Source organism: Chenopodium quinoa, unplaced genomic scaffold (assembly GCF_001683475.1).
Source record: "Chenopodium quinoa cultivar QQ74 unplaced genomic scaffold, ASM168347v1, whole genome shotgun sequence".
Lineage (NCBI taxonomy): Eukaryota > Viridiplantae > Streptophyta > Magnoliopsida > Caryophyllales > Amaranthaceae > Chenopodium > Chenopodium quinoa.
In genome coordinates this window covers 8672548-8743579 of record NW_018745684.1, presented here as the reverse complement: position 1 = coordinate 8743579, position 71032 = coordinate 8672548, and the positions used below count along the sequence as shown (strand labels likewise).

Below are 71032 nucleotides of genomic sequence, written 5' to 3'. Positions count from 1 at the left end.
AAACAAAGCCTAGCATGCTACTACACACTTAAATAATTATCGAGTATGTGAACGTACCTCGAATATGATCTCAAAATCGTCACGACTACATAAAATCACTCACTTGGAAGTCCCCTACAACCCAAAATTACAAAGAGACATTAATACCTATTCATAATAAATTTCTAGCAATATATACACTCTTTAAAACACTTTTAAACCTTCTAAAATAAGCTGAAAATTAATTTAAACCACCTACTTTTATTTACAATTAATGGGTAATTATAAATCCTTTCATGAAACATAATTTTAGCCTTTATATAAAAATTCCAGCATTATAAAAACTTATAAACTTGCTGTAATTTTGTTTAAAAACATTAATTTCAATAGTTTTAATCAACTACAATCAAATTTCATCAATAAACATTAATTTAGAAACCTAGGGTTTTCAATTTGGGGCATTTAAATCAAAAACAAAATCTGAAAATTATATACATATTAATACATCATAAAATCATCACCCAAAATCAATAATTAATCAAGTTTGGATTAATTTAAAACAAAAGAGAGAGAGAGAAAGAGAGTTTTTTTTCTTTTTTTTTAACACAACCGCACGCAAGGGGAGGGGGCTGCTACCGCCCTCCACACCGGTGGCTGCTACTGTCGATTGCTGCTAGCGGCTGTGGCTCCGGTGAGAAGTGGTGGTGGCGGCGGCCGGCCACCTTGGTGTGAGTGTTTGTGAGGGAGAGGGAGAAAATTAAGGAGAGAGGGAAAATAAGATGAGAGAGAAAGAGAGTTTACCTTCAGGTATTCTCCACCTTAGGAAAAGTCTAATTTGCTCATAAGATGGATATTTACACCCTCTATCAAACCATCCTAACTTAAATTCCCTTTCTACCCTTAATGATTCATTATCCTATTCAAAATAGTCATTGACTTTCTTTTAAAATTCCATTGACCTTAAAACTTCCTTTTATAAAATAATTATGCCCCAAAGTTTACAAATAATAAAATTAAATATTTTCAAAACAATCAAATAAATAAAAATGGACTATTAATTAAAATAAACCTTTTTAAATTATTAAAATACCATAAATAATTTATTTCGAATTATTTAAATACTTCATAAATTAATGTTTTAAATTAATATACGTATATAAATACGGGGTATTATAGTAAGTAGGGTCAAATCCACAGAGAGATGGTTATTCAATCTAACTTCTAAGGAATAGGAGAAACTAAATTATGTCACAAAATTGGGATATAAATATAGTCTAATTGAAATAAGAAATAAAATAATTAATAAAAAGACCTAGGGTTTTGGTTCACCATGTTTATAGTTCTAAACCTATCAAATATCAATAACAATTCAATCAATTAATTGTCTAGAGAAATTGCTAAGCATATGGTCGGGTCTTAACGCTCTCAATTCAACATATGTAGTTAGGTCACTAACATAATTAGAATTGCTAATTGTAGGTAAGCCTTTAAAAGTAAGATCTTTCGATTCAAGCTCTTATTAACAATAATTAATCAAACAATTGATGAGGTTGCAAGATTAACAATAAAACACTATCAATTAGAGAAATCAATAATCAAAATATCAATAACATTAATCAAAATTCATCACATAAACATGGATTCCCAAACCCTAGAAATTAAACTACTCAAACATGAAATAAATATTAAAAATTAAATCTAATAAAGAAAGCATAATTAAAGCAAAGAAATAAAATTACCTCTATTAAATAAAGTAACAAACTCAGGAACAAAACCATGGAGGAATCTATGTAGTTGTCCATGAGAAACTAGGGTTAGAGAGAAAACTAAAAAGAACGTAAAAATAATAATAAGAATAAACGACCTCCCTGAGTATTTATATTATCCTAAAACTAATCTAAAGATAATAAAATAAAATAAAATCAAAAAAACAACAATTACATAAGTCATATAAAGATTGGTCGTCGATTAGAAGGAGTCTTAGCCGAAGAAGGTTATTACGACGACCAAAAGACAAGGCTCAAAGACAAGCCTGCTGCCGGACGCGGAAACCAGCGGCCGTTGGGTATCCATCGGGCCAAACAGAAGCTGCTCGTGGCCTGGGAGTGCTCAGCTGCGGGCGCTTGTCGTAACTAGGGCTAAGCAAAACTACCCGAAAAACTGAAAACCCAATTCGTAACCGTTCCGAAAATTAGGGTATTCGATCTGATAACCATAACGGTTCAGGTACCCGTTCCAATAGTTTGTTATCGGATATGGTTATTGGGTATCTGTAGACACCTGATTGTGTCTCCCCAAAAACCAAACCCAGTGATAAGTACTTTTCACGTCTTTGATTAACGAGTTCGGTAAAGAGTTGAAGAGTCTTATGAAGTTTCATTAAGCTTTGACCATATTTCTAACCTTACCTAAAATTTTTTAATCCAAAATCATTCATTTCGTGTCCTTAAACCCAAAATCATTCATTTCGTGTCCTCAAAATCATTCATTTCATGTCCAACTAATAAAAAACGTCCAAATCAAATTATTTTGGTCTATAATCCTAGTCTAATTATTGCTTAGTTGTATGGGGTTTGAAAATATCTTTTCAATGATATATTATAAGCCCAAATCCGAATTAAAACGAATAAGTTATGGCCAAAATACTAAACTGAACCCAAACCGAGCCTAGGTTCACCTTACCTACGACCCAATGATCATGTAAGGGTCCAAATATCTTATTTCCAATCCTAAAACAATTAGGATTCCTTAAGAGATTCTAGAATTCTCTAGAAGGTTCTAAATTATCCTATCCGAAAAGATAAAGATCAAAGAGTTTGAGATTGAATAAAACTTCTCTTTAATAATCCTAAACTGACACTGCTCCACTATTTTGATCATATCTTAAATTGTACAGAAGATATAAATTTGATTCTAATTGTATTGGAAGTAGACTTCCAGAGCTTTCCAACGATATATTATATATCTTATTCCGATTTCTGGATCAAAAGTTATGATAAAACCAAAAACCGCAAAACTGCAGGACCATCGCAACGCGACAGCAACATTGCGCCGCTATAGACCCTGGCGCGCCGTGATAGGTCTATCACCCCGCGATGAAACCTGTTTTATTCCGATTCAAATTCTGATCTTTTCTGATCGCTTTGACTCTCTTTTTTCCTTATAAATAGAGGTCGTTTCTCCCCGTTTCAGATCATGGACAACAACCACCAACAATCATCATCATCGCTCATAATATTCTTAATCATCTCTTCTTTCTCTTGATCCCATGTTCTTAGCCTTAGCCTAAGCACACCCTAAACATATCCTTGATACTCATCCAAATCAAACACCATACCTTCACGAGATTCAAATACTCCAAGCCATCCTCGACGTTGTCTTCGACCTCGACGTGAAAGGTTGATAGTTCTGAGGGTTTGGTCCTAAATCTATATTTCAATTCATACTTGATTTATTTACTTTATTGATTTAACTTTCTTGAAGTTTAATAACGTGTTTATTGTTTTAATAGCAAGAAGGTTGAAGCATCAAAGTGAGTAATTCAATTACCCTTATTATTATTCTTTGATTTTGGAGTAGAAATCATGTTTACAATATTATGTTAATTCCTAGTATCATGTTTAGGATAATGCTTTGATCTTGTTATTAGTGATATGCTATGATCCGTTATTAATCCGTTTAGTATCATGCCTAGAATCTTACTAACGATGTTTTGATGATACTATTATGATGATGATTGTTGTGTCAATTCTACGTTGCTTGATTATTCATGATTTATTGTTATTGTTTGATCAGACCCTTTTTTGCCGGTTTAAAGGGAATTTATACTTGAAAATCACACATAATAAGATAATTAATAATTTGATTTAGGCTAATATGACTTTAATTCAAGTGATCACCAATATTAGATTTGATTGTGCATTAATAATCAACCAACGTAGATTAAACAGGTTTAGGATTAATTTGATGTATGTATGTTGATAAAAAAGCGCACATGAATATCATAAGAATTAAGTAGAGGTCGATTTATGGCGGGTTCAATCTCTTTTAGGTTGGATTCGTACCATCATCCCCGAACATGCAATCATGGTTCTGAACCACTATGGAGTTAGCGATCTCCGTGATCGTGATGAATGGGGTGTAACCTTCACGCCCGTGAACGGTTTACAAGTTCCTAAAACTTGTTGGCGACTCTTTTACCTCTAAGTTCTTTCCTTTGGAGCTCTGTCATGCCTAAAAAGCATGAATCACAGTGCGGCTCAAATGATGAGTTTGAAAAATTCCCTACAGTATCATTTTAAAATTAACGGTTACCCGATCTGATCCAATAAGCAATTTTTTGTATTTTTTTCGTACTTAAATCTATTTTTCCAAAATCTAAACTCTTACTTTACTTCATAATCACTTTATAATATCAATGATTAGTAATTTTATTAATAATTTGGTCAAGATCATGTGGTATTATTGTTTCGGGGTTTTTTATGTGTCCTGCGGGAGAGTTACAATTCCGAGAATGGCTTGCTGACCGGCTGTGTACCTGCAAAACAACGAAACTCCGGTTGGGTGGAGTTCCGCCTCCGACGATCAAGTTAGGATTCGTACGAAGTGAATAGTGCGGAAATAAATGGTTTTCTCTCTAATTTAGAGAGAGTAAATGCTTGTTGGTATTTGTGTTTTGTGTTTGGGAATTTGTGAATACCCAATAAATGAGGTATTTTCCTCTATTTATAGGGTTGGGGAACTGTATTCCCACCAATTAGGATGTGCCACGTGTCAGTCTGGGATTGGCTCCCACTTGCCCTTTCTGGGACTGCACATGGCGCCCTCTGATTGGGCCACGTGGCTAGGGTGTTTTTTACCCTAATCATTTGCCCCTCACAGATGACACGTGGCGTGCCACGTGGCATCTGTGACATGGCCTGCCACGCAATATTGCTGTGACAGTTGTCACAATGAGGGAAGGGGACGACGGTTGGTCTCCTTCCCGCCAATATATGTTTTTTTTTTTTTTTTTTTTTTTTAAGGGGGCTGACGGTTCGTCATCCTCCCAATTTTTGAATTTTGAATCAGGGGGTTGGCGATTCGCCTTCCCTGACCCCTATATAAGGAGACCTTCCTCAATCATTTGCAACATTTGCAAACTTCCAAAAAATCAAGAGAGCTCTGATACCGGCTGAGAGTAAGCACCAATCGTTCCTTGCTTTTCACATCCGGCGCTGCATCACTTTCTGACTTAGGGCACCCGCAATCTTCCGGCTAAGGTAAATTTCAAACCCCTTTTGCATACTTAATCGGGGGGGGTAGCTTGCCATAGATTAGGATAGCAGCCGGATTTATTTATTTTTGCACAACCGGCAATCTTTGGAAAATTTGTCACATCTGCTCAACAGACCCCCATCCGGTATAAACCGCATGGGGTGCTGTGGAGAGATTTTTGGGTGGCTTCTCAAGCTCTCAAAGGGCCCCCATCCGGTTATGACCGGCTGAGGACATTTGGGTAGATAAAGGCCTTTCATGAGACCCCTGACAAGCCCTCATCCGGTTTTAACCGTCTGAGGAGCTTTTGGAGGAATCTTGAATTCTTCCAAAAGCTTTCAATAGACCCCCATCCGGTTTAAACCGTCTGGGGTGCTTTTGAGTCATTGTATTTTTTCTCAAAAGCTTTCAATACACCCTCAGACGGTTTTAGCCGTCTGGGGGGCTTTTGAGTCATTGTAATTTTCTCAAAAGCTTTCAATACACCCCCATCCGGTTTTAACCGTCTGGGGGGCTTTTGAGTAAGTTTGACCAAAACGTTGACCAAGACCGGATGGGGTGTTTTTGGGTAGGTTTGACCAAAAACGTTGACCAAGACCGGATGGGGTGTTTTTGGGTAGGTTTGACCAAAAACGTTGACCAAACCGGATGGGGTGTTTTTGGGTAGGTTTGACCAAAAACGTTAACCAAGACCGGATGGGGTGTTTTTGGGTGAGTTTGACCAAAAACGTTGACCAAGATCGGATGGGGTGTTTTTGGGTGAGTTTTTGAATTCTGATCACTTGGATCTTTTTTGCAGGTATTTGAGACCGTCTGCAGTGCTTCCAATCAGCCTTCAACTTTTCAACTACATCAGTACCAAGGTACCGCCTGTAATCCTTTCATTCTCTTGTCAATTTTCCGGCTGACTAGGTAGTTAAATGGACTCACCCAACACACACTTGGCCCAACCTAGAACTGATGTCAACCGGTCACCAAGTACGGCTGAGTCTAGGACTGGGGATGCCGCCTGGAGGTGTTTGGTCCATTCTTGTGATAAAAATCCGACCATCTCTGCTCATGTGCAGGACAGAATGGCCCGAACAAGATGGACGGCGGTAGATCCAGATTACCAGTCTGAAGGTTCAGCCGGACTGCCGGTTGAAGACATCCCCTATGACCAACCGGGTGTACCCAGTACACCAAGTGATAGAATATTGGAGGGGTCTGAATCGGGTGAGGAGGAGGCTGCTGGGAGATCCGCCTCTTCCTCTTTTGCCACAACATCCGGAGAGCCGGATGTTCAAGAGGTGGACAAAGAGGCCTTCAAATGGCCGTCTATGAATAATCCCACTGAAGCGTCAATGAGCGCCCGGGACATCGTCACCTTAAACGCCACTTTGCCGGCTTTCCTGGCAAAGAAACCAATAGGGCCCGGCTAGGATCTGGTTGTGCCGCCGGCTGAGGCAACAATTGTCTGGGATGACAACCGGGACCACGCAGACAACTATTTCGGCTGCTATGAGGCGGCCTTCAAAGCCGGTCTCCGGTTCCCCCTGCATCGAGCAATTAAAGCCATACTGAGGGGGTATGACTTAGGCGTTTGGCAACTCACACCCAACTCTTGGGTCAATATTTTGGGATATATTGCCGCCTGCGAGATGCAGGATGTGACGCCTAGCTGGGAGGCGTTTGCACATATGCACTACATGAGCCGTGCCCCAGGCGGCTGGAATGCGTGGTATACCCTGACCACGCATCCGGAATACATGATGACCCTGGACAAGCCGTCCAAGTGGTCAAGTTGGAAGAGTAAATTTTATTTGGTGTCATCACCGTCTCTCCAACAGAATCGGAGGCTACGCACATATAATAAGCAGCCGCCGCTTCTTGGAAGGAAGTGCGCCCTCCCAAAGATACCGGGAGAGGCCTGGGATCAAATCATGGAGCCGGGGCTCTTCAAGAAAACAACCATGCCCCTGGATGATGGGACACATATCATCGTGCCCAAATTTTGGGTCCCTCATCCGGACTGGTTTGGAGACGAGGCGTTTCTCTCCGCCTGCGGTCTGAGTACGATGTTTACCAAACATACGTCATAGACAACCGGCCTTTTCATCCGCCTGTATTATCCTTGCCTGTTCTAACTTTCTTTTTACGTTTTGCAGAACAAGGTAGAGAGATGGTTTCCCCGGATATGACACCGGCTAAATCAGCGGCTGAGCTCCGCAAGGAAAAGCTCGAAAAAAAGAGGGCTCAAGTTGCAGCCCGGAACGAAGGGGTAAGTACCGGATGCTTTCTTTTATTTTTACCGGATGCATGAGTTGTAGCTCATGCCCTTTACTCCGGATGCATATTAACTTGCTAATATTTGTAACTCTTTTCCTTTGCAGTCTGGGAGCAAGGGGGTTCCCAGGTCCCTCCGGCAGATGACCAAGAGGCCCGGCGAGGCTCTCACTCAGCCGGCCTCTTCCCGCCAGAGAACCAACCCCATTCCTCCTCCTGCCTCTGGGGCCAGACCGCCTGCTCAACAGCAGCGATCTACTTCTGGAGGGAAAAGCCTTCGGGGCTTCACTCCTGGCTCCCAGACGGGAGGCAATGAAACTGAGGAGCTGGAGGCTCTTTCTGGCCGGGTGCTTGCTGTAGCATCCGGCTCAAATGCGGCTGGGGGTGTTTCAACCCCTCAGCCCCAATCTCAAGGTATGGCCTCGCCCTTTGAACACCCCTGGCCGCTTGGACCTGTTAGAGTCAAGTCCCAGGCTTCTCAGTCGGGCGATTCTGCAGCCAACCGGCAAAATATAGGCGGTGCTTATGCCCGTTACTTAACCGGTCGATCTGTTGATGCAGAAACTTCTCGTTGGCCTGATTTGCAAGACTATGCCAAGAGAATGGTCCGGACCCTCACCCGGTCTGAAAGGGAGGCAGTCCCGGGTGTAGGGCAGGTCAACATTGACCAACTGCAATCTCTTGCGGCTGAGGTAAGTGCCGGCTGAGTTACTTTCAAGTAAGTTTTCATTTTACCGGATACTAACTCTATTTTTGCAGTCTGTATTGCAGTTGATGTTACGGATAGATGGGCTCTGGGGCCCTCTCCGCCGCAAGCAAGAGGAGGTAAGGGATGCCCAACGAAGGGCAGCCGACTTAATAGACGTCCATCAGTATAATTCTATTATGTATCAAGTTGAATCTAAAGCCCGGGAGATGAAACAGGAGGAACTTCTCAAAAATGCTACGGCTGCTGCTGAGGCTGCTAATAAGAAAGCAGCCGAGTTCGAGAAAAAGGCATCTGATGCCGAGCTGAAAATTAAGTCCCTTGAGGCAGACGTCCAAAAATTGACGGATGCTCAAAAGGGCTATGACGAGCTCAAGGAGGAGGCGGCCAAGGCCAAGAAAGAGCTTGCTGAAGCTCAAGAGGTCTTCAGGGGCAAGCTAGAGGCTGAGCAAACCCGCCTGATCGATGAGAATGAACGGGACTGCGAGGCTCGGATGAAGATGGCGTGGGAAATGCTCTACCCGGGTACGGAGTACGCGTGCTTCGACTTGCGTTACAGATACGCGAGTGAAGTATACGACGCTCAGGTACTCGGGTTGAACCAGCCGGCACCCTTCGACGAATGGGTGCAGGCCGAGCTGGAGGAAGAAGAAGAAGAAGAAGTGCTGGCTGAGGGTGCTGAAACCCAAGGCCAGGCCATTGAAGCTCCACCAGCCGGCGATAGCCAGCCGTCTGTTGATCAGCCTGAGCAACCTCAACCTTCGCAGCAGCAGCAGTAGTTTTTCTTTTTTGTTGTTTCATCCCCGGCTTGTATGCCATGTATTGATTCAACTCTGTTTTTGCCGGACCTTGACCCGGGTAACATTTATTGATATATATTAACCGGCACAACCGGTTTTCTCATGTTATTTGTGCTTTCAATTCTTTCAATTTTTTGCAAAAATTTTACAACTGTTGGGTACGTCTGCCCCTGGACGGGTGCATGCTTCAAGTCGTTCTAACTTGAAGGAGGCAGCCGTCCATATTGCTAACCGGCTGCATAAAAGCATCTGCCGGGTGCGAAGCCGTCTACATTGGTTATGTATAGATCCGCCTGTAGGGTCCTCAGATGAAGACCGGCTGCAGGGGCCTTTGGCTAGAACACCGCCTGTAGGGTCTTCAAATGAAGACCGGCTACAGGGGCCGTTTGTAAATTACCGCCTGTAGGGTCTTTAAGTAAAGACCGGCTACAGGGCCTTTGGTAAATTACCGCCTGTAGGGTCTTTAAGTAAAGACCGGCTACAGGGCCTTTGGTAAATTGCCGCCTGTAGGGTCTTTAAGTAAAGACCGGCTACAGGGCCTTTGGTAAATTACCGGATGTAGGGTCTTTAAGTAAAGACCGGCTACAGGGCCTTTCTTTAAAACACCGCCTGTAGGGTCTTTGAATAAAAACCGGCTACAGGGGCTTTCGGGCATTCATTGGTGCATAGAGTTATGGCTTCTTTGGAAGCCGGTTGTCTGCCTCTTTTGGACAGTTGGTTTGTAATTATTTCGTTTTGTTATTCGCGTGCCCCTGTAGAGCTTCAAGATTTTAGACGCCGCTTGTATCACCTTTGGGTAATAGGCGCCTGTATCTTGAATTCGAAGGATCATTTAACTGGCGTTGAGTTATAATCCTAGAACAATGTGCCACCCGGATGGGAGATGTTCTCTTCGACGATTGAAGCCAAATTCAGATTGTCGAATGCCTGCCTTTTTGGACAGACGGTTTAAAGTGTAGGCAATTTATGCGCATGCCCCTGTAGGGCTTCCTTTGAAAGCCGGCTACGTTGGGGGCTCCAAGATTTAAAGCGCCGTCTGTATTACCTTTGGGTAATAGACAGCTGTATCTTGAATTTGGGGAATCATTCAACTAGATGTTGAGTTATGATCCAAGTGATCAGAATTCAAAAACTCACCCAAAAACACCCCATCCGGCCTTGGTCAACGTTTTTGGTCAAACTCACCCAAAAACACCCCATCCGGTCTTGGTCAACGTTTTTGGTCAAACCTACCCAAAAACACCCCATCAGGTTTGGTCAACGTTTTTGGTCAAACCTACCCAAAAACACCCCATCCGGTCTTGGTCAACGTTTTTGGTCAAACCTACCCAAAAACACCCCATCCGGTCTTGGTCAACGTTTTGGTCAAACTTACTCAAAAGCCCCCCAGACGGTTAAAACCGGATGGGGGTGTATTGAAAGCTTTTGAGAAAATTACAATGACTCAAAAGTCCCCACAGACGGCGCCAAATGTTTCGGGGTTTTTTATGTGTCCTGCGGGAGAGTTACAATTCCGAGAATGGCTTGCTGACCGGCTGTGTACCTGCAAAACAACGAAACTCCGGTTGGGTGGAGTTCCGCCTCCGACGATCAAGTTAGGATTCGTACGAAGTGAATAGTGCGGAAATAAATGATTTTCTCTCTGATTTAGAGAGAGTAAATGCTTGTTGGTATTTGTGTTTTGTGTTTGGGAATTTGTGAATACCCAATAAATGAGGTATTTTCCTCTATTTATAGGGTTGGGGAACTGTATTCCCACCAATTAGGATGTGCCACGTGTCAGCCTGGGATTGGCTCCCACTTGCCCTTTCTGGGACTGACACGTGGCGCCCTCTGATTGGGCCACGTGGCTAGGGTGTTTTTTACCCTAATCAATTATTGTTAAATGATATCATAATAATTACATTATTAAGTTTAATTATCATTATTAGATATCTTATTGGGTACCCGATAACCGATCCGAAAATCCGGGTACCCCAAGTCCTGGTACCCGAAATTATCGGTTCAGTTTATGGATATCACTTTTAGTGATATTGGTTATCGGTTACCCGAACCATTAGTACTAACGGTATGGGTACCCATCCCATGCTCAATCCTAATCATAACTGGTTCGCATGGTCGTCTTTTAGGGGCTATTAATTGAGTTCTAGGAAGCGTATAGGGGCGTGTGACCTAATTCTGGAAAGCTCTTCAAGTCTAATTTCTAATGCAATTTGAATCGTTTCAATACAATATATAAAACTCAATTTATGATCAAATGAGTGAGCAAAAGTCATTTTTGACACTTTGCAAACCATCGTTTTCCTTTGTTTCTAACTCAAATTCATCTACGAATAGTGCATTGCGATTCTTGTGTTTTCATTCCTCACGCATATAAATCTCGACCTAAGCTTCCACAAACACATACCCTTCATTGAGCGACCTTGATTCATTGACTCTTCATCCTAATATAATCCGAATCAACTCTCTAAACACCTCGAAAGGATCCGAATGATCATGAAATCCCCTAAAACATTAAGAAAACACAAAAGAAGCGTAATAGAGCACACAATGAACCACTTATGCATTTACGACATAAATAGCGACTAAAAGACCTAAAAAGCAATAAAAACTAGCATAAACGTGTCTATAAATCCTATATAAATGTGATTCATCAAGTACTGGTTCCGATTTCGGAAACCCACTCATGTACATAATTGTTAAAATTTAATACAAATTATAATACTTATTTTGATCCATTTTCATTTTTAGCGTTTAATACTTATATTTATATCTATGCATGAAGCTATTTTTTTTTTGTTAGGAATTAATAATATTTTTTTTTTACTAACTAGATACATTCAACATATTTTTTAAAAAAATATATATATTTAGTTTAATATATATTGAGTAACTGCGTATCCAACCGGTTCCGGGTCCAAACAATTGAGAATTGGAATTGGAACCGGTCGCATCCGGTTCCTTAATTTATTACCCAAAATTGGAAACACCGGGTCCAATTTCATTTCCATACCCACCGATTCTGATTTCAATTCTGGGTTCCTGAAATTTTTGCTCACCCCTGCTCCGTATTATATACTGTGCATCAAGTACCATAATGTATAGATGTTTTTTTTATTCATAGCATGGGCATTCTATTAATATATCTAGAATTTTGTGCAAATAGTTTGAATGAATACCAAATTAATTAGATGGCCTAGTATAGACAAGAGAATATGTTGTATTTCGTATATAAACATCACAGTATAATTGGATGCTAAATGTTTAGTGTATTTTCATATAGGATTTTATGTTAAAATCGAAATTACATATTTTGGGATAGACATATTATTTCACGTGTTATAGATGTTTGGGTTTTCATAGATAGATAGCCACAACGAGAATTTTTTTATGGCTTATGTGGGCGTCACATCAAGTCATAGTGAAAGGAACTTTCGCGTTGTTTAAAGATGAAAAAGCTAGAAGTGGCATAAGTTGCATATCACATCATTTTGGGATCAACGATCAAGTATCAATATTGTAAATATTATAAGGCTACGTGTTTCACCAAAATTTTGCATTACTTTGTAGTTTTAGTATCATGGTTATTGTTTAGTGAGTACATGACCAACGTTGCATTTTCTCTTCTTCACTCTCCTTGTATTTTGATTTAGGTAGCAGACCTATGATAACTGTTTCAGATAATGACCCACAATTTAAATAGAATCAAGCCGAATACTTAGATTTAATTTGGGTTTAAACTACCATGAACATGCAGACTATTTCTTGTAATGTGATATAATAAATGTTGATTTATTATGCATGTTTAGTATCAGGATTAGCTAGATTTAATTGAGTGACTAATTTTACAATCTATATGTGATTGAGAATGGCTTGACCGTGCTCTATTGATTTAGGGATTTCATATTATTCGTTAGCTTTATAAAAAATAAAAAACCAAGGTCCAACACCTTTGGTAAGTAAGTATAGCCCACTACCAGGTATGGATTGTTGGAGTCCATACCACAATAAAAAAATTATATTTGTAAAATTTTAAAAGTTAAAACGGGAGAAGAAAAAAGGATTAACAGGGGATAAAAGAAACAGGAACAACGAACTAAAAACACTACCCACTCACGAAAAAAAAGCTTCGGTGGTTGGAGAATCAATCCCACAAAAACCCCATCAGAGTTGCAGTACTCTTCGTCCTCAAGGAACGGTGCTCGATCTATCGGAGGTGCGAATTTTGTGGCTGATTCAAATTAAAGAAGTTATTCGAAGTATGATTGATGAAAGATGGTAGTTGAAGGACAGTGAAGGATGTTCAAGGTCTTCCAACATAGACGAGTTCTCTGCCGGAGTCCAGACTTGCGACTTCAGCCATGAAAAACGGTGAGTTTTATGCTGAGAATTTTCAGAGTTCGAAAGATTTTGGATATGAGGGGGTTGAATTTGATGACGTTAATTATTTGTCGGTGCTCAGTTATTATTAACTTGTTATTCTTGATTTGTATACTGTTATTTTTTATTTGTATACTGTTATTAGTACATTGCATACTATTATCCAATAAATTATTTATGGTGACTTAAAGTCTTTGTCGGTGCTCAGCTATCATTGACTTTTATACTGTTATTATTGATTTGTGTACTGTTATACTTGATTTTTATACTGTTATCATAGAGTTGAATACTGTTATTGTGGAATTGTGAGAGGAGAGAGAATAATTTTTTTACAACATAGTAAAATTTGATGAGTTACCATGAAAATATTGCGCAAAATTATATATTTGCCCCTAATATGGACCCAATGAGTCCATATCTGGTAGTGGTCTATCACTACCCCACCTTTGGTGGCTTAAGTCCTTCTGATTACTCTAATCTAAGCTACCCTTGGCTCACTAGGTTAGTGTTGTTATGGTAACATCATTAGTCGTGTTTATCAATCATTTTGTACTAACAAAGTAATGCTCCAATGATTACCCAACTTTATAGTGTTACAAAGAGGGAGAACCCAACAAATTTTTTGATGCGCTACTATTCAGATTTTATTTAATTTGATTTAAAAAAAAGGTAGGTTCAATTTGACATGAAATTAGGTTGGAATTCTACTAAGGAAAATGCTAACGAACGTCGGGGGCGTTGAATAAGATAGCTAAAAGTAGAAAAATTAGATTAAAATGAACATTAATTACACCAATCGAAGCGTAATTTTGGTATGCATTCCAAATTAATACCACTTCAAAAAATATTTTCAATGCTTATCTAACGCCCCAAAAGCGTTCGTTAGCAAGATACTTCTATTAACCAACTTTTCATCCAATCCTCAATTATAATTTAATGTGTCATTGAATACATTTATTGTATTAATGTGTTGGAGAATGGAGACCCCATCTTATACTAATTGCCATGCATATATAGATTATCAGAAGCATAAATAATTGAACTCTTTTGCCATTAATGGCATTACAATTAATTTGCAAAAGTATAATGGTTGTTTGATTTATACGAATTTGACAATCTTTGTTATCAGTGGATTATATTTGGAGAGTTTCATGTTCAATACTCCCTCAGTCTTATTATAATTGATACGTTTAACTTTTTTTTTGTTTTTTTTCATTACTTATGTATTCACGTTGACTATATATTAGAGTATTATTTACTAATATAGTAAAAACAAATTTTGTCATGACAATACACGATCAAGAACATAATCCATATGCTTAAGTATTACAAATCTCTCCACTTGAACCTCACATATATTAAAGTTATTAAACCTAATCTTTGTTACATAAGTGATCAACTCTTAAAAAACACGATGTCTATCTAAAACACAGTTAATTTTTACATACTCCTTCGCACATCTTTCTTGAATTATAAAACACCCACACGTTCATATAGATCTATTATGAATTACAGGTTTAATACAAACATGAAAACCCCTTTTAACCATTAACTTGACAAATATTTTAGGGATTATAAAGTCTCATAAAACCCCATTTTATCGAATTTAATACTATATAATTTTACAACGATCAACAATTATAGCATGAAATAACCTACTTTGTAACAAACACCGTAAATTCATTTCAATTCATAACATTATTACCGTCTACCAAACAAACAACTAGACCGTAGTCTAGTTCATCTATTGTCATCGTATTGACATGTCTAAAAGAGGTAGACAAACACTTAAACAGAAGACAAATAACAAAACAAAAGGAAAAGAAAAGAAAAGAAAAAGAATAGAACTAGAAAGTTAAAACAAAGAAAACGCCAAAAAGGTAGAAGTGGAAATAGCACCAGTATTTGCTGGAATAGGAGAGAGAAAAACTCACCTCACCTCACCATTATGCTTGCAAATCCAAGTTTTTTGATACCATTGCATTGTCAATTCACTCAATTTCGTAAGTTTTTCTACTTTTCTCTTCATCAATTTTAATGTTTATTGTAATTATTTGTAATAATTGAGTTTTCAGGGTTTCAAATCTGTAATTTTGGGGTTCATTGATCTGATTTCGTTGATTAGGGTTTATATTAATTTGATTGCTAGTTTACGGAATTTATGCAAGTAGTTGAAGTAATTTATTGTTATATTTCAGTTAATTTTGTAATTGAGTGATTTTGTGATGTTAATTTGTATTGTGGTTTCGGGTCCCGAATTGAAAAAATTGTATAAAATTACTACTTTTTTTTTTAGTTCAACGATTGCGAGTATTTAATTCTGTGTTTTTTGGGTTTATGATTATCACGTTAGCTAGAAATTGAAATTTTGGTATTGCAGGTGAATATTTTGTTATGAATTGCCAGTTTCAAACTAGTTTGCTGGGTTTCTAGCATGATGTTGAAGATTTCTAAAGGCTGTGATGCAGCAGTGGAATCATTGTTGGTATGAAATAATTGATGCATATAAGAGGAGGGGCGGAATTCGACGATACTGTTCTGCAATAGTTAGTTTCAGGACTGTTGGGGAGTGCTAATTATACACAAACTTTAAAAGGGTCTTGTTGTTCTGCTTTCTGCAATGTCGAAGGACTCGTATGAACGGCAGACAAGGAGCTCATCTGGTTAGATATTTTTCATTTGTTTTTGCAATTTTATTTTTATTACATGGTTGGTTTCATGAATTATGAGCAATTTGATGTTTACCTTAGATATAAATGAGGAACAATAATGGGTGTCCTTACTGGCTTATGTTATTTTGCACTATGTACAAAGTATTGACATGGAAATTGAATCAGGAAATGTGCATCTTGATGACCAAACCTTGACAAGCGGAGGGTCTGTTGTAGAGTTGCTGTTATTGCCTAGGAACTGATTAGTGGATTGCACTCAGCAGGTGCATTCCATGAGTTACGTATCTATGTTGTCATGTCTACTAGAAATATTCTCTTAAGTTATTATGCCCGTAGACCTCTTGCTTGTAGCCATGTTAATGGAAGTGATGACGTGTTGAATTTTTCTGGAAACTGGCCCTTTGATGAGTCATTTGCAATGTGGTGGGGGTGGGGGGAACCCTGAACTTTGGGTACTAAATGCTTAAAATATGTTTTGTTTGCAGTTAGACTCCTCATGTGCATTAACTGTTTTTATTACCAACCTAGGTTCTATGGGTCACAGGAGGTCTTATTGATAAAAAGAAGTGGACAAACTGAGCATCTACATAACATTAGATTGCAGTTTTGTACTCATCTAGCGTTTTAATTAGTCCATTAGTAAGAGGGCCACAATTTTATAATCAAACTACTTGTAGATATCTATGGGATACACAGATTCAATATCAGTGAAAATTTCACTTTGAATATTGTGATTTATAAAACCAATTTTATTGTGAGAACTATGAGAGGGAAAAAACCTTAAGGCAAAGCTGGTATATAAAGCAGAAGCTTTCCTAACTTTCTTGAAATTCTAGAAATGATAGCAGCAATATGTTCTGTGCAACATTAGTTCGTAGTTTTGGTACAAGTGACATTGCTAGATACCATGCACAATGTCAGCCTCACTGTAAGATTATATTTTAGAGGTTAATGCGGCACATAACTAAACATAATCAAGCCTTCCCAATCCTTCAATTTGAGGTTTCATCTGTGAAGGGGAAGAGAGGTCATCCTCCGTATGTGTGTCCCCATTGGGATAAATTGGTTGCCTCTACGTATCTTGAATTGAAGCTTTGGGCTGTTCATTGAGAGATTTGTGTCACAAAAAGGTCAGAAACCACCTTTCTGGAGCTTCTTAATGCAAATGATTAGGAAGTAGGGAGAAGAATATATCTAGCATAAATTTTTATCAGGACAACTTGATGAGAAAAGTGATGGACCATCAGTTGTAGAAATGTCTAATACTAAAATGATCATTTGTCATTATTGAAATTAGGGGTACAGTAGTGAAACTATCTGGAAGCTTTTCAAATGAGAGGAAAGAAATGAGAAATTGAATGACATTAGTTTTAGAACAAAAATTAGGATGAATTTCCTGTGTGAAGATCAATGACTGGTTGAGGGGCATTAATTTTTATTTGTCGTGTTACCTAACGAAATGATATCTGAAACTATTACTGGATTAGTGTATTAGAATTTTCTACATTTTGTACTTTAGTTTAAGATGTACCAGTTTTCTTATTCTTCTTTTAGAATCAATTGAATCAATGGTAATGTATAGTCTTGCAACATTCTTATGAAGTCTAACCAGGTTATGGAGATCTCAATTCGACCCTGTTGATTAGGATTTCATTATAAAGGTACATGGCCTTGTTTTGTTGAATGGTGGATTATGAGATTCTGGTAATCAGGTAGGGATTTTGGCAATCACCTTGCTTCAGTTACTAATGACGCATCTTTAGTAAATCTTTAGGGATTTCTTGTCATTGTGCATCTGCCCGTCTTTAATCGTAGCGGCTTGTGTACTTGTGGTTTATCTTAATGTAATTTCCTTGCTGATTTTCAGATCGTTTGGTGATTTACTCCTTTAGTGTATTTTTTGGCAATATGAAACCACTCGTAAATGATTCCTGCACTTTCTTAATAAATATACGTGTCCTGTGGTTCAATATTTTGCTTTACTATGCTTGGTCCATTGGGTTTGTTTACTGATGTTAGGAACTGATTCGCAGTTTCTTCTTTCAACTAATTGATTTTTTTTAAACAAACCTTCAACACAGTACATTTGGAAGTCCTTTATCTGGTAAAAATGACTGAATATGAGGGAGCTGACTCAGCTGAGATTTAAAGAGCATTACATCAGCTCTCAATTCTGTGCACAGTGGTGTAAAACAATCTCAATAGAAGTATAGGTTGAGCAATAATCTTTTTGTTGCTGAGGCTTTCATGGAAATGTGATGATACCGGTGGAGAAAGCTCAATAATTCAAACCAGATCATTAAAGGCACAATAAAGCTTATAGTGTAGATCCTAAACATCAAGCTGAAATTATTGAGGCATTTGACTAGGAGGAGCAACAAATGATATATATTTTTTTAATAGAATTAAAACTATGGATTTTGTAATGAGAAATAACATGTCTCTTGTGTTTATTATTTTTAATACTAAACAAATGCCTCTTAAGACTGTTTAAGGTGCCTAAATTTTCCACTTCCTTAAGTTGTTTGGCTTTTCTTCCTGTTTGCATGATGGTTCTTGGTGAGCCTATATTAGTCGGATGTGTTAAACTTGATTGATGACTGAACTGCTAGATAATGTGCTGAGGTCCACTATTGTTGTGTTGTCTAGGAATTTTGGCTACTAACTTAGTATTGCTCCAAGGTGATACTTCAGAAGCAATGAATACTACTTATGGCTGCATTGTAAAATAGGGTTTATTTTATAAGGAAAATATATGCAGCAATGAGGTGCAAACTATGCATTTACCCTAATCTTTGCTATTCATCACATTGATTTATTTAACCGGGAGGGAAATTGAGATTCAATATTGTTAGGATATGCCTTGAAATAATTAGCCCCCTTCAAACGACCATCATGAGGGTCTTGCTTTTGGGCCTATTTTTTGAGCTATTATGTTTTCTGTTCTGGAGGCTACTATATAACCTATCTGGGTTTTAGGCTAAGCACTTCTCTTTAATCTTTACTACCCTCAAGATCGATAACTTTCCTCTCGCCAGTTCGTGGACCTAACTCATCGTTAGTGATGCAAGTAAAATCCGTGTTCATTTTTGTTGATTTCGTGAATCTTTCTTGCATTTGTTATAACAAGTACACAAAATGTTGTGAAGATTATTGTTTTTGGCTTGATTGTATTTGATTGATTAGTTTTGTTGTGGCTTTATTTTAAGGTGCGATAGAACAAGAGCACAAATGTCAAATGAAACTTCAAAGACATTGTCTTACTTCAAATTATGCTAGTTTTTATCATTGTTCCTTCCGCTATTCCTTTCTTTCTACGGTATTATTTGCTGTAAGTATATGAACTGGGCATTATAAGTCCCTCACATTTGGCTTCGAAGAAGGGGGCAAGTCCGGTGGGGGCTTCTAGAATACGACCCTATTACATATTCAGCTGTAAGGTCTATAGCCAGAAAATACCTACATTTTATGAGCACCAAGGTTTGTACAAATACTAAATCCAATCCCGGAGGCTTTGAAATCAGCAATCCTTTCTTCTAACACCCAAGATTTTGTTCTTTGTAGGCTTGTAGCCCATCTTTTCATGTGTATGTGGCTAAAATCCAATTCTGATGCTTATGTTTGGAGAAGAAAAACAAGCATTGTTGTTTCTTTGAATGAGGCTCTATTGAGTCATGTGCTCTCCTTTATTCTTATATATATCCCATGCTTCATTGTTTCTCTCTCTCTCTCTCTTTTTTTTTTTTTTTCTTCATGTATGATACTCAAATCATTTTTGTTTGCGGTAAAAATGGAAAGGATATTGTTATGTTGCTCCTACAAGGATACAAATGCCTGCATACTGAAGTTTTGTTAATGGTTTATGTTACCTTTTCTGTCTTTGAAGTAGGTCATTGTCTACTCTTGCTTCTTTTGTTGCTTCATTAGATTGCTCCTTTGTATTTTGAGTTTGTTATTTAGAAACTAATATCAAATGTATCTAATTGCCAACAGGCATATCCCCTGACCAAGCATCTATTGGCTCTGGGACAAAGAGGTCCAGCGTATCATCAGGCGGTAAGAATCGAGATAAAAAGGAATTTCTTCGGAGATTTGTAGACAGCAAAATGTTTACTTCTAATTTGGAGGAGTGGTTTGAGGCTATTTCAGATAGTTCAGGACAAGAGACATTTGATGTGCCTTTTGAGTTGGTAGAGCTTCAGAAATTTGATTATGCATTGGAAGGGGTTTCTTTCCAACAACTCATCCGTATGCCTAGTGCTGTCTATGCTTCTACATCTGACGGTGTTGAAACTACAGCATTTCTAGCAATTGAGGATTTCCTACATGCATGTGTAAAGGGGTTGTGGGAAGCATTTTGGAGTGATGGAGAACCTTTACCATTCTATGTTGCATGTCTTAATAATGAAAATATGAAATTCTATCAAGCTGAAAGGGCAATTGCAAATGGTAAAGTAGGAGGTCTCTGTGCAGCTTCTATTTTACTGAAGAATGCCAAACATCCACATGGTAAATGGGATGAAGTGCTCGAGCTGGCTCTGTTGACGCCTGATATTGGAACCCTTGCAGAAAAGGGTGTGCGTCTTCCTCCTCTGTCCATATTAGGTGAAGCTTTATATTTTGCTCTCCGGATGATGTTGTCTAGAAGCCTTAGCAAGAATAGTTTTCTTCAAAGTCCAAGCCCTGTTTTTGTGCTTCTTGTTGATTCTCAAGATGCTGGTGTGATAAAAGTTGAAGGAGATTTGAGCAAATTGAAGCTAAATGTAAATAATGTATATGAGTCTGCCACAGAATGGATAAAACATCATTCAAATATTTCGATGTCTCCTATTGATAGGATATGGAATAAGCTTGGAAATGCTAATTGGGGTGATATTGGTGCCCTTCAGGTGCTTTTTGCAACTTACCACTCCATTCTGCAGTTGGCTGGGATGCCCAAGCAGTCTATTGAAGATCTGGCTGCTGATCACAGTTCTCGTCTTCAAGCAAGAAGATTAGAGAGGCAACTTGCTGACACCACAGTGAATGGACATGGATTACACCAGTACCAGCAGCGCTATGGCTCCCCAGAAATTGTTGAGGTTCTAGATGAATCCAACAGAAGGGAGAATGCTGAGCCGATGAATCTAGAAATTGGGTCAGTTTTATGGTTGGAGGACTCAAACCATCAGAAAGGCTATCAGATTAGTGAAATTCGAAGTGATAGTGAACTTACTTATTACATAGCGTTTTCTATTGAGGACCCTGGAAGGTCTCTCTTCTTATACATTGGTTCGCATCCCTCTCAGGTGGAACCTGCTTGGGAAGATATGAATCTGTGGTACCAGGTTCAGAGGCAAACTAAGGTATTGACAGTGATGAAACAGAAAGGTCTATCCAGCAAGTACTTGCCTCTACTGGTTGCTTCTGGTAAAATAAGTCACTCTACTCGTTCTAGGAGGTCAAGCTCCAGTGATGATTCCAATCACCTTTGGTGGGGAACCCCTGTCCTTGTGACTAGCCCAGTTGGTGAAACAGTAACTGGTATGGTCAGAAGTAGCTGTTTTGGCTCAGATGAGGCTATCAAATGTTGCCATGACTGCTTGTCTGCACTTTCTACTGCCTCTTCTTCTGGCATTCGACATGGTGACATCCGACCAGAGAATGTGATATGCATTACTTCAGGTGTAAGAAATCCTTACTTTGTCTTGGTTGGGTGGGGTCATGCTGTGCTGGAGGAAAGGGATCGACCTGCATTGAATCTTCACTATTCATCTACGTATGCCCTTGAAGAGGGTAAGTTGTACTCAGCGTCTGATGCGGAGAGCTTAGTTTACATGCTCTATTCCTGTTCTGGTGGGGAGCTGCCTGAATTGGATTCAGTTGAAGGGGCATTGCAATGGAGGGAAAGGGCTTGGTCAAAAAGGTTGATACAGCAAAAGCTTGGGGATATTTCAGCTGTCCTTAAAGCTTTTGCTGATTATGTTGATAGTCTATGTGGGACTCCGTATCCTATTGACTATGATATTTGGTTAAGACGGTTGAAAAGACACATTCGTGAGGATGATCACGGCAAGGAAATTGACATGTCAGGTTGAACATACCTTTTGAGAACCCTTCTCAACAAACCAAAATTTTTGCTCTCCAACATTGTAGCAGGGAAATCTGGAACCTGAGGCGAGCTGTGTAAATAAATCAGTTTGATTGATGCCATGGTTGAAACTGGGTGCAATCCGATGAGAGGATGACATGAAAAATCAGGGCTTGTAAAGTGTCTGTGAAAGTTTGAGAGCACTGGTTTGAGGGGCAACTTTTGGGTACGTTGATGATCAGCTTTCACGTTTTGAGCTTATCAGAGGATCTGACTTTTGTAGCTTATAATGTGAGGCAATGGTTGTTCTCAGTTTCTTATCACAGTGGGGGTTTTATTTTAATATTTTTTGGTATCAAATTCAAATGATTTGTAATTCAATTGTAAAGAATAGGATGTCCTTTTTGGTTCGTTCAGAAATCTGGGTTTTGCTGCTTGTATTGAAGTCTGTTTATCGATTAAAAAAAAAAGCCCAATTAATGGTGTAAGTTTGTTACCATAATGTTTGGATGATGTCCAGACATCATTGTTTACCAAGATTTACTAACCTTGTTCAGCTACTCTCTTTGTAATAAGACACTTGCTCGCTCGACATTCAACGAAATAACTGCTTACACATTGGTATCAACTGCAGCAGCATCTTCAGCAGATTAACATTACAGTCTCTAAAAGCATGGTTTCTCATAGTGCGACACGCCAATGACTATTTCCCTTGAACTCACTAACTGGAAAGTGGAAACACCCATCAACCAAGTCAATTGCCCATCGACCTTTTTAAGAACCTTAATGAAAAGAGTAAATTACTAAATTCTTGAATTTCTTATATAGCTAATTGATTTATTTACTCAAATTTGGTATTTTGAGTTGTATTAATTGTATGAGTTATGTATTAATTCCCTTTTGGACATTGTCAACAAAAAAAAAATAAAAATGTATGAGTTAGAAAATTGGGAAATTTAATGATGTTTAAATCTAAGAAGTCAAGAAAATCAAGCTGAAGAGTTTTTTATTGCAGGTGCAAAGTTATTTTTGATATCTTTAGGCCATTTTTGGCAACGATAGGTTAACAATTAGATGTGTGCATGAGCTTATTTTTCAATCTGATTGTACGAGCTAGTTTAATTAGGTTCTTGTATTAGTTGCTAATGTAAAAATGTTTGATAAGTACCTGTTAGTTCATAACTACTTAATTTTTTTTTTTTACAAGGCAAGAAAAATAATAATTAGGAATCCTGTTCATGAGGTGAATTCTTAATGTAACTTATATTGTATAACCTGACCAATAAAGACATATGTATAACTTATTGCCTGTATTTGTTTGAGTAAACATGCTAATACTTTGTAAATTTGGATCAAGTGTAAGATAGAAGAGTCATTTTACCTTAACTACCACAAAACTCTCTTGTTAAAAAACTCATATTCTTAACATCTTTAAAAGTAGTTTATTAGACTCAAAACTCTCTTCAAACCATCTCTTAATCAAATACTCACATTAGAGGTTTGAGCTAGTCAAACCTCTTTCTTTAACCCCATACCTCTCCTAATTAGACACCTCTTTATCCACTTTATATTTGAAATTCTTCAAATTTGTTTAATAATTTTGATTAGTATCAGTTCAAACTATAAGTCCTAAACTCATCTTTTAATTAACCTAAAATTTTCTTTTTTAAACCTTAAACAAATACCTTAAAATACAATCTTAAACAAATAACCTTACAAATTGTTTTTTTTTTTTTTAACAAATTAACTTACAAAAAATAACCTTTAAAAATTCGTTAATTTTTTTTTTTTTACCTTATAAATAACCTTAATTATTTTCTTTTTTAAACCGATTAAAGCCTATTTTTAAGATCTAAAAAATCAATTACTCGTAACCTTCTTGTCTCTTCTCAAATCCTCAATTCTCAGTTCTTCGTTCTCCGTTTCCCGCTTTCTTCTCGTTTTCCCTCTTCTCTACTACTCTACTTGCTTTCCACTTTCAAACCACTCGATTTTCTGTTCATTCTCTTTCATCTTTGATTTGTAATTTCTCCACCTTTTAAGCTTTCTTTCCTCCATTCAAGCCAACTTCTGAGGTAACATTTTTTATTTTTTTTTTCTAATCACCGAATATCAATTTTGCATTCTAGGGTTTATTTCATGCAATTTACGTTGATAATTTTAATTGAGAAGATATTTATGTGATTTTATAATTTTTTCAATATTGGGTTTTATATGCAGCTTAAATCTGAAATGGGTAGCGACGCAAATTTAAAATCATGGGTTTCGGACAAATTAATGTCATTTCTGGGTTATTCTCAACCTACTGTTGTCCAATATATAATTGGTTTATGTAAGTATAAATTTTTTAGGTTCTATTTCTATTTTTACTGAAATCAAATCATAGGAATTGTTTGTTTTGTGAAAATTTGATTGATTTTGTTTGGGGTTTTTTGCAGCTAAGCAGGCTTCTTCCCCTGGAGATGTTGTTGGTAAGCTTGTGGAATTCGGGCTATCATCGTCGAGTGAAACCCGTGCTTTCGCTGAAGAGATATATGCTCGTGTTCCCCGTAAAACATCTGGTGTTAATGTGAGTTTGATGCTGAATTTGATGTATCAATTTTAGCTTAGTACTAGTCAGTGTAGCTTAACTTACTGTGTGGAACATCAATTACGAACCTAAACTTGTGAATTGGTACATTAGAACACTGTTCGGAGTAATTTTAACATAGCTAGTTAGCGAATTGTGTACTCGTACTTGTTCGGAAAGCAGGCCGTGAAAATATAATATTATCATCGAAAATATCTCCTGAAACTATGTGCCCCCCAAGTGATGCATTTACTTAGGGATGGTGGAAGGAATTTGAGACTTGAGGGATGTTCATGATGCCATTTATCAGGATATGTTAATAACATTTGAATGTTTTAGACTTTTAGTTGGTGGTGTTGAATTTGATGTGTAATCAATTATTGGAAAAAAAATGCAGAGATAGTTAGGTATATTGGAAAACTGAACAAGATTGTATTTTCTTTTATCAGCTTTATCAGAAGCAAGAGAGGGAGGCGGCAATGTTGATTAGGAAACAGAAGACTTATCAGCTTTTAGATGCAGATGATGATGATGATGATATGCCTGTTTCTGAGAACAAAGCGTCTGTTCCCATTGAGTCTGCGAAGAGGCAAGATTCACACAAGAAACGTTTTAGGAAGAAGAGTGACAATCCTGATGAGGATGAAGATGATGAGGCATAGTGTTAACTTTTTTTACTGATTGATCAGTTTTCTTTGTTATGGTAAGCTGCTAGATGATTAATTTATGTATTGACTTGTCATCTTTTTTGTTGACTTTGTGCCATACTGCAGGTGACGGTAAGTAGAGAACAAAAAAGACAGGTCAAGAGAAAATATTCCGATGATGATGATGATTCTGAGGTATGCAGATGCTGATTTGTCTCAATTCATCGGCCTTCCCATCTCCTAGTCTCATAATTCTGGAGTTGTTTTTGTATTAATTTGGGGAAAAATTTGGTTGGGGCATGGAATCTGAATTTGGGGGAGAAGTGGTTTATATATTCATCAATTCATGACATGGTGTACTTGATGCTCAAAGTATGTTTAATTTCTAAATGAGGTTGCTTTCTGTTGATATTTTGTTGATTTGTCTATTTCATAATACAGTCAGAGGAAGAAAGAATACGTGATCAAAAAGAGAAGGAAGAATTGGAAAGACATATGAAAGAGAAGGATGCTGCTCGGACTAGGAAGGTAACCTTTCTTTGTCAGGACTGCTCAAAGTGGACTAACGGAATCCGTTGCATTATTTTTGGTTTATTTTTAGTATAATGCTTTTTGATGTGTTTCTCTGTTCCATTCCTGTTCTTTCCATGCTTTGTGGTTTGGCAATGACACCGCTTTTATTTACAGCTAACAGAGACGAAGTTGACGAAGAAGGAGGAAGGTTAGTTTCAAAGAGTTACAATTTTGTCTTAAGGGGAATATTCTAAAGTTTGAACTTCAAAACCATTCTGTTGTTCTATTTACTTTAAAGAAAACTTCATTTTCTGTTTTGCAGAAGAGGCAATTCGGAGATCAAATGCTTTGGAGCAGGATGATATAGAAGCACTTAGGTTAGTTTCTTTGCATTTGGCATAATTGCATCTTACTTCAATTTTTGAACTTTTTCCAGAACATGCCATTGTTGATTCATTGCAGGAAAACCTTCCTTTTTAATGTTCTCTAAAATTGAAAGCCTGTTGTTCTGCACCTCATTATTTCTTAATGCCTTTTTGGTCTCAAATTGCCTCCTCCCTCTTTCTCTTGCTTGCTCTCTCTCAAATTTTACAAAGGATACCAAAAAAAAATCCTTATTTGAAAATAATAATTAGATGTATATTTGTACATAATTTCTTTGAAAGTTCTTGCTCGTATGAAATATTGGATTTCGTAGAATTCCACAGAAAGATCCTTTTATCTTATTTATAAAAGCTGTAGAGTGAAGGGCCATTATATTATCTGTGCTGAGAAATATTATCACAATATTAATAATGAATCTTAGAGTGGAACGCTAGTCATCTGAAATCCAGGTTTACCTTAGAGGCTTTGTCATCATTGTGATGTGAAGATGTTATTATGCATGATTTAGGTGGAAAGTATTATGCATTCAATTGGGTACAATTGCATCTCTCAATAATTTGTTTGTATTTATGTAATAGTAACAGCTTCGTCATTTGATGAATAGAAAGGTGATATGAATCGTTCCTTAAGGGTTATCTTTATGTCTTTGAATCCGACCTAGCTCTCTTTGTTAAATAGCATTATCAACTTTGGACTTTTGTTGATATTAATACATGTTTTCTACTAGGTTAATCTTTATCATGCAAAGTTGAGTTGAAGAAGTGCTCCCAGTCTCCCATCTTTGATTGTGTTTTGACCTTTGATGAAGCTGTAGATGATTTTTAACTCGATGTTGAATAGGACTAAAATGAGTTTACTCTGCCTGTCAGACACCCTCATTCTGGCTTAATTTGCTTTTGTTGCTGTTCTTATTATGATTACACTTGATTCTTTATGGTCCTACTTTGTCTACTTTGTCATTAGAAGGGTTATTAATTTCATCAATTGATTGCCCTGGCTCTTAGGGTGGCTCCTTTATGTGCTTTGTAAACCTTACATTGTTTTCGTTTGATGAATGCAAATTCAATTCTGGTCACCATGAGATTCCTTACTGATATAGTATTAGTAGATTTGCAGCTATTTCTGTTCCTTGTTTCCTGTGCTGATGTTGCTTCGTTTGTGTTTTGCTCATCTGCTGCAGAAAGGTTTCAAGACAAGAATACTTGAAGAAAAGGGAGGAAAAGAAATTAGAGGAGCTCAGGTATATCTGCAGTAGCACCTTAAGTTATTTATTTATTTTCTAAATTGTTAAATAGGATTGAGCTCGGGTAGTTTGCTAGTTCATGTATTTTTCGCCTTCTCTATCTGATCTTATGTTTAATATGATGCAGAGATGAGATAGAAGATGAACAGTATCTATTTGATGGTGTTAAGCTTACTGAAGCAGAGCAACGTGAATTAAGGTGATTCTTTGTCCATGTACTTAGTGATGCCTTATAAAGTGTCATCATCATCAATTTCATTTGCAAGAATTGTTTAACTTATTTCTTTTCCTCGTCTTTGTTTCATATTTCACAATCTGAACAGGACTGTCTTCTGGAGTCACTCCTATGTGTTTCTTTTTCCTGTAGTCTTAATATGCTTCTTGCTTTTCTGATTGCATTATTGAAATTGAGCTGTATACTGCAACGTTTGATGTAATTTAATCATGTTATTGGTGGTTTTCATGTGTCCTAGACTCCTAGTAGAGTAATAGGTGGTGTTCACTGTTCATCATATGTTTTTTCCCTTAAAATTTGTTTTATAATATTTTTATTTTCATGAAAATTCATGTGTTTTTATTAGGCTTCTCTTTAATTTTTTAAACATCCTGATGCTGCTGGCGATTTGAATCCTTCTCATGTGGCGGTTTTGTTTATGTCATGGATACCATTTATAGTTTTAGGATTTACTTGGAACATGCAACAGCTAACCTCTATAAGTTTCTGCATCTTCTTGGGCCTTTAAAGTTTCTTGAGTTGTAATCTGGTTACGTTTTGTTCAATTGTTTCAATGTGTTTCTTGATTAAATATTTTTGTTTGGTATTCTTTTAATTTATAGCTGTGAATGACATCCATATTATCACAGGTACAAAAAGGAAATATATGAGCTTGTCTCCAAAAGGAGAGGAGAAGATGCTAGTGAGATAAACGAGGTGATTTGTCTCTGTTGTTTTTTCTCTTGTGATTGCTGTTTTTGAAACCCCTCCTCCCTCTTTTCTTTTCTGCTTTTTTTTTTTTTTTAATTTTATTTATAATAATTATCATTTTGTCGTCCCCCCCCCCCAAATTTATTTGTTTATTTTAAAAATTTCAATACCTTTAGTAAGGTGTACTCATCCTTTCTGCTCCTGAATGCATCTTACTGTATCCGATCGCATTTCCTTGTTATATTGGGCAGTTTTATGGCCACTGCATGTTTTCCATCAAAAATATTTTGTTTGTTTGGATGTTTTTTTATTGATTATTTTGTTACAGGTCAGATTCATCATCACCTTCAACCATTTTTGCCACAAGCATGTTTATAAGTTTATAGTCCTAAGCTAGGTTTGAATTTACTTGTGTATAGCCAAATCCTAAGTAAAAGCTGTTATACAAGCTTCATGAATTTTTAAAGTCAGAAGACAAGTAATTTTAAACTCTGTTTATCAATTCTTTTGGACATAAAATATATCTACTAATGAAGTCAGTGGAAGCTCTAATTATTTTCCTTCCTAAAACATGGATTTCAAATTGTGTTAAGAGTACCCTTGGTTCTCATATAAATTGCTGTCTGTGGGCTTTCTGATAGTTTGGTGTACATGTATTTGCTTCTGAATTGCAGTATAGGATGCCAGATGCATATGATGATGTTGACGGTGGAGTAAACCAAGAGAAAAGATTTTCTGTAGCTTTAAATCGTTACAGGTATGCCAATTTTATCTGCATAGTTTATATCATTTCATATATATATATATATATATATATACACAGTCTAATTACGTTTTCTGCCTCTTTCTATTTGTTCATTAGGGATGGTGGTGAATCTGGGGGTAAGATGAACCCATTTGCTGAACAAGAAGCTTGGGAGGATCACCAGATTGGTATATTTATATAACAAGAAGATTTTGAAGCATATTTTCATATTCTTTATTTTAGATTTCTTTTCCTCTCTAAACTGAAGCCCTTTCTTTCAGGAAAAGCAACCCTCAAATTTGGTTCCAAAGATAAACGGCAGAATGCTGAAAGCTATGAGTGAGTCTTGTTTTCTCGTTGGTTACATCTGGCTTTATTGCTGATGTCTATGTTTAACTTACCACTTTTATCTGTTTACTTTTGATTCAGATATGTCTTTGAAGATCAAATCAACTTCATAAAGGCCTCTGTAATGGATGGGGACAAGGTAGAATAGATTATGTAATAATTAAGCTCTTATCTGCTTGTCACTTGTGCTCATATATGCTTATAATTGTTGTTCTTTTTTGCAGTTTGAAAATGAGATGCTTACTGAGTCAGAGGAAGAGTCCAAAGCAAAGACCGCTTTGGAGAAGCTTCAGGTTTGTAATCCGTACTGATATTTTGGCTGAGACTTGTAGTTCAACCTTCACTGTCAAACGGAAAAAAAATAAAAAAGAAAAAAAAAGTAGCTAACAAAAAAAAATTATTTATGCTGTATTTGAATGAGATGATTATAATTTAGTAATTGACTGGCGTCCTGAATTCTTGCTTATAAACAATGGAATCAGAGACTTATAAATAAATGAGTTTGAAGTAGGTAATCATGCTGACTTCTAACTTTGATATGTAATGGATGTGTGTATGCCTCTTTTACTATGATCAGTTGTGAAATTACCTTATTTAACTTGTATTAATTAGTTGTGCAATTAGACCCCACACTAATTGCCGTGCAAAATTCTCCATGAAAAAGAAAATATCCATTTATCCATGATCTCATGTATTTTATTTCTCTTTGTTAGTATTTGATGTCTACTTCCTGAGCTACGATATTTATGTTTGTGGTTTTGCATTATGCAATGCAATTCTATCTTCTTAAGTTTATTTTATTTGCTGAATCTGGATGTTTATGTCTACATTCCCTTTTAGTTGTGGGAGAAGTCACTGTTTTTGACATGATTTTGTTATTTAACAAATTTAGTATGTTTCCTTGTTTTCCTGAGTTTTTTTTTATAAGTGTAAGAACTTGTATTAATATAGTTCTATGACTATTCATTGTCCTCTGACTTGCCAATCTTGCTTTTGACGGTATTCAGCCTTTATGGAGTTGCTGGGTTTTTTTTTATTTTTTTTTTTTTAATTAGTGTTAATTTGTTCTTTGATCAATAATTTATTGTTTTTTTTCCTTTGGTGATTTCTATTTTGTCGGTGCTTAGGAGGACCGGAAAACCTTGCCAGTCTATCCATATCGTGAACAGTTACTTGATGCTGTCCGAGATCATCAGGTATTCAAACATCTAATTAAATGCTATGTACATCATACTTAATGCGCTGTCAGTCTGTCACTGCTATGTGATATTGTGGGTTATGACCTGTCCCCCTTGTTCGTTTTGTTAGGTCCTTATAATTGTTGGAGAGACTGGTTCTGGAAAGACTACTCAGATACCCCAGTACCTTCATGAAGGTGGATATACAAAAGTTGGAATGGTAGGTATTCTGTGCTTAGTATATGTAATATCAGAACAAATCTTTTGTCTACTGGTTTGTTTTGTAAGTATATGTTCTCATATGGTAGTTGTTCTTGTTCTGGATTCAATTGTTGTATTTAAATTTTCTATCTCATTCTTTCTTTCCCTGAAAAATTTAGATTTGTTTTTATGGACGTAAATTCTTTCTGTAAACTGTGACATTATATTTCTTGCGAAGATGTAATGTTTCTCTTTATTATTATTTTTTTTTTAATTTTTTTAATTTTTAATTTAATTTTATTATTATTTTTATTTTTTTTTTTAATTTTTTTTTTTGGTGGACTTTGCTTCCCACTGCATGTATCTTTAAGAACCTTGGTATTACAATAAGCTAATGTGAAGTGCTTATGAAGCTTTTCTTTGCTTAATCGCTCGTGTTGAATTAATTCTTAGCAATATGCTTATAGAAGCTGATATGCCTATGTGCATGATTTTGTGTTGTTGGGCGTATTCAAGAATGGTTAATCCTATTTCCCCATTTTGCCTTAATCATTTCACCCCAAACAAGAAACTGGTATTCTGTCCTTCACTCCCTCTTTCCTACCCTCACTGTTTTAGATTCCCCAAGTCCCGAACCCGTTACAGATCTTGAGAAGTCATTCACTACTAGTACTCACTTCAACACCAAATCCACGTCAACTTCTTATCCTCACAATTCCCGACCACTTGTCACCTGTAATGCTGTAACCCTGTCAGATCATCCCAACCAGCAATCGTCTACAATTACCACTCTTTCCTCAGTCTACCTCTTTTATCCTCAGAACCATCCATCTCTAAGACCTAGCTATCACCACTTTTACTGTCCATGGTCACTACTTTCTTCTAGAAAATATCTTCACTACCAACTTCTCCCAGCCCCACAACCAGAACCTTCCCTTCCTGACTATTGTGGTTCTGTCAATGGAGGTTGGGTCCAACTATTTCCTGGTCAAATTTGGCATCCAACTGTGGCTGTTGTAGGAAAGAGTCGAGGGGATGTTTGAAGTTTCTTTTACGTAAACCAAACAAATGAAAGGATTTGCTTGGTAAATAATTTGATTTACCTCCGCCCCCTCTTGAGCCAAACAAATATTCAAGTTCTTGGCTCAATTCTCTACCCTCTCTCTAGTGTGAACCAAATGGTCACTGAATGTTTTTTTTTTTTTTTTTTTTTTTTTTGAGGTGGACTAGACTCATAATTAATTTAAATGAAAAATAGTTGCTGTTTAGTACTTGACTACACAACTACAAGGAAAATGACTGCTATATGCACAGTTGTGTAGATGCCTGTAAGTTGACATGTGTCGGTTTATGAAAGTTCATGTGCACTCACTTTTCTGTCGAGATACTCTCTGTGGGTTATGTGGTTTGTGTAGTGAGAGTACCTAGTTATCAAGAATTCGATGTATCTTCTTTAGAAGCATACTGCATCAGAAAATTTCAATGAACTTGTTCATGTGTTTGTTCTGGATATGCCTCATAGTTGCTACTTCTATGAGTTATGATATTTGTCAAGCACTGGCTAGAGCTCTGACTTCTGACACTTGTAGGAGTCCAAAATAGATTCTTGAGTGCTATATTTAAAGGTACCTCCAAGCCAATTATTCCATCGTAATTCTAGATCAACCATGTTGGAGAAGACTACTACTGTAAACCTAAGGATGTGTTCTCCTCACCTTATTTTTAAATTTTAACTTTTGCCAGGAAAATACGTTTTTGGAAAAATATTTTCGGATAAGTTCATACAAGTTACGTTCAGGATAAAAGCTCACATGAGTGAATTATAGGTGAAGTTAACGCAAATGCACCCTAAATAGGTTCTGGTTTGGGGGAAATAACAAGAAGAAGCTTTTGTCTGTACATTATTTAAAATCCACCCTTTTGACAATGGTTTGAGTTTTTATAATACTATCATGAGTATAATTAGCTGGATGCATTTAGATATTGTCATAAATTCCTAAAAAATCAAAACTTTGCTTTTCCTGTGATGCAGATTGGATGTACTCAGCCAAGGAGAGTTGCTGCCATGAGTGTTGCTGCTCGTGTTTCCCAAGAAATGGGTGTGAAACTTGGGCATGAGGTAAGCTTTTTTCATTGGTTGCCGATTTATATTACTTGTTGATATTGTACCTTTAAGGTCTCTGATATTTTTAGAGGATGGAGGGAATATATTGCTTCATGTCTTACATGAATTTCTAAATACTGAAATAAGGGTGGTGAATTGTTAGACATTAGGGTTTTGGATTTTGCCTTGCTGTCTTTTACTTTCTTGTTTTTTTTGTCCAACTAATTTTTCACAAACAAATTGCCATCTTTGCAGAAAATTATTCTTGCAATTGTGGAATTTTGTAATTACTTGTGACTTTGTGATGTTAGATATATTATCTAAAAATGCAAAGTAATGGTGTATCATACATTCATACAGTAGTCATTACTTGTGTTCTCTTATGAAAAAATTCGTGACCATATTTGAATAGAATCACAGCACTGATCATACTTAAATAAATTCATCTTTGATACTACAGGGAATCTATGTTGTGTTATTATGTCTATGCTTTCATGGCAGTAATTCAGTTATTCAGTGCCTTAGCAGTTGTGGTCTCCATGATATAGCCATGTGACTATTAGCGAATGTAGTAGTTATCAGTATGATATGCTATTATGCTATGCCCTAAGATTAAACAACTTTGTTTTCACGTGCAGGTGGGTTATTCCATACGATTTGAAGATTGCACATCTGAGAAGACGATTCTTAAGTATATGACAGATGGTATGCTGCTTCGTGAATTTCTTGGTGAGCCTGACCTTGCTAGCTACAGGTGACTTGCTAGTTCCAGACTTGTTTAACTCTATACTTCTATTCAAATTATATGCCTAGACATTTTCTGATTTGTTATTTTCTCCAGTGTTATCATGGTGGATGAGGCACATGAGAGGACACTTTCTACGGACATATTATTTGGATTGGTCAAGGTAGGTGCAATCTCTCGTTAATCCAATCCCAGATGTTCCTCTTAAATTAAGTGACGATGACCTGCCTGGTAAATGATGGGGTTGTAGTGCTTTGTAAAGATTCCAAATGTCTTATCTTAGCTAGTCAAGAGGGAAATATTTGGATATTTAGCACTATGTGTTTTTCTGGCAGTGAATTTTGTTTGTTTTGTGATCATTCCCAATTTATCTTGCTATATACTCAGAAAAGTGCTCCCATGTAATAGGATGTTGCTCGCTTTCGGCCAGATTTGAAGTTACTCATCTCAAGTGCAACTCTTGATGCCGAGAAGTTTAGTGACTATTTTGATTCTGCTCCAATATTCAAAATTCCAGGGAGGCGTTACCCTGTCGAAATACACTATACAAAGGCACCCGAAGCTGATTATTTGGATGCAGCCATTGTTACTGCGTTGCAGATACATGTCACAGAATCACCTGGTGATATTCTTATATTTTTGACTGGACAAGAAGAAATTGAAGCAGCAGAGGAAATACTGAAGCATAGGACTAGGGGCCTTGGTACAAAGATTGCTGAACTTATTATATGCCCCATTTATGCCAACCTTCCAACAGATCTGCAGGCAAAGATATTTGAACCAACTCCTGAAGGGGCACGTAAGGTTGTGTTGGCCACAAATATAGCAGAGACTTCTCTGACAATTGATGGGATTAAATATGTTATAGATCCAGGATTCGTCAAGATGAAGTCGTATAATCCACGAACGGGGATGGAGTCATTGCTGGTGACACCCATCTCCAAGGCATCGGCAAATCAACGTGCAGGTCGATCTGGACGAACAGGGCCGGGAAAGTGCTATAGATTATACACTGCTTACAATTACTACCAAGATTTAGAGGATAATACTGTCCCTGAAGTTCAGCGAACAAATCTTGCAAATGTTGTGCTTTCCCTTAAAAGTCTTGGAATTCATGACTTGTTGAACTTTGATTTCATGGACCCACCACCGTCTGAAGCATTATTGAAAGCTCTTGAGTTGCTCTATGCACTTGGTGCCCTAAATAAGCTAGGTGAGCTGACTAAAGTTGGTAGAAGGATGGCGGAATTTCCCCTTGATCCCATGTTATCAAAGATGATTGTTGCTTCTGAGAAGCATAAATGTTCAGAGGAGATCATTACCATTGCAGCAATGCTTTCTATTGGGAACTCGATATTTTACCGCCCCAAGGACAAACAAGTCCATGCAGACACTGCAAGGATGAGATTCCATGAGGGGAATGTTGGAGACCATATTGCACTTCTCAAGGTATTAGAGCTACTCTATGTTTAGATTGTTTTTTCTAAAATTGCTAAAGGAAAGAGCACACTGGTGTGGTAAAAGGCATTCATATTATTCTTTGACACTTTTTTTCATCGAGAGCGTTATGTTTTCTCTAATGCTAGGACATTAGACACAGTAGTGTCTAAGAACTTCCTTCTCTTTCAATTATGATATGCTTGGATTTATGCCGAGCATGATTATTGTGGAGATCAATTTTTATTTCTGTGAATGTTTTGCTGAATTTTCTGCTATCTCTGTGTTATATTTGTTGATTTTTGTGCTAAATTTTTGTCCTCTTTCCCTAGATCTACAATGACTGGAAAGCATGCGATTATGGAAGCATGTGGTGCTTTGAGAATTATGTTCAGGTATAGTTACAACCTTTTATTTTCATTTTCATTTGATCTAGTAAGGAATAGTTCTAACTGCTCTAGTTAAAGATTTGTAGCATTTCTTTTTCTATAGTATGGTGCCTATGTTAGTGCTGTCTATTATAGTTATCTGATTCATGCTCTCCAGTAAATATTAAATTCTGGATCCTTTTGTTTAGGTCAGGAGTATGAAAAGAGCAAGGGATATTAGAGATCAACTTGAGGGACTCCTGGAAAGGGTCGAAATTGAAGCCACGACGAGTCTAAATGATTTGGAAGCTATAAAAAAGTCCATCACTGCAGGTTCTTATGCAAAGCCCTTTATTCAGATTTTTGATAACATATGCTATCTGTGAGACTGTAAGATAAAGTAGTAACTGCAACTTTACATTAACTGCTTCAGGATTCTTTCCTCATACGGGAAGGTTACAGAAAAATGGATCTTATAGGACAATCAAGCATCCTCAAACTGTGTACCTTCATCCCAGTTCAGGTTTAGCACAGGTAAGCTGTGTAAAGTTTTCAGTTGCTTGGATTCTGTTATTAACGTCAAAGCAAAATCTATCAGATGCATTTTCATTTAATATTCTGTATGTCATGCATTTATCTGATATGAAATTTTCAATGCACGCGTAAAGTATTGGTACGACAGTGATGAAATTAATTTTAATTTTATCCTGAGGCGGGGCTTTTAAGATGGCTTTGTGGCAATTAGAAAAGAAAAGTTAACATTTGTGGTGAGCATGGGCGGGCAGTGGAACTTTGGAGTGGTTTCTGGTTTGATAAGTGGCTTCAATTTGTCCTGTTTATTTGAAATTTTTGTGTTGGTGGTTCGAATTATAATCAGCTACAGTACTGCAGTTTTTTTTATTAAGGTTATCATCCCTTTGTCGAGGGCCATTGGATGGATTGATCATAGTCATCTTGAATGGCTGTGCAAAAAATTCTCATTTAAAAATTTCTCGAACAAGATCCTGATGGTTGGTTGTCACTTCTTTTACTGAATCTTCTATTATCGACTTATAGCTATGTACTTGATTACATGATTTGGCCAAGTTGAAGATAACACATTTACACATATACCCTTCTAAATCATAAACTTATCCTTGCCCTTCTCCCCAATCTCTCTCTTTCCCAAGCCAAAAAAAAAAGGGCAAGGGGGTGGGGGTTGCAATATACTTTTCTCTAAGTTTGTCGTTTTGGGTTTGGTTATTTACATGCATTTCTGGTAATGCCTAATACTGCAAAATATATGCTTTCTGCTTGTGTGTGTTTGTTTTCTTTTCTGTTGCATTCCCTGTTCCTCTGCCCGCCTTGTGCTCCGACTCCTTGGTTACCTAAGTTTGTTAATATATGTAGGTTTTTTATATTGTTTTTGGAACTGAACAGTTGTTTTCTTTACGAGCAGATGGAGCCGCAACCAAGATGGGTAGTATACCACGAACTGGTTCTGACAACGAAGGAATATATGAGACAGGTAACTTTTCATCCTTCTTCCTGCTGCTCCCATTTGACTATTTGAGTATTACATTTTGAATGGGCATAAATATTCTTGTGCTAGCTTTCTTTTTCTTTCGAAAATATATTTTTGTACATTGTTGAGTTGTTGACTCTTGATTCTATTTGCAGGTAACTGAGCTAAAACCGGATTGGCTAATTGAGATAGCTCCTCATTATTACCAGATGAAGGATGTCGAAGATGGTATATGCTCTCAATCACCCTCTTCAATTTTTCATACCTTCTGAATTTTTTTTCATCGATACTGTTTTATACTTTCTATGTTTCAATTAGATCTTGTTTCTGAAGTTGATAGAATGAGCTGCTAATTTGAAATATAATTTCTTCGCAGCTAGCACAAAGAAAATGCCAAAGGGTAAGGGTCATTCGGCTGCTACTCAGGGGAAATCTTGAAGAGATAGTAAAGTTTAGAGTATTTTTGCCAGAAGAATTAACCGGGTTCGTTTGGTCCCTTTTCTTAGTTAGAAATCCTATGTTTCATGTCCGATTCTTAACAGCGTAGATTTGTACTGTAAAAATGTATATATAACCTCTGCAATTCCGCATACTTCTGTTGTTGAGGTCAAGTCCAATTTTGTAATTTTTTTCTACATCACTTATGTCCACCTTTTATAAATTATGTAGATTAATGTAACCATAAATGAGCCGTAGCATACTAACATACGTAGGTGTAAACCCTTTAGGGACAAATTTTAATCGTTGTATTCAATGTGTTTGATTTTAAGGGGTTTCGGAATTTGTATGTTTCCCAGTTTGTTTCTCTTTTGTTTTTTACAAGGCACTTTGTTTTCTCTGTGTAAGATATGGTGAAGTTTAGAGTTTTAGATGATTAATCAGCAAGTCGAAAATCGACCAAAAGTGGATCGAAATAATATAGAGGTATAAAAAATAATCCAGAGGGAATGTGATTTTATTAGTACATACTACAAGAGCTAGCTATTTCAAAACTGAGCTTGGGTACATATGTATTGCACTATTGCCGTCACAAGCTCTACTGTCAACTTCCTTAAAAATTAACATACATCTTAGCTCTACTGTCAACTTTCTTAAAAATTAACATACATATTAGACCTTGCAAACGTAGTCACTGCAATCGGTGGCAACAACCCCGTATCTGCCCTCTTCGCCACCATTGCTAGCCGTTGTAGGTGGCTCTTTTTAACTTAAAAGAGTCAAAGACAAGTGAAGCTTATACAAGTAAATTTTACATGCAATAAAACTGACTGTAATCTAGGATAACATTTTTCACACATATAAACATTTCTTACTATAATAACATAAATAGAAGAGACATTCCTCCAAAATGGACAAAACACTAACTACAAATCCGTGTCTTCCTTCCCTCCATCTACGACCATTGCAACAAACTTCTTATTTAGAGCTCATCGTCCTCATCATCGTTATCAACAATATTACGAGTCGAGGTCATATCTTGAGCAATCTCCTTAGCATTACGCAAAGTATCACCAGCCTTCTTCTTTGCAGCATCATACCCTTCCTTGGCCTTCTCCTTCATCCAACTCGAATGCTCCTCCGCGGCTTCCTTCGCATCTTGGGCCTTTTCCTTGGCATCTTGAGCCTTTCGAGCCGTTGCCTCCTTTGCCTTATCAACCTCCTGGCCCATTGTCTCCTTAGCCTCTTGAGCTTTACGGCCTACTGTTTCCGATTGTTGCTGAACCTGATCTTTGACGTTCGAGGCCTTGTTAGAGGCCTCGTTGACGTATTGCTGAGCCTTGTCCTTCACTACTTCGGCCTGCTCAGTGGCTGCATCTTTCGACGATGCAGCCTTGTTTGCGGCATCTCTAGTAGCTTCGGATGTTTTATCTTCAGCTTGTCGTGCCTTTTCGTTTGCTTTGTCAGAGGCTTCATTTGCCTTTTCATATGTCTTCTCTTTGGCTACGTTTGCTGCCCATATCATAAAATTATAATCTTGCACTTTACTCAATCAATATTGCACATTTGTACTTCATTTAGAATCATTCTATTGTTAAAAATCTATATATGCTTGATTTATGATCTTCTATAATGTTTTATGGAATTCAACAAATCGATTTAATACAAATTAACAAGCTTTAAACATATAAGCAAAACAATCTATTAAGAAATAACTAATAAGGTGTACGATGTATCATGTTGTCTCGTATTGTTCCAATATCTCATAATTATAATATGCATATAACATGAATTTATATAGTTGGGTTTTACTTGTAATTTCCTTCCAACTAATTTAAGTGACAACATATCTATTAATAAATAAAATAAAATCATAAATAATAATTCCATATTACCATCATAATTTTCTAGAACTATTAAAAGAATTAACCCGATCGAACAAGGGAACAAAAAGCCACCTTAACACAAAATAGCATGCATCCATGCATAATCCAAACATAATTTGTTTTCCAAATATGATTGTAATAGGGTAAGCTACTTTGTGCACGTGTTGACACTTTTGATAATGGTGTTGTTAGTCTTGTTACGTATACCCTTTGAGGTTGATTGTGTAGATATCAAACAGTTTAGTTGATCAAAGTCCTGAAATGTAACTCAAGGTCTAGATCGAATCTTATCTACATCATAGCGTACATTACCTAAAAAAAAAACTTCGATTGATAAATATTACCTGCATCACCAACATTTTGTTGCTTCAATCCAAGCCCCTCTTGGATCTTCTCCTTAGCCCAACCCGTCCACGATTCACCACCCTCTTTGATCTCCTCCTCGGTGGCTTCGTGTGCGTACGACACGGAGACGTTGCACGACACCACTACAGCCACCACAACCACCAACGACATCAACTTCATCCCGGAGCGTCGTCGTGCCATCATTAGCTAATCACGTATGGTACGCCAGATAATCAAATACCAACAACTATGATGATTGATTAATTCAAAGTAGTAATCCTTATTTTTATTGGATACAAAGTTGTGAACATATAAGAATAGTTTTGGAATACATGTAAATTGAAGTTGAAGATCCTTGAAGAATAATATAGAAGATTAGAAGGAAAAGAAATTAGGCACTTTAAATTTAGAATGTGGTGGAGCGAGGGAATGGTTCTAAATTACACGTGTAGTAACGGGTGTTAGTTTCATTTTCCAAGTGTTGAGAAAAGAGTGTTGCATGTGTTTCTGATTTTGTGTTCGATTTGCCACTAAACCTGGGCACCGTGCCGGGCCGGGCCGCCGCGGGCCGTGTCTGTCGGGCCACGGGCTGGTTCGTGCCGTGCCGGTCGTGCCTGCGGGCCCAGGTTTTCGTGTCGTGCCGTGCCGGCCATTTTCACAGGCCAGCCCACGGCACGGCACGGCCCTCGTGCCTGGCGGGCTCGTGCCGTGCCGGCCACGTGCCGGCCTGCGGGCTGGCAGCGGGCTGGTGCAGTTTTCAATTTTTTTTTTTTTTTTTTTTTTTTTTTTTATTTTTTATGACAACATTATAAATTAATAAGTTTATAATGTATATAAGTTATAAAATTATAATTATAAGTTTTATAAGGTTATAACTTATAAGTTTATAACTTATAAGTTATTAAGTTATGAATTTTATAATTATAAGTTGAATATTTATGTTTTATAATTTGTATATTCAATATTTATATTTATATATTTACTTTATACTATTACTTTAAAATTTAATGTTTATGATTTATTAGTAATTGGTATAATTTTTTTTTTTTTTTAATATGAATTTACAAATTGTAACAAAACGGGAAAAAAAGGCAAATTGGACTTTGGATGTGAAAAATGCGTACTTTATATTATTATTACTTGAGTTGAGAAAATTGTACAATGATAAAAATCATACAATGATGGTATTAAACAAAAATTGGAAAATGATAAAATTGATATTTTTAAAATCGTACAATATACAATAATTGTCTATTCTTCTTCTCCTTCTTCTTGCTCGTCTTCGTCTTCGTCTTCGTCTTCGCCTTCGCCTTCAAGGTCATCGGCTAGTTGCATAGATTGGGAACTAGCCGAACCCGAACCGGAAGCGGAGGTTCCGTCTTCGTTGTCGTTGTGGTCGTAAGAACGGTCTTGTGAGCGATTTTCCGCATCCAACCAATCTTTGAAACACACGCACATTTCTAGTGTTTCGGGTTTTTGACTTGTTCTTCTATCGTCTAAAACCCTTCCGGATGCGCTGAAAGCTCGTTCGGAGGCGACGGAGGAAACTTGGATAGCAAGAATGTCTCGTGCCATTGCCGCCAAAGTTGGATGCTTCGAGCTTTGTTGTTTCCACCATGCAAGGAGGTCGAGGCTGTTTATCTCATCGTCGTCCATGCCTTTGGTGAAGTCGTAACTCAGGTACATCTGCAACTCCGAGACGTCGCTTTGCGTTCTCCTGATTGATGAATCACCTAAAAACCTTGAAATCAAGTTAGTAGCTTGTGAAAATAAATGTTTGGCCTTCTTACTTACGTTTTTGGATGGTTGGGAAGGCCCTGAGCGAGGAACGGTGCCATATTTGGCTTCATAGACTCTATATAAAGCAAAAAACTGATCTTTCACATTTGTCTTATAGTTTTCTACATCATCGTCAAGAAACATGCATTGAAAGTAAATGTCAACTAACATAAATGTGTTTTCATACTTTTGCCTAGGATCTAATATGGAAGCAAAAATATAAATCAAAGGAATCTCACTATAATATTTACGCCACTTTTTTTCCATTGCTGGAAGATACTGATCATAATCACTTTGATCGCGATGATCAGCGAAAAGTTGGGCGAGTAAGCATGCATTAGAAAGAAAGTTTTGAGCACAAGGATTGTAAACAGTAGAAAAACAATACGTCATGTTATATAATAACTGTAAAAATTGCATATATCTTTCACAGTTTTTCCAATCATCATCATACAAAGCATTTTGTGGAAATTTTTGGTTGTAAAATAATGTTAACGGGCCCTTGTACTCAATTGCCTTTGTTAACATGTCATAGGTGGAATTCCACCTAGTTGGGCAATCGGTTTTAATTTTTATTACCCTTATCTTTTGTTGTTTTAGAAAACTCTTCCATTCTTGGTATCTCATGTTAGAGCTATTAATAGACATAATAGCATCTCTGATTTTGCTGTAGTATGGGCCAATTGCCCGAATTCCATCCTGTACACATAAGTTAAGTACATGGCAAACACATCTAGTATGAAGAGCTTCACCGTCTAATAGTACATCGGTTAAGTTTTGTTTGATAAGATTAGCTGTGTATGTCATAGAGGTTGCATTATCAAAAGTCATAGACATCATTTTATCTCGAAGGTTGTATTCGTCTATTGCTTGCATTAAATGGTGAGCAATGTTAATGCCGGTGTGTGGGTATTCCAGCATTTTGAAATGTATTATTCTTTTTGTAACATCCATTGATCATCTACCCAATGGCAAGTCACACATAAATAGTGATATTTATAACCACTATCCCAAGAATCGGCTGTTAAAGATACTCTACAGTTAAGGTTACTCAATTCGGCTTGTAACCGGACTTTGTACTCTAGGAAATTTTTCATTGCGGCGGAACGAACGGTTTTCCTAGAGATTCTTTTATGTTGGGGTTGTAGTGCTTTGTTAATGTAGGTGTTGAATGCGTCACTTTCCGAGAAAAGAAAAGGTTGTTCGGCGTGTACTATCATTTTTCCTAGTTCATCCCTATCCCTCTCATAGTTGTATGTAAAGCCGTATGGATGGAATTGGGAAATTTTGGGCTGGGTTGGATCACTAGCTGGTTTTGCACAAGCTTTCATGTGTCTAGATAAGTGTCCCGTCCCGTTTTTGGTAACTGCCGTGAATACACTATTACATGTTTTACATTTTGCCCATTGTTCACCATCTTTACTTAGGACAAAATAACGCCATACCTCACTCCTTCGGTTTTTCAAAAGTAGCATCTCAGTTTCGGTTAACCATTCATGATGTGTGTGATGGTTAGTAGTGGGACTAGTGGGAGTGGCAGTAGAACCGGAGGGAATTCGGGTACTTTCTTGGCTACCTTGGCTAGAACAATAGTTTTGTTGATCACCGATATAATTAGGTGGAAATTGGTATGGTGGTAGTGGAAATTGGTTTAGTGGTGGTGCTGGAAATCCCGACGTATTATATGGCTCATAGCCCGAGGGGAAGTAAATGGGGTCATTGGTTTGACTCGTAATTTGGGGGCTCGTTGTATTTGGTGGTTCCCTAGAACTACTACTACGGATAAGTCGGCCTTTCCCCCTAGACCTAGATGATGGGTTGTTCGATGCCATAATTAACAATTAATTTTTTAATAAAAAGTGGTTAACTATAATAATAATAATTAATAACAACAATTTTAACAATAAAAATATCAATAATAATAATTAATAACAACAACTATAACAATAACAATAACAACAAAAATAAATAATAACAACAATTGTAACAATAATAATAATTAATAACAACAATTATAACAACAACAATAACAATTAACAACAATAATAATTAAACAAGATTATTCTAATAATAACAATAAAACAATAATAAATTAAGATTAGTTTAGATCTTACAACCGTGCTTCAACGCTCCACTAATTACGATTACGAACTTTTTAATTTTTTCCGATATTAGGAAAATAATTAGAGAATTTAAGAGAATAATTAGAGAATTTAAGAAAATAAGGATTATTAGAGATTTAGAGAATATAAGAGATAAGAAGAAGAGATTGTGATTTTGTGATTTGGGAATGAAATGGAGGTGAGTATTTATAGAATTTTTGGCAAAAAACTAGCCGTTTTATAGCCGTTTATAGCCGTTGGCCCGCGGGCCGTGCCTGCGGGCCAGCACGGCGGGCCATGCCCGTGCTCGTGCCGGGCCGTGCCTGGGAATTCTCAACCGTGTCCGTGGCACGGCCCGTGGCACGGAAGTTGAACTTCGTGCCGTGCCGTGCTTGACTTCGGGCCGTGTCGGGCTGCGCCGAACGGCGGGCCGTGCCGGGCGGCACGCGGGCCAACCCGGCCCGTGCCCAGGTTTATTTGCCACCTATGTTTTCCTTTCTTGTGGGTGAATGATGAGAGACCGCCTAAAACTCCCTTTTTGAAATCGTTTTCCAACTCCCTACGTTACAGAACAATTAATTACCTTCGTTTCACATTGTTTATGACAATTGAATATTTTATAATTCACAAAAATACAGGTATTATTTCTTTTTATCATAAATAACTCTAGTTCGTACTAAGTAAAGATTATTGAGAGAATTATTACAGGGTATTATATGACTATTTTTTTTATTATTTTTAAATCATAAAGGATGTGTGAAATAGAGTTTATGAATAGTGTCAAAAGTAAAACGTGTTAACTAATCTGAATCAAAAGAAGTAGGTATAAATATTGCCAATATTGTTGTATTTACAAGAATAAAAAGGTTGACATTGGTTTTAATTAGGTGTTGTGGTCAGTGACGGGATCTAGAAATTCAAGTTGGTGGGTCACCATCTATTTTACCGAATAATGTTTTAAGAGAGCAATTTGTTTCCTAAATTTTAAATAATTTAAACATACAATTATAATTGTAAATATTAACATATGAGTTTGAAAACTTCAAATGTACGACAATTATGACTATGTATGATAAAATTTAATGTCATAATTCAAGTTTTAATTATAACCAATAATTCAAGGGAGCCATTACATTGTGAATATTTTGTTTGTTTAGAAATGTATTATAAAAGTTGTTATTCTTTTATCAACAAAATCTTGAAAATTAAAATTTAATTAATGTAGAAACTAGAATTATAGGAAAAGGGAAAAGTAAAAAAGTCAAATGATAAGAAAAGAAGGGGAAGATTGAATAAGAAGCCAATCACAAATTCACAATGGTTATGTACCATAAGTACATAATGGCAAAATAGAAACGTGGGGAAGTGAAATTAAAAGAAAAAGGGGTCGAAATTAAAAAAACAAACAGATCGAAAATAAAAACATACGAAAGTGTGAAATACTAAAAAATATTGAAAAAGAATAGGGGAAAATAAAATAGAAAAGCAAGCACAACAACTAGAAACATAGGGAAGTATTGTATGAAAGACTTAAAACAAATGTAAAAGAAAAGAGGAAGAAATAGAAAAGCTAAAATAAATGTAAAAGAAAAGGGAAAGAAATAGAAAGCTATAACATAAAAGTTTAAAAAGGTAAAATGCTGAACATGGGGAATCGAAACCCACGACCTAATAAGGAGACAACCCTGTTCGCATGAATTACCAACTAAGCTGCGAGATTTTTTTGCAATTGATATGCACTTATAGTAATAAAACCAACTTTCATTTTTGGACTTGGTGGGTCACGTGACCCACCAAGACCCACGTTGGCTCCGCCAATGGTTGTGGTACAAAGAAAAAAGTGCCAGTGTTGGAGTCTTTGATTATGACGGCTTTTATGTGGACTTTAATGATGGTTGGAGTGTCCGACTGTTTGTGTAGTTTAACCATGAAGAGAAGAGTAGGGTAGCTTAACACGTGACCTATATAACATATTAAAGAGGTTAAAATCGGTTAGGGTTTTAGGGGAAGAAACTCCCAAAAGATAGGATAATATGACCGAGTTAATTGAAATGACGAACCATTTTAAGGTTGCTAAACCATGAGATTATTAAAAATTGTCAAATTTTCCAAATTAAATATAATAAGAAAAATATTTATTATGGAGAAAAAAAACCTATAATTCAAGAAAAAACAGAGCTTTACCAAACGAGGAATATTATTAAGCCTTAAAAACTAAACAAATAAATTACAAAATAATAAAAAGTTAGGTTTTCTATCGATAAAACCAGACTCCCTCCAAATTTCTTACTAGTTCTTATGTTACCCTAATATTGCAACATGGGGCGGGGACATGAATTTTTTTTTTAAAAAGGAGAGAATTAGAGAGGAATAAAGATACAGAATTATGTAATAAGGAGATAGAAAGAAAAAAACATATGCAATTAGGAAAATATTGCAATATTTGTAAAGTTTCCCAAAATGTTAATGTTGCAATATTTGTGGAACGGAAGAAATATTATTTTGTTTCCTTATATTATTTGAGTATGGAGTATGAAAGGAGAGAGAAATAATATTTAAAATATGCGTAGTAATAATTTCCCAAAAATAAAAGTGTTACACTTGAAAACAAAAAGGCCACATAAAATTATAATAAAAGGGTTGCATTAAGTAAACCAGATTGCGTTTTAGCACACTTTAAAAAAAGGGATTTGTTAAACATCGCCCACAAATTACTACATAAAGCCCGCATTTTATAATTTTTTGACAAATTTGCCCTTTTTATAATTTTAACCGAAAACAAATTTTTCGCACTAAAAAAATGTGGATCACCGAAGAGACGTCGTCGGCGGCGATATGCACCGGAGAGTCGCCATCGTCGCCGGAAAACGAAGTTCGTAACGTATCGTAAGGACGAAATGGTGGCTGGCGCCTAGCCGAGAAGGCCATGCCGTGGTTGTGGCGCCTAGCCAGGACGCCGCCACCGTGGCATAGGCGCCTGGTGGGGAAGCCTCACCCATGGGAGTGGCGCGTGGCCAGGACGCCGGAGCCACGGCCGAGGCGCCTGGCCAGGACGCCGCCACTAGGGGTGGCTTTAAAAAAATATTTTTTTTTTTTAATTTAATTCTCTTTTTTTTTTTGTTTTAAACTTTTTTTTAAAGAACATAAAATTAAAAATTAAAAAAAAAAAAGAGGAACATAAAATTTTTTTTAAAAAAAACAACAAAATTTAAAACAAAATAAAAAAAAAAAATCAGAAACATAAAATTTAAAATTAAAAAAAAGAAAAACAAATTTAAAAAAAAAGAAAAAAAAAATTATTTTCGAAAATAAAATTTCAAATTTAAAAACAAAAAAAAATTAAAAAAAAAAATATATTACGAGGCGCCTAGGCCAGACGCCGTGACGGTGGCGGCGGCGCCTAGCCCAGACGGTGGTGCCGTGGTGGTGGCGTCTGGGCTAGGCGCCGCCGCCACCGTCACGGCGTCTGGCCTAGGCGCCTCCGCCGTGGTGGTGGCGTCTGGCCTTGGCGCCGCCACCGCCTCCAAACTTTTTTTTTTATTTTTTAAAAACAAAATTAATAAAAAATACCTCCTCGCCGGCAAACCGCCGTCCACCCGCCGCCGGTGCCGCCACTTCCTTGCCGGCCGCCTCGACATCGCTCGGAAAGTTTTTTAGAGAGAGAAAGTGGAAGTAGAGAATAGAGAGAAGAAATTGTGTTTTTTTTTACTTTGAGGGCAAAAGTGTCATTTCACTCTAATTTTGTGGGCTTTATGTGGAGATTTGCGGGCGATGTTTAGTAATCCACTAAAAAAAACGGAGGGAGTATCCAGTTTTCAATACCGTTTACCCGGAACCTAAAATACGAACCAAGAATAAATTTTTCACCCTTTGGAGTTTTATCACGTTTCCGCTGCGTCGTTGCAGCCCTCCCTCTCTCTCCTCCATTGAAGCGTGCTCTGAATCCTCCATTGAAGCGGCTTCTGAGCTTTTTCTCCTCCATTGAAGTAACTTCCGAGGTAAGATAATTTTTTTTCTTTATTTTATTAGCATCGAATATTAATTATAGTATTTAGTTTATAAAGTTAATTTAATTGTCAATATGGTCAATTTAGGGTTCTTCTAAGGTGGATTATTGAACTATTGGTTATAATTACTGTAATTATGAAACAATATAATTAGCGAGTTGTTACTAGATTTGTGCTATTCGTATGCTTATGCGAGAAGAATTTAACTTGATTTTTCAAGCCTAATTTGATAATATAGTCAAATTTGGTTGCTAATGTGTTGCAGGCTCAGGGACAGTTCTCCTATGAAATTACAGATTTTAGATTTGTTTTCTACATTTTTTGTGTCATTAATCATTATTAGTTTATGGAATTTAGAATAATCTGGCATATTTATGATGACATTGATGAGTTTTTAATATTTACTCATAATAATCTTATGGGTACATCATTACATTATTGTTATAAGAAAGTTTTATTTTATTTTATTTTATTTATTTATTTATTTTTTTCTAGATGTTTTTGAAGCACATTGATGAGTTTTTAATATTTACTCATAATATTCTTATAGTTAAGTTATTATTTAATTCAAAAGGGTTCTTAAGGTGATTAAGAAGAGGATGTTACCTAGTTCAGATTAAGAGCAGGTTAATCTCAATAAATGTTTGCTTATTGTATAAGCATATTTGTGTTAAGCTAGTAGAATTGTGGTTCCGATTAATAGAATGATAGGTTGGTCTTTATTTTAGCACGAATTAATACTTGGGAATACAAGTTTGATCAAGTTTAACTGCTAGCTTAATTACCGAGCTCGGCTCTGCTCGGCCCTATACATGTTTATAATATATAACCATCTACTTCTATTGGTTTTTGTTGTTAATTAGATAGCTTCAGCAAATTTTTTACATGAATGTCACAATGTACTATAGGTATGATGATTGATTATAAATGAAACTATCATAGATTAACCAAGTTATATGCATGAACTATACCTCTTTAGCTCCATTTTTGAATGAGAGAACTGATTTAGTATTTATTTACATCAATCATTACTCATCCAAGTTTTTATCAGTTATTCATACTTGTCTTCCAGTCTTTCTATCTCTTTAGTTTTGGCACATAGACCTTGGGTAAACTAAACATTCTGTTGCACAGGTCAAAAGATGAAGGGTAGCCATGAGATAGAGGTTGCGGAAGCTCAAGAAAACCTTGATAATCTACCTGTGGAGAAAAAGGAAACCCGTGATGAAATGCTTTCAAGGCACAGGTAAATCCATAAATTTTTCTTTATTCCATTAACAATTTAAGCAATAGATAGGATGTTAGTCTCTTATGTGTTATATATTTAGTTATTTGAATAGGTGCTCTTTTAGTGACAAACGACCATTTTACTTAGTAGATCATTTTGCTGGGATTACATACTTCGTATATGATAGATGCAGAAGCTTATTGTATGCTTTTTAATTATGTCCTGTGTAACTCTTTAGTTGCCTTGTCCTTGTGACCTTATCTTAATACCTTATCTCAGAAGAGAATTTTCCTTTATTATGGACGTATTAAAATCGTATACATTCTGTTATGTCAATACGTTGTTTCGGTACAGAAAAGTAATTCACTAAATTGTTTTAGTAAACTAGTCCAATATTTTACCTCATACTTTGGATTGATGGACCATATTCTTATATAAGTGAATTGTAGAGTACTAGAGTCCCTTAGAACAAAGAGGGTGAGGAATATTTAATTAACACAGACCGATATAGAATTTACCTTTGGAAGGAGCTACATCAATACAAACCGTACCTGATGTGTGAAGCTATCAATCTTGTCGATCATTCTTTGAATCAAGGTAGTCTTCTTGAGGCACTATAACTGAAGTGTTTGGAGCATTTACATTTTCGAGTTATGGTTTTGAAAGCTATCTGATGTACTAAGCCTTTTCTTTAAATGTCTGTTTTTTTGTTACACTTTCAAGATATTGATCTATCCAGATGCTTTCCTAGATTATGGATATTGGGTAAATTAGTACCCTTTTTTTTTTTTTTTTTTTTTTTGGGATTGATCATTATGCTATGCTATGTTACATGGACTCGGGTACCCATGTCCGACACGGGTATGTGTCTAAGCGTCCGACTCGGCTATTTTGTGAAAAAATCCATGGTTTTGAACCAAAAGTGAGTGTCCAAGTGTCATACCCATGTCCGAGTGTCGAGGGTCTGACATGAGTACTTGAGGTGAAATGAAGAGTTCATGTAACATATTTACGCTGATAGTTTGGTTTATAATGTGGTGACTGGACGTTAGTTACTATACTGTGTAAATCCTTACATTTTGTGGTTCGTGGACTCATAGTGTAGAATAATTAACCTAGAGAACATGTGGCTGTAGTCTTATGCTCAGAGTATACCTGCTTTTCTTATCTGTATGATACCACAGGAATTGCTTTAAGTAATGTTTTGACTACCACATATATTGCTTTGAGCAATATTTTGTGTTTTGCGATGCCTGGCTTATTAGAATTGAGCAAGTTTAGGTTTAAATCTTCTCTCTACCAAAGTCATTGGCCCCTTGCAAGCTATTTGTTGTTGGATATCCCACATTATTCTCTAATTCTATTATGAAAAGTAGAAGCATGTTCCCTTGGCAATTCTGTAAAGTCTTTTCTTCATTTGGCAGCCCCTTTCAGATAATCAAATTGGGTTTGTTGGGAGTATGTGCCCGTCTATTCTCTTTGGATTCTTTCACATGTTCATTATTGGCATTCCTTAATTTGGAGAAGAGATAGTAGCTTCATATTTTGTCATCATTAAAAATAGAAGTGCTGACTTTTGAAAATATAATCATCTATAATGAATAAATATCACTTATTAGTTACTAATTTTATATGTGACATATCCAAGGTAATGTAAGTAGGTGAATATGTCATTTTGTATATCATAGCATTCCTAATTCATGTCTTTGCTTTATAAATTATTAAGGAATAGAATGTCTCGTAGCATTCTAATTAGGGTTTGTAAGGTTGTTTCACTGAGCTATTTGAATCAGTAGGGTCATGAATGTTATGAAGTCTTTGGTGACTATCTAAAGTAATTTTTTCTAGTCTGTTTTTGGAAACAGCTGTCATTATCTTTTTGACTCTGTCGTGAAAATATATGAAGTCCGATACTTTTCCATTTTGGTACTTTTGAGTTATGCCAACGTTTCACTTTGGTGACCTGATTTCGTAATACTAATAACAGTTTTACTTTGGTAATCCTTGAGTTCCACAGATTGTAGTAGTAGCTCCACTTCTGTCGTCCCAGATTGTAAAAATAATTAATCTGACCTGACACAAATACCATTAAAAAATCTGTTAAAAAGTGACTTGTTATGCAAGATTTTATTTGGAATCTCACAAGTTGGATCATGAAAGGATAAAAGGGAAATCAAAGGTTTTCAAAGTGCTAACCTTTTCATTCATTGGTTTGAAAGAAAAGTATGGCCTCAAAGACACCCACTATATTTGGGTGTAAAGAGTTGTACAACTTGAAGGGGATGCAAGGTGTGACATAGACAACACTATTTGTGACTCCCTACAACCACTAGGGTAGTGTGGTGCATAGTTTGTGGTCCAAAGTGCTCCTGTTTGAGGTTGTGCTTCTTTATGCACCCATGCTATAGTTGGTGTCATTGAGGCCAGTTTTGCCTTTCTAAAAGTAAACCTTAACGACATTTTTTAACTTCATAAATTTTTGTAGAGGTTTAGTGTCACTGATTTTTAGTATCTTAGCTTACCATAGTGAATATATGCAAAATATAGTTCTACAAAGTGGAAATTTTCTTTTATCTCAAGGGACCAATTTGAGGATTTCCTTAAAATTGTATATGATGCTTCAAAATAATACTATCTCCATTCTTTTATGATGGTATTAATTACTATGTATGTACACTGAGAGTATGAGAGAGTGTGGGTAGTGGGGCATGTGTAAGAAATATAGGAAAGAGAGTGTTGCAACTGGAAAAGTAGGAAAGGTAGTGTTGTAGGAAAGAGAGGTGTTTTATAAGGACAAATTAGGAATAAAGTAAAAGTGTAAAAACAAAAGGAATCGAGTGTAATCGGAAAGCATAACCATGCAACAACAACAAAGCATTACTCCTAAAATGATTTGGGGCCAACTATACTTCCTAAAAAAGAAAAAAAAAAAAAAAGAAAAAAGAAAGAGAAAAAAAGCGGAAGTATATTATACTTCCTCTGTCCTTCCATCTCTGCCAACGTCCAACCTTCCTCATTACAGCCACCTCCACCTCCACCTCTTCTCTTTCCTTTGCATCACAACCACACAGGTTACCAAAATTGAGGCCACTGTGGTTGAATTTGGCCGGATATTAAAATCACCATAGCCAAATCCAACCTCTTTGCCCTTGAATGTTATTAAAAAAAAAAAAATGCTTGTGCTTGACAATCGACGGTGGGAATTTCTCTCTCATCTCTTTTCTCTATATAGATGGGTATGGTGGTGATGGGGATGAGAGAAAGATGCATTATTACTAAGAGCATTTTTTTGTGCTTTGTATGTGTTTAGAGCTGGTATTAGTTTTATCTGAGTTGGTGTTTATTTTGATTTTGTTTATTCCCAATTGTAGTGATAGTCTTGTAGTGGTGGCATAAGCGGTGGTGTGGCGTTGATTTTTCCATGGTGGTGTAGGTTGTAGCGGTGTAAGCAGTGGTGGTTATGTCAGCGATGGTGTTAGCACCGGTGGTCCTTTGTGAATCGTCAAGGAGGCTGGTTGACACAATTGTTCTAACATGGAGAAGGGTAGGAGGTTAGTGGGTAGGGTTGTATTCTTAATCCTAAATACTACCTCCGTTTCATATTATTTGCAACGATTAGACATCTTCTACTCATAGTTTATGTCAAAACGTTGCAAATAATATGAAACGGAGGTAGTAAATTAATAACCAATGAGAGTAATGCCTTAATCCTAGATTTCTAGCATATCAGCATACTTATACTTGGGTTTTGACCTGACTCTGTTTCTTATTATTGGTCATTTAGGCACGCTTTTTGTTGTTGTTGTTTTGGGGAGGGGGGGGGGGATATTGTTCTTGATTACAGAAAGCAGGTATATGTTTTTTAACCTTACTTTATTTTGTTGGGAGTAGATTTAGTATTTTATTTTTTTATTTTTTTATTTTTTTGACACAAGGAGTAGATTTAGTTTACCTTCTTTTGGGGTGTACAAACTGTGGCTCAGAGAATGTTATCTCACTGTCATTTTTCAAATACTCTGTAAATTTTCAGGAAAGAAATTACCCAGCTACAGAACAAAGAGGTTGAGATGAAAAAGGCTGCAGCTAAAGGTAGCAAAGCCGAACAGAAAGCAAAGAAAAAGCAAGTTGAGGAGGAAGTAGCCAAACTATCTGCCAATCTTAGAGATAAACATGCACAGGAACTTTCTTCACTGGGCTATAATATCAGCACGATTGGCAATGGAAATGACAGAGGAAACCTTGACACACTTGTCAAAGCAATTGCTGGAGTATCTGTGGCCAGTAATGCTGATAATCACAAGCCTAGTAAAAGTGTTAAGAGACGTGAGAAAAGAGCTCAGCAAGAAGCTGCAAGGGAACAAAGAATAAAAGAGGAACAAAGCAACATCACAAGTGATAGAGTGATTGAAGATGGGTTATTGGAGAAGAAGCTAGACCCACTTGGATTGACCATCAATGATATAAAACCTGATGGCCACTGCCTTTATCGTGCTGTGGAGGATCAGCTAGCTCACTTGTCAGGAGGTTCTTCACCTTACAATTTCCAGCAGCTTCGAGAGATGGCCGCTTCTTATATGCGTGATCATGTCTCTGAATTTCTCCCCTTTTTCATATCAGAGAATGAGGTTGAAGGAGAGTCAGATGATTCTCTGGCGCAGAGATTTGAAAACTACTGTCGCGAGGTGGAAACAACAGCAGCTTGGGGTGGGCAACTGGAGCTTGGTGCCTTGACACATTGCTTGAAGAAACATATAATTATATTTTCAGGGTCCTTCCCTGATGTTGAAATGGGCAAGGAGTACAAGACTGATGGTTCTTCTACTTCATTGAACTCTTGTATCAAGCTATCGTACCACAAGCATGCGTTTGGTCTGGGTGAGCATTATAATTCTGTGGTTCCCAGTTTATAACAAAATCATTTAGCTATCCCTGCAAACTTATGAGATTGAATTTTTTTTTTTTCCCCTTCTCTTTTTGTATGAGAGAAAAAGTAAGCGAATTAGGAGTGCACATTGAACTCCATTGTTGAACTCAAGAGTGATAGTATTTCTGTTGCATTTTTTAATACCATACATACTGATACTGATACACTTCAAGTTTGATCTGCTTGGATATTTGATACCCTTTAAATTTTGATACAATAATCAGTTATTGCCATATTTTTTTTATCGTGTTTCTTTGTAAGCAATTCTTTGGTGAGACCATCTTGCACACATCTAGTATGCAATAATTTTCTTTTATCTTGTTTGAGCACATGAACTTTGGGAAAGATGAAGCTCTCTGCTAAGGTTAGAGAGATGTAAAGCAATATTGGTCTGCTCAGCTTGTAGTGACTATAGTGATGGCCAGTTAGTTTTGATTTCTCAGCTTGTGACATAGTGACGATTATAAAGTACCAAAAAGTAACTTGCTGCAACATACTCCACACATGGATTGTGGCTAAACCTTGGTATCCCCGGCCTGGCGATGGCCTCCCCATGACACGCCCAAGAAGCAGCACATATTAGATGCAGTGACTATTTATAGAAAGCTTTTAATGAGTTTTTAGGTTTCCCTTACATTGAACTTGGGCAACTGCTGTCGCACTAATGGGTGTAATTTTGCTTTTAGGTGTATTTTGGTGGATAGAAATGCTCTTTCCTTGTTAATTTATGCTCGAATTTTGATTAGTTTAACCTTAACCTTAATCTTACCTTCTGGGTTGACCCGTAGGAAAATATTAAAACTTGGCTAGGCCATTAAAGCGAAAAGTGCAAATAAAAAGGGAAATAACAACAAACAGACGAAGGCAGAGGGCATCCTTTGGAACATAGCAGTAGCCTACTAGTCAACTTATATCAAATGTCAATCCAAATACTATCCAAATATAGAATAAAATCCCTTGCAAACACAAATCGGATAACAAGGGCAGTCGAGTGCACGAAAACCCTGGGGAAAACCCTTGTTAGAGTCTGCAGCGACACCTTGGGCAACTGCTGGTACACAAATGGTTGTCAACAAAACGATGGCAAGGATTATAAGTAGAAAAACCATATTATAATTGTTTCGCTTCATCATCTTTGCCACAAATATTACTCAACTCTGTTTTATTTTGCTTGTGTGTGTTTTTAGTGGATAGATTGATATACCCCCCCTTGGTTAATTTGATGCTCAAATCACGAGTATATGTAACCTTCAAAATCAATGCATCCACATGTATCAAACTTCTATATGGCTCATATGAACTAAGACCAGCATTTACTCCTTCCGTCTCCTTATTTTTTGGCCATAGGTGAGAGGAAAATGGTGGTCTTTATATATATGGTACAGAGCAAAATAAAAAGGAACACTCCAATAAGAAAAGTATGTATAGCAAAAATTAAGAGATAGAGGGAGTACTAATATATTTCAGCAACTTATATAATATGAAATAATAAATTTATATTTATCTCAAGTTTCATTTTTCTTGCAACCAGCCGACCAGGTGTGTCCAACATGGATATGAGCGGTTCACCATTGGCTTTTATTAGTTTAGTAGGACCACATTTACTAATATATCCAATTAACTTACATAATACTCCCTCCGTCCCCAAATGTATTTCCATTTGCCATTTTTAGTGCCCCTAAATGTTCTTTCCATTTCACTTTTTTCAACTTAAATTATGATTGGGTTTTATCTTTCTTAATATACTTTATCTTATTTTACCTCATTTTTGCAATAATGATTGAGGCTTTTATCTTTTCTAACGTAATTTTTCTTACTTTATCTCTCTACTTTCCTTACAAATTATTGGGGTTTTATCTTTCCCAATGTAGTTTCATAACTTTATCTTTCAAACCTTAATTCCCTTGATGTTTCACCAAAAGGGAAAAACATTTAGGGCCGGAGGTAGTACTTCATAATATATATTTTTTTCATGTTTTGTATCCACATGTGTCTAACATGGACGTAAGCTGGTGGCTATTGACTTTTACTAAGCTACTTTGTTTACTAAGACTACATTTACTATCATATCCAAACAATATGTCCGACATGGACATGAACCAGTAACCATTGCCTTTTATTAGTTTATTAAAACTACACATAATAACGTATCCAAGCAACTTATGTAATAAAATTCCTCGTATATTATTCTCCTGTTCATTTACCGTGCATGTTTCCAGACATAATTATTGACTTAATTGTTACTGTGATTATTGCTTCGTTTTTGCATATTCTACATAAGGGTTATGAAACCTAGAAAATTAAACAGATAAGTAGCACAAACTTTTCCAGGTTGAGCCGTAAAACCAATCTCCTAGCAAAATCAAGAGACAAAGAAGTTGCTGATTGAGTGATAAATTTGAGCATAGTGATACTGTAATAAATATGAAAGTAGCCATAGAATATTTCACTTGGCAAACCAATATAGTGAGAATAGTACTGTAAAAAGGAAGAATATTTAAGCGGATACACCAACACACATACTGAAGACAGACCAAAAGAGTTTGCTGTAATAGCCATAAAAGTTGTCGCGAGGTCTAGGACAGAGAATGAACTTTTCAAGCTGGATGTAGTGCTGCCATTTACAGTAAGAGATCATCTTGGCATGTTGGCAAATGAGTATAACATGGATCTTGTATTCCGGTTGAGTAGGACAGACCAACAAATGCATTCAAGTCCTCGTCGATCTGTACTCTGCAAGCAAATAAAAGGGTGAGGCTAAGTGAAGATTCAAATTATCACACAAAGATCTAAACTCTGAAAGGTAAGGTTGTTCACTAATTATCAGCTGTGACTTTTTTTTTCACCGAAGATTTTGACGTTATGCATACCCTATACTCCCTTCCAGCCTCCAAACTGAAAAAAAAAAAAAAAAAAAGAAAAAAATAAAATAAAATAAAAAAAATACACCCATCTGATTAACTAGTAAACAAAAGTATGCTCCACCCAATTATCAGGGACTAATCTTGCTGCAAAATGATGATATAAAGAAGTAGATACATTCTTCCTAGACATTTATAAAAGAAAAACACATGTATATGCAATGGAGCTTATATATATTTTGCCTCTGATTCCTAATACTTAATATTTGTATTCAGAAACTGTAACTACTCCATTATTCTATCCGTAGCTAATGAGAGTGGGCATTATGCATCCAAAGCTGCTCAAATGAAAAAATTTGTAGTTTGTTCAATAATCGTATCTAATTCATATTAGACCTAATGGCTGAAAATATATAATATGTATTATTTCAATTTAAAGTCTGAACACAGGAAAGAAAAGCATTACTTAATTGACCAATATTATAAGTCATAGAATATGGAAAGGTAATCAGAAAATAGCATAACCCCTGCCAAATTGTGAGAGATTCCAGTTCGCTACATCAATAGGTAAATGGGTCATAAGAAGTTGGTTCACCTTAACGTGGAACTGAGCTTCTCTGAAACTTGATTTCAGGTCTGGGTACGACGAATGTGTGCAAATCTGGTTTTCTGTATACTAACGAGCAAATCAAAGCCTCTGAACCCAAGTGAAGATCATAACCTGTAATACAGAATTTAATATACAGCATTAAGTCAAGATTAGATAAACCTGATATACCATAATATCATATCCGAAGGATTATCTCCATTAGGTTGAATATATCACCTACATCAGCAATTCTGCAGAAACTTTGTTTCTTTGGATGGGCATTATCATATCGGTTTAATGGAGGGGATGTGTTGAATGTGAGGCCAGTCTTCCCCAGTGGGTTGTTGGCATCTTTCCTTGAGGCGTTTTGAACATTCATAGAGTCGAAGTATCCTGAGGGAAGTCAGTTTAGGCATCCAATCCGGCATACATTCCAATCCCGAGCAACGCCCAATATGGAGGGTCTGGAGGGCTGCCAAAGATTGCATCCAATTTGGAAGATCCACAAGCTGTGGGAGATTATCCAATGTCAAGTTACGGAGGGAGTGAGAAAAGGATGGCCATGGCATGCCAATAGTGTTCATTCCCTCTTCTTCTCCCAATAAATTTACATTTGGGCATTCAGAGATTGTTAAAGCCTGCAAGGCAGTGAGATGTTCCAATCCTCCAGAAATAACACTCCTCAATTTGCGGCATTTTTCGATTCTCAAGGATCGTAGGGAAGACGAGCAGCTACTGAACACATCCCCAGCTTCTTTCAAACTCTCCAACTCAGACGACATACGCAGCTCATCAAGACTCTGAATTACTTCTCTGGGAAACGAATTAAGCCATAGAACATCATCTAGCCAAACTTCCCTGAGTTTGGAAATAACATTTGAAGAACCAGTAGTACTGCCACTTGCATCCGCCTTTTCATTCCCCAATTTCGTAATTATTTGGAGTCTTTTATTGAACCAATAGATATGTAGTTCTACTAAGTTGGGACATAGCAGAATCGATATTAAATTTGGGCAATTTGATATGAACAAAAACGTCAATTGAGGAAGTGGTATTGGTGCCATGCTGAAGCTGCTGTTAATATGATTATTATCTCCCACCCCCTCCCCTATATTTGTCCATCCTTGCAACTGTGGAAGGTAGTCCATAACCAGCTTTCTCAGGCGGGGAAATAATCCATTTGGATCACTGCCACCTGCTAATGCACTCTTTTCAAAAATGTACTTCAATTTCCGACAGCGGGAAAGTTTAAGGAATTCCAAATGACGCAGATTTCCCAGGCATGTCAAGTCCTCCATCCAGCAGTCTAAAAAATCCAATATATTAAGATTAGGGAGAGAGGTCGCCAACTTATTTTCCCAAGCCCAACTCGGCATTCTCATGCCAACACAATTTCGCAACTGTAATCCCCTGAGATTCGGATGTGGTTGCAGCTCTTCCATTAATCTCCTTGCTTCTTCATCATTCCCCCTAATCTCAAAGCTTATTCTAATAAATTTGAGATGTTCCTTATCCCTCAAATATGCTCCTTCCCTATCTATATCTTCCTTAACTGCTCTGGCATTTTCAAAAAATCTGATTCTGACAGAAAGATCACCTTTCAGGCTGTTAAGTCTTTTTAGCTCCCCCAGTTGATCAAACCATTGCTTCTGACTTGCCTTTGATCCATCCATTACAAACATACTCAGCACACGAAGGCAAGTCAACTTACTCAAGCCCTTTGGCATATTAGTCAGGCTAACACAATCAATTATCTTTAATATCCTCAAGTTAACCAACTTCATCAAATCTTTTGGTAACTCTTTCAATTGTCTGCACTCACATAATTTCAATGTCTGTAAATTATATAACTTGGTAATTGATTGAGGAAGCACATCCAGCACACGATTGTATGAGAGATCTAAATATCTTAAATGCAACAATTCACCTATTGAGTGCGGCAAACATTCTATACGTGACTTACTCAAATCCAACACCCTCAAAAACCTCCAATTTGCTACTAATGCCTTCAAGGAAGATTCGTCAATCACATCACGAAAATACCATGCACGAAAATCCAGTAAGGAACGAATGTGGGTCTTAGAACGAACGGATGTCCAACTTCGTACATGGGAAATATGTCGGACTTCTCTATCCATAATGTCTGTTACAGAATTTTCAAAATAAATTTCCTTCCCTGCTACATTTTGAGCAATATCATGCATTAGATCGTGTATCTTACACGAAATAATGTCACCATATTCATCATGCTCTACATCTTGAAAAAAACATCTCCGCATCAGAATAGTAAAATACTCCTCAACAGCATCTTCCAACCTTTGACCATCATCTAACGGAACAACGTAGCCCTGTGCCAACCAAAGGCTTATCAACAACTCCTTCTCTATGACAGTGTCTTTTGGGAACAATGCACAGTATGTGAAACAACTTTTGAGGGGCAATTCAAGTTGATGATAACTAAACATGAGTATAGGCATGATGTCCTTTTGGCTTTCTCTCAAGTTGAATAACCCAATCTCCTGAAATGATATCCATCTACTCTTGTCTTGACCATACAGAAGACTCCCTGCCACTCTTATGGCAAGAGGAACACTGGCACATCCTTCAACAATCTCTCGGCCAATCTTCAACAAATCTTCGTGAGGGCTTAATTGTTCTGATCCAAATGCTATTTTCTTAAACAAGGACCATGAATTCTCCTTTGACAACCCTTGGAGCTCATATTTTTTACCACCCCCTACAATTTGGGCTGTCTTGTGCGACCGTGTTGTTACCACAACCCAACTTCCCCTCTGGCCTCCCAATAAGAACTCTACAAGCTTAAGCCAGTGATTGCGATTCTCAGTCCATACATCATCTAAAACAAGCAAGTATTGGCTGCTTGATAATTTTTCTCGAAGTTTGCTTTGTAACCTTTCTATGGTAGATTCCTCATGCGTTTGACCAGTTGAAGCATAAATCTTACGAAGTATACTTTCCACATCCAACTGCTCCTGATCATGATCAGAGACACAAGTCCACAACCTCAATGGGAATGCACTTGTGACCCTTGGATCATTATACACCAGTTGGGCAAGAGCAGTTTTCCCCAATCCTCCGATTCCCACTATAGTGAGGAAAGAAACATCTTGTTGAATGGTTGAACAATTCAACAGATGACCTACAAGTTCCTCCAAGTCATCCTCTCTCCCAATGATACTACCCTCACAGATGTAAGAACATGTCTCCTCCCTCCTCCTCCTGATAGGCTGAGGATCAATACTACTGCCAAATTGAGAGTGATTATTGGCAATAGCATCAAACTTCCTCCGAATTTTCTTAACCTCTTGGGACATAGAGTGAGCCATCTTGATAGGATTGTAACGAGAAAAGAAGAGACTCACATTTTTGGAGAGTTTCTGACCCTTGATGAGCTGCTTTTGCTTAACAAGAGTGACGAACTCATCGAACAAATCGTCAGCATCATAAACAGCATCCTTGAGCTTCTGAATCCAGAGTTGTGCTTCAGAAGAAAGCTGGTCCTGCTTGATCTCAGCATCTTGGAGCACAGCCTTGACAGTGGAGACAGTCTCTTGGAGGTCTTCAAGTTGGGATTTATACCCAACGCCAAAAAAGGAGCTCAATTCTTTGAGCTGCGAACATTGAAGAGAAGCAAACAGAGTTTGAGCAACGGACAACGCGGTTCCAAGATCCATATTTTTGGTTTCAGAAATGAGCTCAGACAATGAAAGAGTGTTTGTTATGGCAGATATTACTTGTAATGGGTTTATTTTATAACCACACAAATGTGATGGAACCGATAATGTACTTTAAAGGCAAAAGGTGTTGAAACACTGTCATAGATTCATTCAAATAATAGAATGATTAGTATAAAAATGCAAGGACTATTGTATAGTTTGATTCCATGTGCTTAGTTTAAGTCTCGTACTAGTACCTCCTCAATTGGTGTATTGAGTAGAGGCGTTCCAAACGGAGGGTTGCGAGACATTCAGGCTTGTCTCGCAGGGGCAAAAGGGTCTTTTAATATCTATTTTGAATTTTGCCACTTGGATTCGCCGTTTCGAGATAAAGCATCCCGTTATGAAAAAAGTTGTCTCATATGTTTCTCTCTCTCCACCAAAAAGTAAACTCGGTCTCTGTGTTTGAAATTGTTGTCATTCTCTCTCCTCGATGAATTCTCTATCTCTCTCCTCGATGAATTCATAATTTTCGAGCTTCTCCCCGTCTCCATCTCCATCCATCTCCAAATTGAAGGTAGTGAAGCAGTAGAAAGTGTTCGAAATTGTACACACACTCCCTCCATTGTTGGAACAGGTACGCAATTATATGTTTAAGTGTTGAAATTTGAAATGAAATTGTCAGGGTTTTACCTGTAATCGTTGTTAACTTAGGGTTTTACCTGGAATTGTCAAAGTTAGGGTTATTTTTTCTTAAATGCTTGAATTTAGTGTTGCAATTTGGGAAGATGGGTCGCAATTTGGGAAGATGGGTCGCAATTTAGTTTCACAATTGGGAAGATGGGTTGTAATTAGGGTTTAATTGGGGGGGGGGGGGGAAACGTCAGTAAAGGTGGTTAGGTTTTTGAGGAAAGGATTATAACGGATTATACTCCAGGGTAAAACATAACAATCAATTATCAATGCATAAATTAATCAGATTATAAAGGACTTTCGCTATGTATTATAATCACATAATTAATCTACCGGTGTTAAATCGCATCTCGCGAATCTTGACCTAACCATTTATAGGTTAACGCGCCTATTGAAACTACGCCTAAACATTAATTCTCATCTCTCGAATCAATATTGCAAAACTCATACAATTAAACCAGCTAATCTAATTGCATAGCATTAAATAAATCAATAGGAAATCAATCAAACATTAATAATTAACAATAATAAATTACCCCTTCATATTATTCATGGATCCCCAAAAACCCTAGAATTAAACTACTCACACATAATTAAATCTCCACTAATCAAAGCAATAAAGCAAGACATATTTAAGGCAAAGCAATTAAATTACTGAAAGTAAGAGGGAAGAAATCGTTACCAAAATTAATGGAAATAATGAATTGCATAAAACTCAGTAGTATCGAGAGAAAAAGTGTAGAGAGAGAAAGTAAGAGTATTAACAAAAGCTTAAACTAATAATAATCCGTAATTTGAGTAAAGAGGGTTTTTGAGGAAAGGATTGTTCAAGATTAAGGGGTTTTTTCCCCCTAAAGTTTCGTAATCGGGAAGATGGGTTGCATATAGGGATTTTTTTAGGTTGCAGTAATCATGTTGTAAATGGCTTTGCCAATGGGTCGCAATAAGGGTTTAATTTCGCGGAAAAGTTAGTAAAGCAAGGTTTTTTTTCTACTAGAGTGAAATGTGGGTTTTGTAGGTGGTGTTAATCGTTTTGTAAGTATCTGGCAATAGGGGATGCAATTAGGACTGGTGGTGGGTCTTAAAACTTGTTGAAAATGGATTGCAATTAGGGTCCCCAAATACTAAAACTGGATTTCTGAATATTAATTTTGGTCGCATGATTTGGTAAAAAACCTGGCAATGTCTGTATGTTGTTGTCAAATCTTTCTATGTAGCGCCTCACTCTTTTTGTTGTGTTTGGTGTTCCATCTGGATTTCAATTGTGGTGTCGTTATGGCTTACTGATTTAGTTTTGATTATTGTTTGGGTTTGTTTGTCTATTATAAAGGTTGTGTATTTTGTTATTGCGAAGAATTCTTATGCTTTGTTTAGTGGTTGTATAAGCATTTATTTGTTATGCTTTAGTAACCTATCCTATTGATAAGGTTTGAAGTATGTGTTTGTATGTGGAATGATGCAACTTTGACTCAACTTAAGTTTCATGAAATAGAGGTTTATATGATATGCTTTAGTAACCTGGAATTGTCTTGTATTTATCACTAATATCTTAAGTTTCATGAAATATCTAATTTTGATTTCAATTTGTGAGCAGTGTGACATTGTAGTCATGAAGAAGAAGTCAATTGTGCGCTCAATGAATAGGACAAAGTGGGGGGGGGGGGGTGAGTATTTATTGTTTAATATTCCATGATATGGTGGAGTGACCATTGTGTAAGTGTTGAACTAATTTGACCGATCATTTTCAAGGTCCATTAAAAAGGGAGGTATGCAAACCTGTGGCTTCCTCATCAAAGCCCAAACCTGTGGGCCAATCGAAATATGTGGCTATGACTGGTAAACGTAAGGCAAAATGTGATGTTGACGACAATTATGAAGAAGGTGAGGATCACGAGGATGAGGAATCTGAACATTCGAGCAATGAGGGTGGTTCAGATTCAAGTTCTGGATTTATGGAGGTGATGATTTAGGAGTATTTGAAGAGAATTGACAGAGTAGGAAGAGAAAAGGAAAGTCACTGTATGGTGGGGCGAATAAGAAGGTTTGTTGGCATAAACAAGTTGTAGTTGATAAGGCTACCATGTTGTAAGTACTTTGTTTGTGTCAATTTCTGAACAGTGAAAAGGTATATAATGTTTATTTTCAGGGCATTAAAACAGAAGGACATAGAGTTATGACTGATGGTGTAGTCTTACGGACACATTATGAGAACATTGGGAAGGTATAGAAATGCTCTGCTTAAGGTGTATTTATCTATGAAGTACTTGTAATTTATAGTTTTAGTTCTTGTTTGTATGTGAAATGATGCTACTTTGAGTGAACTTTGAGTGGGAAATAATGTTTACTGGGTATATTGTTTATGTTATTTTGGTATTGACTAATGCTAATAAGTGCGCTTTGTCTTGCAATAGCCCAATGTTGTTTGCAGAGTGCTAGAGGGATAAATCGGCCGTTGGACAATCACACTAAGCCAAACAATATTTCTACCTAAACCAACCTAAGACAAGTCTAGGGTAAGTAGAGGATCGTATCCACAGAGAATGGGTATGAGTACACCAAGATTATGAAACGGTTGTAATCTAGTTCGGTCACAAATTAAGGGTTTTGAATATATAATTAACTACTATGAGGAAAAACACTAGGGGGAAATGGGAATCGACACCAACCAAACCAATGGATCAAAACAATAGGCAAGCATGAACACAAATTGAGTGATAGAAAGGACACTCAACATTGCCTTCTTTCGAAGCCACAATATTAAGCATTCCTAAACCAAACTCAACTAACAAGATAGGCCAACCAAGTCTTAACGATGGGAAGTAGACTACTTACTCGGGTTTCTCTTTTGATCGGTCCAAGATAGCATTAAGGCACAAGTAATTGGGATTTCTCACCTAATTACCGCAACTAAGACTACTACATCATCTAAACAAGGAACCGTAATCAAGATTGAAATTTGGTTTAATCATACAAGAAAAGGTTCACAACTAAACTTCATCTTTCAATGCAAGCATAGAAATGAATACATGAGCAATAAGTGGCCATCCAATTACACATGCAATTAACCAATTCTTTAACAATCAAACATCAACCTAAAATGAACATGCAAGCACAAAATCAATCAACCAATGGCTTGGTTGGGTCTTCACCCAACCCCTAGCTAATTAACTACTCACTAAACATGGTGTTCAACATCCTAACAACAATATCTAAATTCAACATTAATCTAACAATTTGAGAAAAATATAAGAACAAAATAGATTGAACATGCAACAACAAATAATCAAGATTAGAGAAGAAATTAACAATATCAATCAATTAAAAATAGAAAATAAAGAGTAAGAGATAGAGGAAAGAGATTACTAATGAAGCTTCAAAGTTGAAAACATGTTGAAATTGAGAATACAAACTTCAATTAATCTACTTCAATGATTGAATTTGAAAGAAACTAAGCTAGTTAATGAGAGTTTTAGGAACTAACTAAGAGATAAGGGTCTAAGAAAAGTAAGGGAAGAGAAGCCCCCTAAAAACTGAAGCTAAGGGTCGTATTTATACACCCCGAAGTTACATTGTAAAATCTGTCAAAATCGGGCTTTAGAATAGTAGTTTTTCCATGATTATTTACATGATTATATTGGATTACGTTATCCATTAGTACAATGATGGGGGATTGCATAATTTATTTTTTCACAGATTATTTTTTCCTCTATTCAAAATTATAAAGTTCTTTTGACTTGTAGGTGTACCATGGAATAAATATGACTACAATTACACTCCACCCACCTTATCCACACATATTCCATATACTTACTTCATTTATGTAAGAGGAAATAGGTTGTGCTAGTCTTCGTCATTGTTGCCTTGAGCCAAGTGTAGTACTGTTGAATCATTTCAGACAGGTCTGTTGCTCTTCTAGTTGGACTATGCTGGGAGTCGGTTAAACAGCTGTGTAGCATTGTAGCCTTGTAGGTGTAGAATTAGAAAACCACTTCACAAATAATTATTTACCATGGTAGTTTTTTGTTTTGAAGAACTCGAGCAGCTAGTGTAGTCGGTTAATTACCATCTTATAAATTAACATATCGTTTTTCGCTTATAAATTAACATATCATTTACTGATTAACTCGTATAATTTTTATACTCCTGTAAGACAAAATAATTTCCACTATTGTCGTATAGGAGTAGAAAAATTATACTCGTAGACAAGTAGAAGGCGAAGGTTTGTTCACAACAACATACAATATTTTTAAAAGAGTCCAAGAAGTGAGCATTAGGTGTTGGTTTAACAGGACAAAAAACTTATAATATCCGGAATACAAATTTTGCTGCTGTGATGAATTGTCTTATCAAGACCCACTTTTGTTTTCAGCTTGACAGCTTGCTTGTTGAACAGAATAAAACAACTTTCGAATTGGTTTAAAGGTACAAACAGATTTGGTGGGATTTTTACTCAGCTGTCTTCTTCCTATTGTCATTCATGCAATAACTCCTCTTCAAAACCCAATGTATACCTAACTTAACCTCACTGAACTCAGTTTAGTCATGGCTACTCGTCTCAGTAGTATGCGCAATGTTTGGGGTAGGCTAATGCACCCACACCTAGTTGAACCTGTGTTCTAATTCAGCCCTTTCTTAACCACTCTTGAACCCAAGCTTAATTTCAATGAATTAACCTATTATGATGGGGATGATTACTTCCTTAACATGGAACCAATACCGTTTAGTGTCGTACGCGACCAACTTATCCATTCCCTTGAATATGAGACCACTACTTTTCATCCCCGACACCCTTATGGAGGTGGCAGATTTGGATGTAAGGGCTGCTTATATTCCAGATCTGTCCGACCTTGAAGGCTATCTCCACAAGGGTGTCCTGGTATTCGCAAGGTGTTTATGTCAAAAATCCATGGGTGTGGATGATGCTCCCTTCATACCTATGGATTTGATCCCAATTTTTTTTATCGTAAGCCAATTGTCATGACCGAGCACCTTCCAATCTACACCTTCCTCTTAAAGAAAGCCACATCTTCATATGTGCCAAAATCGCTGCTATTCATGTGTTGGAAGTCAATGCTAAGGTGAAATTGGTGAATTTAAATGTATTCACTTGCAAAACAACCCTAAGAAAGATTAGGTACCATCGTATCTCTGTGTGTGGCTCTGATGGCCACATCCCCCAAGCTCCCAATTTCCCAAAGGGTTCTACTTTTGTCCTTTGAATGCAAGGAACGTCAACCATCCTTCTTTCAAGAAGACGTTTAACAAGTTGTTCAATTCATTCTCCCTGGAAATCGTTTTGATCACGGAGTCCAGAGCTGACGCTGCTTTGTTCGGGTACGTTCGCGACGTGCTACAACGTCTATACAGGGTTGATGGTTTCGAAAACTTTAATGGCTACTACAGTGTCCTGCTAATCTGGCAGAAGTCTGATGTGTATCCTTGGGTGAATTACAGGGGTGCTATTGAGGTATTATATTCCAATTCTATTTTTTAAATTGTTTGTTAAACATGAATGCAATTAATTGTTACCATTTCAATTAATGATGTTAAATAAAATAATACCATGTCAATGACTTTCCTTTGTTTGATAATTTAAGTATAACTTGTCCTTTTTTATTTAATGTCCCAGCCAGGGGAAAAATTCAATTCAACCCCTCAACGAGTCCACCCGGCTTCAAATTGGTACGAAGACAGAGAGGAGGATGAAGATGGAGTTGTTCATTCGGACAACGATCACTTATCCGTGTAATCCGTGTAGGAGGAACGAAGGTGCAGCTGGCCCTTGGTGGATGAACTCTATGATGTTTGTTTAGTAAACTGTTATGTCTTAATCCTTTTAGGTAGTTATGGAATTATCTTCTAGTGGTGTTCTTAGACTTGTTTAAATTTATAAACCCATCAGACTATGGTTGTTATTAAGGTTATGAATATGTTGTGGATTGTTTAAAATATATTTGTTAATTTCTTATTTTTGTTAGTTTTTTGTAACGAATTCACAAATCAATTTGGCTCAGCAAACATGAACAATAGCACCACAAGTTGTACTACAGAAGCTAGACAATAGGATTTTTATTTAGCATTCACATTAACAACATTAACGACATCAACTTAGCATATTTGTTTAAAACACGAACTCATACGGTACATAATAAGAGAAACATAGCACTAATCTTGAACCATAATTTTCAACTAAAAAACGCAATAACAGAGCAACAACGAATGCCACAACCACATATTTCATTGTGAACAATACCGTTTTCTTTTCCCTCTAAAAACCAACTCGTTTTACTTTTTTTTCCTCTTATTTGCGAAATTACCATTGTGAGACACTATTCATTTGTCTCACAACCTTGGAATTATACTTCCTCGTATCAAGTAAAGTCATGAGCACGCCTCAATAGGCTAATATAATTGTCTAGATAAAAGCAAGAGGTATATCAAATGCACAAGTGTAAATATTTGGGTATGATACCAAATGTTGTGTTTTTATTTGCGTCTTTAATTGTATATTCATAATTTTGATTCCAAGTTTATGTCCTTGATGAACATAATTCATTACTTAAGAAGCAAAAATCGAAATATTACAGGCATGAATTATAGGAAATAGCAAAGTAGTGATTTTGGAGTAATAACGGTTTAGGGGCAAAACCCCCGGGTTTTCTATGGATAGTAACAAAAATTATGCATTTATTTGCAATTTTGCAATTTGATAAACAACAACAATTAATCAACGAGATAAACTTAAATTTTTTTTTCTTAATTGTATATTCTTTTTTCATAATTTTATTGATATTGCTACCCACCTACTGTAGGTGGGTCATTTATTATAATTTGTTAACCATGATCTTATCACAACTATATGATTTTTGTACTGTAGTAATATTGTCTATATTGATGGGTATTTTTGTCGACTTAATTACAAATTTTGTAATTTTTTTAGAGAACAAAAAATTGTCACTTAATTTGCAACTAACTTTGAATTTTCCTATTATCACCCATTATATAGCTGAAACAAGGGAGCCCTGGCTTACCATCATAATAAACTAGGAAATAACGTACACCAGTAGCGGTTTTAGGGTGTTTACCACAATAATAATGAAAGACCTGAATCAATTACTTTGAGTTTGTTTTGTTCACGTTATTTTCACTTACGTATTTCAGGTTTACTCCCTCCCTTTTTGTTTTTAAAATGCACCACAAGTCTTTACACAGAGTTTAAAGAGCTACATAGTATAATACTAGGTTAGTTCCCGTGCCATGCACGATAATTTTCAACAACCATTATTAAACTACGATTATAATTAATTTTTATATAAATATTATATATAGCTGACAAATTTTGATTATAATAAAGGATTACAAAAGATATGTTAGATATAAAAGGATGTAGAATGATTAAAATTATGTTAATAATTTTTTTATAGATATATAAATATTTGTGTTAAACATATGCCAAATCTTTTTTTATTTTAAGTAATTATATTGTATAAGATTAGCGAATTATTTTTGTATAAGATTTGTTTCTTTAATTGAATTTCATTCAAAAAAAAAAAACAACTAAGAACACACCAGAAGATGACACGTGTCATTACTGGTGTGTCTTTTAGTATATTGTTATTGATTGATTATAGGAGAATTATATAGGGGAAGAAAATATGAGAGGGAAAATAACTCACCATTAAATTTTTTTCCCTAAATGGGAAAAAAATTGCTTTCTTGCACCATTTATCATAACTAGGCGAGATGAATTTCATTGGTGCCAAACAATCTTGTTAAAATAAAAAATATGTTATGTTACTGATAAATAAATACAATTTTATTACTAGAGATATAACGTCACAGTCAGCGTCATAGATAGATGTTTTTATAAAAATCAATATTATAATTTTGAAGTTTGATTATTTTAAACTTATTATAGTTTGTGAACTTATTAAAAGTGTTTGTAATTAGTCGTTATTGTTACTACGAAAATTTCAAACATACCGAAAAAAATAGTACAGATTATAAAGTAACCATATGAATGTAAAAAGGTATTAGATACAATTATATATATATATATCAAGTGTTGTTTAGATTAATTCTTACATTGAAGGGTTTAATTCATCTATTGAAGAGTTAAAATCAAATAATTTGGAGTTAAAATAAAAATACGAAAGGTTACACAGAATTATTATCACTTATTGCTTAAAACTCTCATGTGTTTATAACTTATCTCCTTAAAAATTATTTTATATTATTACCAGTTTTTGTGGGAGATTACAAATCAGACAGTGCTATTTAATGAGTTTTTATTTCATAATCACATCAGATACATAGTTTTTCTAAACCCTTTTATGTGAGAGATTAGAAAATTGATAATGAAGACAAATAAACCTAAGTTTTATTTAATAAATCTGTTGTTTGAGTTGTTAATATTTATATTTGTTTAAATTATGTGACATTTTAATTGAATAATTTTAATGTGATTGTGTATCTCATCATTTACAATATGATTACATCTGTACATAATATATTAAAACGCAAACAATATATACCTTAGTCCTCCTCTCCTCCATCGACATTGTTAACCTTAAGTTATCCAATTTCCAAACAATAATAACAATAATATACAAAGTGGAGGTCTTAAATAATCACGATAGACATTGATTTGCCAATTCTAAAATGAAATTATTGCTAAATATATAGATGTTTGATTATATTTGATCCATTTTAGATGTTTGATTATATTTGATCCAATATCTAAATCGGATAAGGAAATTCTAAGATGACATTATTGCTAAATAATTGTTATTAGAAAAGTGTTACTTTTAAATTATAAGTTGATTATCACATATTTTAGGGATACTATATTTTTACCTTTGTTATTAATTTAAGTTAAAATTTAAAAAAAAAATCATAAAAGGGTGGTAATTTTTTTTTTTTTTTTTGGAAAAAGGGACAAATTATGCGCTTGCAGGGGATTGAGCTCAGAACAATGTAATTTAACATCAATTCAATGCAGTTTTATGATCAGCGTTAGTAACCAATTTAAAACGGATCAAATATGTTTGATTATAATGTCATCTTATAATTTTCTTATCTGTTTTGGATGTTTGATTATATATTTGATCCAACAATCTAGTAATACCTTCAATAGTAATTGTGCCTATAGCCATCTAATCATTTACAATTATTCTCCCCTCTTTTGATGATGTGTCAAATTTCTAGTGTTGTTGTATGTAGGGACATCATATAATGGTTGTATGTGTCAATTTATATTACACATTTTACGGCTTGAACTCAAGAAAATATAAATTACGGAGTATAGTTTTAGTAATAATTTTGACAATATTCTGATAACTCTCATCATATTCATTTATAAAAAAGAATACATAATACAGACAAGAGTTTATGTAAGTTGTACCCAAACATAAGATGTATAACCTAATTAGCTAGAATAAACTAAAACACTGAGATTATTTACT

At 36.2% G+C, this 71032-nt stretch overlaps 6 protein-coding genes and 2 long non-coding RNA genes across 15 annotated transcripts in view; 5 read left to right on the top strand and 3 right to left on the bottom strand.

Moving 5' to 3' along the window:
- The first annotated feature begins 15015 nt into the window (after positions 1-15015).
- Positions 15016-22649, top strand: LOC110717415. 2 transcript variants are annotated; one of them, XM_021896104.1, is made up of 4 exons: positions 15016-15389; positions 15767-16049; positions 16224-16321; positions 20052-22649. In XM_021896104.1, the coding sequence occupies exon 4, from the start codon at positions 20165-20167 to the stop codon at positions 22133-22135; it is 1971 nt and encodes a 656-aa protein (XP_021751796.1). In that variant the 5' UTR covers positions 15016-15389; positions 15767-16049; positions 16224-16321; positions 20052-20164; the 3' UTR covers positions 22136-22649. The 2 variants fall into 2 exon arrangements, with proteins under 2 accessions (XP_021751796.1, XP_021751795.1); XM_021896103.1 differs by lacking the exon at positions 16224-16321 and having other exon boundaries at positions 15018-15389.
- Positions 22650-23962: 1313 nt separating this feature from the next.
- On the top strand, positions 23963-37814 carry LOC110718258 (pre-mRNA-splicing factor ATP-dependent RNA helicase DEAH1-like). 4 transcript variants are annotated; one of them, XM_021897092.1, is made up of 28 exons: positions 23963-24203; positions 24349-24460; positions 24567-24697; positions 25147-25353; positions 25471-25539; positions 25786-25872; positions 26032-26065; positions 26180-26234; positions 27422-27481; positions 27612-27683; positions 28349-28415; positions 29084-29166; positions 29272-29342; positions 29436-29493; positions 29584-29641; positions 29727-29795; positions 30630-30698; positions 30811-30900; positions 32914-33000; positions 33624-33739; positions 33827-33893; positions 34139-35179; positions 35500-35562; positions 35745-35868; positions 35969-36069; positions 36974-37042; positions 37195-37267; positions 37416-37814. In XM_021897092.1, the coding sequence occupies exons 2-28, from the start codon at positions 24361-24363 to the stop codon at positions 37475-37477; spliced, it is 3183 nt and encodes a 1060-aa protein (XP_021752784.1). In that variant the 5' UTR covers positions 23963-24203; positions 24349-24360; the 3' UTR covers positions 37478-37814. The 4 variants fall into 4 exon arrangements, 3 of the variants coding, with proteins under 3 accessions (XP_021752784.1, XP_021752785.1, XP_021752786.1); XM_021897093.1 differs by lacking the exon at positions 24349-24460; XR_002510881.1 differs by lacking the exons at positions 36974-37042; positions 37195-37267; positions 37416-37814 and having other exon boundaries at positions 35750-35868.
- A 212-nt stretch (positions 37815-38026) lies between these two features.
- Positions 38027-40217, bottom strand: LOC110718260 (late embryogenesis abundant protein D-29-like). The gene is made up of 2 exons (XM_021897095.1): positions 39708-40217; positions 38027-38989 (listed from the first exon to the last, which is right to left on the bottom strand). Exons 1-2 carry the CDS (start codon positions 39910-39912, stop codon positions 38460-38462), a joined length of 735 nt encoding a protein of 244 aa, XP_021752787.1. The 5' UTR covers positions 39913-40217; the 3' UTR covers positions 38027-38459.
- A 7196-nt stretch (positions 40218-47413) lies between these two features.
- Positions 47414-53992, top strand: LOC110717421 (OTU domain-containing protein 6B-like). Its single transcript, XM_021896115.1, has 3 exons — positions 47414-47587; positions 48731-48842; positions 52855-53992. The coding sequence occupies exons 2-3, from the start codon at positions 48739-48741 to the stop codon at positions 53732-53734; spliced, it is 984 nt and encodes a 327-aa protein (XP_021751807.1). The 5' UTR covers positions 47414-47587; positions 48731-48738; the 3' UTR covers positions 53735-53992.
- Positions 53993-56048: 2056 nt separating this feature from the next.
- On the bottom strand, positions 56049-60982 carry LOC110717508 (disease resistance protein RGA2-like). Of its 4 annotated transcripts, XM_021896229.1 has the most exons (4): positions 57440-60982; positions 57205-57330; positions 56619-56643; positions 56049-56481 (listed from the first exon to the last, which is right to left on the bottom strand). In XM_021896229.1, the coding sequence occupies exon 1, from the start codon at positions 60891-60893 to the stop codon at positions 57483-57485; it is 3411 nt and encodes a 1136-aa protein (XP_021751921.1). In that variant the 5' UTR covers positions 60894-60982; the 3' UTR covers positions 56049-56481; positions 56619-56643; positions 57205-57330; positions 57440-57482. The 4 variants fall into 4 exon arrangements, with proteins under 4 accessions (XP_021751921.1, XP_021751919.1, XP_021751918.1 ...); XM_021896227.1 differs by having other exon boundaries at positions 56049-56643; positions 57436-60982; XM_021896226.1 differs by having other exon boundaries at positions 56049-56643.
- Positions 60983-61293: 311 nt separating this feature from the next.
- On the top strand, positions 61294-63889 carry LOC110717510. The gene is made up of 2 exons (XR_002510756.1): positions 61294-61512; positions 63318-63889. It is a non-coding gene; the product is annotated as an uncharacterized LOC110717510 (long non-coding RNA).
- A 2171-nt stretch (positions 63890-66060) lies between these two features.
- Positions 66061-67517, top strand: LOC110718190. The gene is made up of 2 exons (XR_002510846.1): positions 66061-67035; positions 67198-67517. It is a non-coding gene; the product is annotated as an uncharacterized LOC110718190 (long non-coding RNA).
- Positions 67518-70915: 3398 nt separating this feature from the next.
- The window catches only part of LOC110717951 (putative wall-associated receptor kinase-like 16), a 4051-nt gene continuing 3934 nt past the window's right edge, over positions 70916-71032 (bottom strand). Inside the window, exon 3 of the mRNA XM_021896751.1 lies at positions 70916-71032. This exon is cut by the window's right edge and continues 1251 nt beyond it. The gene's annotated coding sequence lies outside the window, so the exon portion shown is untranslated.

What these genes read in the sequence shown, in the direction of transcription:
- LOC110718258 (XM_021897092.1), top strand. Translation starts at nt 24,361, where the DNA reads ATGGGTAGCGACGCAAATTTAAAATCATGGGTTTCGGACAAATTAATG. An exon ending in CTGTAATGGATGGGGACAAG is followed by an intron (nt 29,642 to 29,726) that starts GTAGAATAGATT and finishes TCTTTTTTGCAG; the next exon opens with TTTGAAAATGAGATGCTTAC. An exon ending in GTGTGAAACTTGGGCATGAG is followed by an intron (nt 33,001 to 33,623) that starts GTAAGCTTTTTT and finishes TTTCACGTGCAG; the next exon opens with GTGGGTTATTCCATACGATT.
- LOC110717421 (XM_021896115.1), top strand. Translation starts at nt 48,739, where the DNA reads ATGAAGGGTAGCCATGAGATAGAGGTTGCGGAAGCTCAAGAAAACCTT. An exon ending in GAAATGCTTTCAAGGCACAG is followed by an intron (nt 48,843 to 52,854) that starts GTAAATCCATAA and finishes GTAAATTTTCAG; the next exon opens with GAAAGAAATTACCCAGCTAC.
- LOC110717508 (XM_021896227.1), bottom strand. Translation starts at nt 60,893, where the DNA reads ATGGATCTTGGAACCGCGTTGTCCGTTGCTCAAACTCTGTTTGCTTCT.
- LOC110717415 (XM_021896103.1), top strand. Translation starts at nt 16,007, where the DNA reads ATGTCGAAGGACTCGTATGAACGGCAGACAAGGAGCTCATCTG. An exon ending in GCAGACAAGGAGCTCATCTG is followed by an intron (nt 16,050 to 20,051) that starts GTTAGATATTTT and finishes AATTGCCAACAG; the next exon opens with GCATATCCCCTGACCAAGCA.
- LOC110718260 (XM_021897095.1), bottom strand. Translation starts at nt 39,912, where the DNA reads ATGATGGCACGACGACGCTCCGGGATGAAGTTGATGTCGTTGGTGGTT. An exon ending in ACAAAATGTTGGTGATGCAG is followed by an intron (nt 38,990 to 39,707) that starts GTAATATTTATC and finishes TGATATGGGCAG; the next exon opens with CAAACGTAGCCAAAGAGAAG.